Below are 71030 nucleotides of genomic sequence, written 5' to 3' on the forward strand. Positions count from 1 at the left end.
AAATATCCTTGAGAACTATGCCAGGGACCAGAGTGGAGGAGGCCTGACCACACCAGCTTAAAGAGGTCCTAAAATTGGACGTGGGTCAATCCCATCCTTGGGATCAGCTGAACAAACTACCAAAAGAATAATTGAATTTGTCAGATTACATTCATGGTTAAAAGGAAAACACTACTTTAATACTAATATAGCTAAGGTCCCTTTAAATCTGTCAGTTCAGACTGGATAGCAGATAGGGACATACAAGAAAAAAGAGGTTGTCAGGACAGGGTCGATGAAAAGAAAAGCAGATAAATTTGTTAGATGACAGTAGTCTGATTGCATCTTGTACTTAGATGACAGTAGTTTAATTGCATTTCAGCTAGGCAAAGTAAATATGCCTGCTTTTAAACCTGCCTTCTATTCCTGAAGAAAATCAAGCAATTCATTCTGAGATTCTAAATTTAAAAAAAAAATATTCACACACTGTAGAGGAAGCTGTTGATAATAACTTCCTACCTCCTCCAGTTAATGATCTTCCAAATGTAGGATAACAACTCCCATACTCCTGACTCCTAACTATTCTGTCTGACTTAGGCAAGCTGGAGTTCTCCAAGATCTGGCAAACTGTATATTATCCATCCTTATGGTATTGCTAGATCCAGATTATAGAATGAGTTTCTCTCTTCGTAATGGCTATTGCTTATCCTATGACATAGGCCATGGATGTCAAACTCAATCGCTTCTCGTGATGTATCATGACATATCGCAACGCTTTTTGCCTTTTCAGAGCCAAGGTGGGCATGGCCTGTACATGACGCACCTGGCCCACGGTTTGACACCCCTGACATATGCACCAATATAAAACAGAAAGTTTTAATATCAGGTGCAAATACTGAAACAAATATCCTAATCCTCTTGTTTGAAAGCTACTCTAGTCAACAATTCAACGTTTCCAAGCCCTTCATCATTCTGTCTAACATACCATTAGTTTCTTATCAACATAGCCTTCCCATTTCCCTCTATATAATAGATTTTTCAGACCTCAATGCTCTGAAGAAAAGAAACACACATCACGATTCTGCAAATAATAATCTTCATTTGGGCTGTTAGTCAAATTGTTCTGCATGTGTTCTAACTAAGACTATAAATCAGCGGTTCTCAACCTATGGGTCGCGACCCCATTTGGGGTCGATCGACCATTTTTCGGGGGTCGCCAAAGAAGGCGATCCGCCATTTTCTCCCCTCAGGGGGCGGCGCCGCGCATGGGGGCGGCACCACGCATGCGCGCCGCGCATGTGCAGAACGTTTGTGTGACGGGGGTCGCCGTCACACAAACATTGAGAACCACTGCTATAAATGGAGTCATGGAGACATACAACAATGAGTGTGCCTTACCCTGGCCCCGAACCCTGTGTCACTCTCGCCTCAAAGGATGCTGATCTTTAAACAGGACAATAGTGTTCAGAGTTAAAGTCACTTCAACTGTTCCCATTGAATCCTTTCAACCCTTTAAATAATTCTGTTAGTAGCAGAATTATTTTTTTTACTCAATCCCATTAGTCAGAAATCCATTATTATCATGGGATGTTTTTTAACATTTATCTTCCATAGCCAAATCTGGAAGAAAGGATGGAGGATCTGGATGACTCCAAAAGAGTTTTCACATATCTGAGTCCTTTACAGCCTTATGTCATTGCCTTTCATGACAATCTGAATTACAGGGAGCTCTCATTTACCAAATGCCTCAAAAAGTATTTGTTTGCAATTACCATGGAGATGAAAAAGTACCTTTGCAACTAGTGCCTGCATTTATAATATTCAACTTTCTCTGTCAGGTATGCAGCATTGCAATCAGTTTGCCTTGTCTTGTGCCTTCTTTTTCTCTTCCTCAGATATTGGAGAGATTATTTACACAACCTATCTTTTCCTGAGCTACTTTTCTCTACCACTTAGACTTAGGGCAGTGATGGCGAACCTTTTAGAGACTGAGTGCCCAAACCACAACCCAAAACCCACTTATTTATCGCAAAGTACGAGGGCCGCATCAGCATTGTGGTGCCCTTAGGGGGGGCATGGCTGGGGTGGGCATGGCCACCTCAATTTGCTCATGGGAAAGACGCCTGTGGGGGCCAGGCTGGGTTGGCGGAGATCCAGGGGGTCTCTGGTGGGTGGGGCAGTGGGCAGGAGGCCCAGCATAGATGACGGGAGGCACACAATCCTAGCTGGGACTGGGGGGCCATGGCGCCGATGGGGATCCGGCTTTCCCTGCTCAGGGTGCCTTTGGCTTGCTGGCTGTGGGCGTGCTCTACCACCTCTACTGTGCTTGCTAGCTGGCTGCTTTGCCTCCTTTATGCTGGATGGGGCTGCCACTCCAGGCAGTGGCTGCCTAATGGACCTGTGCAAGCTGCTGGCAGTGGCAGCGCATGGGCCCACAGAGAGAGCTCTGAGTGCCGCCTGTGGCATGCATGCCATAGGTTCGCCACCACTGGCTTAGGGTGTCCTAAAAGGTGATAAGCTCTGGGACCCTAATTAGCTGATCAGAAACCTCTCTCCAACTGGCACCTACTGCCTGAAATTGACAAGACCTGGCTCACAGTCATACCTACAGTAGGCAAAGAGTTGGTGCTAGCATATTCCCTTTGATGTTCAGGGTATTGAACTAGAAGACCTCCAAGGTCCCTTCCAACTCTTTTATTCTGTTCTTTTCTCTTCTGTTCTGTGAATCAAAATTAGAAATTAAGTAGGATTGGATATTAGTAAATTTATTTCCATTGTGTAGTAAAACATTTATGAGAGTTAGTCTGAGGAAATAGGCTGGTTATTGTACTCTTAAAAACTGAAGTTTATGGATATTTGTCAGTTGCAGATTTATGTCCAGCAAATTCTGAATAGGATCTATACCCACGGTAATAATTTTCCAAACACACAGCATCAGAATTTGACACTGCATTGAAACTGATTGCTAAAAACAGGTTCTTTGATCTAGTATATTCAAATCTATTCATATCTAGTACATTTTGTCTTCAGTCACTAGAATGTACTTATGACTTATGACATCTTCCCAATTCCAATTGTCTCATCAATTGTCTCATCAATCTCATCCCTGGCCACATAATCACAATTCAGGTATTGCACAACTGGCTCATATTTATTATTATGTTTCGTGGCCAAGTGATCATGATTTGTGATCTTCCCAGGTAGCTTCTAACAAGCAAAGCCAGTTGGGGAAGCTGGGTTTGCTTAATGACCTTGTGATTCACTTAACAGTTGCAGTAATTCACTTTCAATCATGATAAAAGTGGTTGTGATGACACACTTAATGGCATTGCTTAGCAACCAAAATTCGGATCCCAACTGTAATCACAAGTTGAGAATTGCTTATATGTCCCTTTCAAGGGAATGAGTTTGTTCAGATGCATGGGGGGGGGGGATGTTCTTATTAGTTTATTTAACTGTAAGAAGAGATTGGACACCCACTTGTCCAGAATGGCATAGCTTGACCAGGGGGTTGGACTAGAAGATTAGAAGACCTCCGAAATCTCTTCCAACTCTGTTATTCTGTATTCTGTTTATTTTTAATATAAGCCATCCAGAGTCCTTTTGCAGTAAAACGGCTCCTAAATATTGTAAATAAATAAAATTAATTCATTATAAATGAGGCTGGGGATTTCCAATTACAGTTTCCAAGAGTCTGTATTTCCTTAAGACTGGGGTTAAAAATACCTTAATGAAATCCATGTAGTCTTGCTTTCTTGCTCTTGCCTAGCTTTGTGAAGCTTGACATTAACCTATATTCTATTCAGACATCTACTAAAACTAGTTCTTTCTGCATTTGTTGTACTTCTTTCCAAAAATCTTTTTCACCAAAAGTTTCTATAACCCAGAACTAATGTTCCTATATCCTTCAGCCTTTCAGTTACAAATAAAGGCATGCTTCAATTGCTGCTATTTTTTTTTTACAACCAGATTCCCTCATTGAGTTCTTCCTTTGTTTCTTATTCTTGAAGCATTTACTTAGGTATATTTTCAAAGAACTTTCAGCATCCAGTAATTGCAACTTATTGTTCATCATATCACCTAAGGGTAGGACCGCACAATTTAGACCACGAAATCCTAATTTGAACCCCTATTTGGTGCAGAAATTTAAATTAAAGCATCCCTGATAAATGGTGGTCTAGCTCTAACATAAAGATATCCAGATATTACTTCTCTTGATAATCGGTTTCACTGTTGAATTGCCCATACTTAATCAAGTTTCTTCTAACATTCAGCTGGATCTGCTTTCCTATTATTTAAATTCATTCTGTGTCCAGTGCCCTGGAACAAATGACAGAGAATGGATCCTGATCTTCTTAATGTCACAACTTTTCAGGTATTTGAAGAGTGTTATCAGTCAGTTGAGATTCTCTCTCAATCTTTTCTTCTCAACATGCCCGCCTCCTTCAATCTTTCCTAACACAACTTAGTTTTCAGTCACCTATTCCTCCTCAGTATCCTTCTGTGAACCTGTTCCATTTTCTCTGAATTCTTAAAGACTGTTGTCCAGAACTGAATTTGACTGAGGTGAGATATGACCAATGCAAAATAAAACAGAATATTTTATTGTAATATAAATACAATATGGTTCAGCAGACTGACGATCTAAGGAAGCTACCCCAAAATCTATATATATTTTCCCATTTATATTTTGGGTAGATGTGTTTATTTTGAAAGCCTATAAATTATGAGACTTCTCTTCTGTTTCTCAGTATTCATGTATTTTGCCATTTAAGAAAATATATATACTTTGGAAGTGCAGATCTTGTTATATTCATACTTAGGAACTAAAGATCTGTATCAATAAGGAGATGGATGGAACACATAAAACATTTCACAGGCACACATGCATACACATGCTTCTGTATCTAACAATCTTAAAGCAATACAATTACTGCCTTATTGAGTCTGCCATAAAAAGAACCAGCTGGCCTTTCTAGAATTTCAATCTCATATAAATTGACTCAGTGAGAATGAGATTCCAGAAATATTATTTTGTCCTGAATAAACTTAATAGTTTTAGTCGATCCACTATAGATAAGTCCATTGTCAGTCTTCCCAAGTACATGACCAGAAGAGCAAATTCTACTTTACTGTAAGGCTACTTTAACAGAATCTTTCAAGTCTGAAAGTACAAATCTCTCACTGTCTCCTTTACTGCCTGAGAAACTAAGGGATTCCTTTCTGAGCCTCTTTCTCTACCTATTATGTAGCTGCAGTGTATGCCCTCTCTTATCTGGCTATTTCTAAGGCAGTGTTTCTTTGCCTGTCTTCCAGGGTCCTTCTTACATACTTTTACATTTACTGGCTTCCCACAGTCTTCCAAATGAGACAGCTTATTCTCAGCCCTCTCTTTCTCAATTGCTGCCAAACTGTCATCTTAATGGAGAAAATTCCCCCTCCTCATCACTAACCAGTTGTGTGCTTTCTCTACCTGAAGCCTCAGGGCTGTCCTGCTGCAGCTGTACTTCAGCCAAAGCACTCTCAGCCAGCTGCTCAGAGCCATTGACTACTCTTCTCCTGACGTGCCTGGGACTGGTTCATCCTCCTCTGAACTGAATTTTGAGAGGTATCTGGGAATGTGTCCAGGGGTGGCATCACAAAACATAATAATCTCATGTTTCCTTGATAGTAATGTTTCTAGCCTTGTTATATAGAAAAGCCTAGAAATTACATTTCCATAAGCTACCGTAGTATGAGTCAAATAATAATAACACTATTCTCAACTTCATTTTTACAATACCAGTTACCATCGTTAGTCTTCTATCTTCCAAGTAATCTTGGAATTAGGAATTAGATAAATTTATCAGATAAAAATTATCAGATAAAAATCTAAATCAGCTTCCAATGCATTTATACTTGGCACCTGGTTCCTCAGAATTAAAAATATCTGGGTCATTCTAACCTAGAGCTTTTAAAAACGGCATCTACACCCCAGGTGAGCAATATGGTGCCTATTGCATAATATGTCCAGAGAAATTCCCATCATACTCCTTGCCCTCTGAATCTATTTTTCTTAGTTACTAGACAACCTAGGACCCATTGGGTCACCCCTTCAGAGATATTTCCTTACCTAAACAGAGACAAAGAATAACCACAGGCAGTGGTTAGTATGCAGTATTGAAGCAACTCTGCCCACAATCTGGAGTTTAATCCTGACCGGCTTGAGGTTGACTGAGCCTTTCATCCATCCATGGTCAATAAAATGAGGATCCAGATTGTTGGAGGCAATGTGCTGACATTGGAAACTGCCCAGAGAGTACTGAAAAGCACTATGGGATAGTATATAAGTCTAAGTGATACTGCTATTCCTATTATTTTAATTTTAAAATTAAAGAGGAAGACATCATTTTATGAAAGAAAAAAGATGTGTAGCAAGACAAATATAGATGCTTTTTATTTAACAAAATAACATTTGATGACAACATTTGTGGCCGATCTGAGATTCTTTAAGAACACTCTAATTTCTCAAAGTTTATATTTTGAGTTACATGGTTTACCAAACCCATAATTGTGCATGGTTGGCAATGATATCTGCAAAGTTATGGAGGAATTTCTATAGGAAGTAATCCTCGACTTAAAACTGGTCATTTAATGACCCTTTAGAGTTATGATGGCCTCAGAAATTGTGCTTTATGACCCATTGTAAAATGTTGCACTGCATCTCCCCTTGCAGTCACATGATTAAATTTTGGGTGCTTGCCAACTGGCTCACATTTATGACTGGTTGCACCGTTCTGCATGTGTCCACAATATGCAATGATTTTTTGCCAGTTTCCTGCTAAAAACACTGATTTGTAAGAATGGATTCAGACTTAGGACCATGGTGATTTGCTTAACAGCCACCATAAAAAAGTTCATAAAATCAGGTGTGACCAGGTGGTGGCCCTCCAACCATCAAGACCTATGACCGAAATTCTGGTCCCAAATGGGGTTGTAATGTACCTGTAATGAAATTGATATTAGTTATTTATATGACCCCAATAAGGAACTGGTAAACAGATGCAAGATTTAGATAACTTGAAATTAGTTTCCTGTAATTTTAAAATGAGGCTAATGCAGAAAGCACTCCACATCTCAGGGGAAATTAACTCAAATTATATGAGTTAATGTTTCAAAATTCAAATTGTCTTGCTGCTGGAGACCCAGTTTAGGATCTGGAATATTAAATCATGTGGCTTGATCCTTGCATTGCTATATTTTGGACTGAAATCAATAATGTTGTTTATTTATTAGATTTTTACCCCGCCTTTGTTATTTTTATAAATAAGGCAACAAACATACCTTAATACTCCTTCTTCCTCCTATTTTTCACTCCTGTGAGGTGGGTTGGGCTGAGAGAGAGTGACTGGCTCAAAGTCACTCAGCTGGCTTTCCTGTCTAAGGCAGGATTAAACTCACCATCTTCTGTTTTCTAGCCTGGTGCCTTAACCACTAAGCCAGCTGGCTCAATTCTATATCAATTATGTGTCAGCGAAGCATACGTTCTCCTTATGTTGTTTTTTAATAATTGTAAGCAACGTAGAGTCACTTCCAGACAAGATGAGCAGCATACAAGCTGAATAAATAAATAATTATTAAAAACTATGGATTTTTCAAGCAGTGGTCTGGCTAAAATGATAATTTGTAACAATAGATAGTTGATATCTCTTTTTGGTCAAAAATGTATTTTTTCCAATAAAGGAGCAAAGATTCTTGACATTTAATTTCAGTTTCCTAAATGTTTTTATCATGATTATTGATTCTGAGGTCATATTACATTGTTCATAGTGCTGTAGGAATGCTTCCTCTTCTGTTAATTAGAATGCAGAGTGCAGAATGCCACATTATACTTTGAAATCTGTTAAGAAACCTCTAAGAAGGAGTACATCAAAGAGTATTTTACTAGCAGGTAAGATTATGATGGGGCAGTGCACATGGAAGAGTGTTTACCATTTACTTAGGAAAAGAATGAGAACTATATTAACTCTGTTATAACTAAAACCAGAGGGAAGAGGCTTTCTCATAGGGATGATATACACTGTGTCTCTCTCCTCCTCTTAAATGGGTGAAAGCAATGATTATGTAAAAATATAAGATTTTAAAGAGAAAAAACAGCTTATTATACCATCCTGCTAGCAAAGAGATCAGCCATCTCTATGTCTCCACAAGTGGCTGAATGCTAGAGAACAACTTTTACATGAAGTGGAGTAGGGGAACTGTAAAACAACAGTAAACAAGCCCTGAATTTAACAGAATATAGAGTTGGAAGAGACCTTGGAGGTCCTCAGGTGCTTTGGAGAATAGGTTGATCCCCCCCCCCCTTTCTGTGTGACAACCCCTCAAATATTAGAAGACTGCTATGATGTTACCCTAATCCTTCTCTTCATTAGACTAGATAGTTCATCCTAAGGTTTAGTCTCCAGTCCCTTAATCATCTTTGTTGCTCTTCTCTGCACTCTTCCCAGAGTCTCAACGTTTATTTTTATTTTTGTGTATTGTGATGAACAAAACTGGATGCAGCATTCCAAGTGTGGCCTTACCAAAGCAGTATAAAGCGGTATTAATACTGCATGTGATCTTAACACCATCCCTCTGTTAATACAGCCTAGAATTGTTTTGGCTAAATTTTAAATGAATTTTAAAGTTATTTGTTGATTCTGTGAGAGTCTTTCAAAATTGCTCTGCGGTCTGAGGACAGAGGAAATAACTATTACCAACCACATCCTCCTGCTTGTAATTAAATGACAGAAGAAACAGAAAAGAGTTGCAGAAATATGGATAATACAAGAGAATGGCCTAGAGATAATAATGTTAAGCCTTTTGCTGCCAGCTAGTGTCATCCAGATCTTTGCAATATTTGAGAAGAGCCAACCTTGTTCTTGCTAAGCGCAATTCTGAAAAAGATGAATCTGCTTTTTTCACTTCTTTATTGCTGAGAATGCCCAAAGCCATCTAAGCTAAAAGCTATGATCTTTTCCATGTTCTTAAACCAAAGTGTCTGATTAACAAAAGATTCTGTGATCACTGTATTGTATTATCGTGAATAAGAAAGCAATATAGGAGAGGCTCAAGACACATAGGTTCATTGATGTATTCCCAATCCAAACATAAAGGCTTTCCTCTCTGCTGTCCATCTACCTGAAAGCTGGGAGACAACTACACTATGTGGAATTTGCTTTCCCCATCATCTGAGATAGTGTCTCCTGATAACACAGGACAATAATTTTTTTTCAAATGTTTTGCTTCCTGAAAACCTTTGATGATTATGATAGACCCTTCAAAATGAACACAAATATAATTTCATGATTATATCATATAGGAATCTTGAGAAATATGAAACTTTTAATGACTATATTTAAACACACATTTCCAACATGCTGCATAAGTTCAACAAAACAAAACAGCAGTTTTGCTGTTGATTTTTGTTTGTATTCAGTGTCTGATGCATCTTATGACCATGTCGACAATAGTCAGCCAGCATTGATGGATTCCAGCTGCCCTAATACTGTTTTTCTATTGTGGTGATGTCCTGGTGAAAACTTTAACCATGTTTGTTACTGACTGGACCTAGAGTTTCGGGAAAGAAGTCCAAGTGTGAATGCAGAAAACTGATTCTTCAGTGATGTGTTGCATTTCATGGCTTTGCATGCTGCAAGAAGTTTGTCAACCAATTGAATGTAGTTTGGTGTTCTGTAGTTGCCAAGAAAATTGTCAATGACATCCTTGAATGCTTTCCAGGTGATTTTCTATGGCCCCACTAACAGATCTTTGAATTGCTCATCATTGATGATGTATCTCATCTGTGGACCAACTAAAATGCCTTCCTTAATCTTGGTATGAGTTATTCTTGGAAATATCTGTCCCAAAGAACAAAAATCTTCACCTTCCTTGTTCATCGTTTTCACAAAATTTTTCATCACTCTGAGTTTTATGTGAAGCAGAGGCAAAAATATCTTTGTTGGGTAAACAAGTGGTTCATGTGCCACATTTTTCTGTCCTGGAACCAAATTCTTTCAGAATTTGGCCATTTCTTTTTAATGTAATGCAGACACAAGGCTTGGGGGCCGGATGCGGCCTGCAAAGTGGTTTCATGTGGCCCACAAAGCCATCCTGGAAACAGTAAGGGAACGGCCTCCACTGCCTTGGCCCTGGCCCAGGCCAGCTGGGAGCCAATGTACAATTTTGTAGTGGCCATCTTGGCACTTGCCCCGGTGGACCATGCCTTGGCACTTGCCCCAGTCCCACCCCCTTCTGCCAGAGACCCTCAGATCTATCCCACTCCTGCCCAGGCTGCCACAGGCACCCTTGACGTGAATGATGTAGAACTGGCCACGCCCACCCAGTAGGCCACACCCATTCTGGCCATACCCACCCAGCCCCCCAAAGGCAACCACAATGCTGATGCGGCCCTCAGTGAAATTGAGTTTGACACCCCTGATGTAATGTGACTCTCTTGTACAGCTGTGCCATTTGCATATGTAACAAGCAATACTTGGTATATCCAACCTACATTCCAAGGAGCAGAGTCACTACTTTTAGATCTCCACAGATATTCCAGTTGTACTTGGTGTACTGGTGTACACTGGTGAATTGGTGTTCCATGTTTTTGTATGTTTCTTTGTATGTTCCATGATTTTGTATGTTCTTGCATAGCCAACAGATACTAAATGGTATACATTGCCATTGTGTAACAATAGAAGATTTATATAAAACAGTACGTGATAGGCTAAATTAAAGGTTATCTTTGGGATTAGCAGCCAAAAATCTATAAGTTACACCCAAATGTATCTCGGAAGTAAAATCTTTGTTGTCAGTGTAATGGGTATGCTATTCATAGCAGGCCAATTGATTGGTTGATTTCTCTGCCTTTCCTGCCCTCCCTCTTCAGCATGACACTCTCTGGCAGGAAAACATCCATCAATCATATCACTGCCACAGGAACTGGGCAGGTGTAGTGTAGCCATGGAACTCTGCCCAGCATGATTAGTATCCATTCTGTGTATTTTCTCGTACACCCTATTCTGTTGTAACTCAGCCTGAATAAAATGTTTAAATAAAATTACATAAGGAGCTGAGTTATAAATTGTATTTAGGATTTGTCTTTCCTTCCTTTCCTGCCAAGTTCTTAAAATTTCACAGTTACTTCGCTCTTACATTTTTTTTTTCAAGTGTTTTTCTGGTTAACTGTTACACCATTTTACTGTTACAGTATTTCAAAACCCAGAAAAATATTTTTCCATTCAATTCATATGTCTTGCTCTTTAAAGTGATGAAAGCAGAATGGCAGGGAACAAAGCTAACCGAGACCAGATCAAGAAGCTCCTCTCAGATGACAAGTACCACTCAGTAGTGAAATGTCCCTGGATGCTGTTACCTTAAAGGGGAAAATGTTACTTTAACTCTGGCATAGTAAAGGATGCCTAAACTTATCTCACTCATGGGCTGGGAATGAGATGCAGGCAATGTCAACTACAGAAGAAACCAGATGTTTGGTTTAGATATAGGTTGGCTACCATGGGAATGGAATGCTACTGTATATACCGCACTAGTGAGACTACACTTGGAATACTGCCTACAGTTCTGGTCACCACAATACAAAGAAGATATTGAGACCTTAGAAAGAGTGCAGAGAAGAGCAACCAAGATGATAAAGGGTCTGGAGGCTAAATCGTATGATGAACAGTTGAAGTAGTTAGGTATGTCAAGCCTATCAAAGAGATGGATTAGGTGGCACATGATAATTGTCTTGCAGTATTTAAGGAGCTGTCACAAGAGAAGAAGGAATTGACTATTCTACAAACCATCAGAGGGCAGGATAAGAAGTAATGGGGGGAAGCTTACTAAAGAGAGATCCAACCTAGAAGTAAGAATAAATTTTCTGATATTGGGAATAATTAATCAATGGAATAGCTTGCTTCTGGGAGTTGTGGGTACTCCCTCACTGAAGGTTTTCAAAACTAGACTGGACAACCATTTGACTGGGATGGTATAAGGGCTCCTGCCTTGAGTAAGGGGTTGAACTAGAAGACCTCTGAGGTCACAATTCTGTTCTATGTTCCATGGCACAGTTTCTTTGAATGTTTAAAATGTTCCTTCCCAATTTCCTGCCACTTGGACTGAGTTACCTTTTATAAAATAAGTGACCAATAGATTCCCTTATAACTCTTGACTGTTTATGTCTGAACCCCCTTCCATTACCTTCCCAGCCTTCCTACACGCTTTCAAACCAAATAACTTAGCATTTGCAGTCTCTTCCTTATTCAAATCATCAGTCTCTCTCTGTTCTGCCAATGCCTGTTCACTCCTTCATCTAATCCTTCATCACATGAAAGTTTCTGTCTCCTTAAGCCAGCTGTCCCAGAAACAGCTGCAATAAGCTCCTCAGTAGTTTTCTTGTATCTTGTATCTTGTCTCACTATTATTTGCTGAACTAGGCCATAAGAACTATTTGGACATTTGTATATAGTAGAATCAAAGCTGCCTTGTAATTAACTCCTACAAATTACATTATTACATCAATTGCTACATGCCAGTTGTGATCAGGTGAATACTAATTACATAGATAGTTTAGAACTTGTGTATGGGTAGAAGCAGGATCTAGACTGCCCAAGACTCAGAAAAGCTGGATGATGGGCTTGATTTCAAAGTCTCCCCCTTAGATATATTGGGGATGTCAAACTCTGAGGCCAATACAGATTTTTCTGTGTTTGTGGCAGATCAATCTTCAAATACTACAGTGCAAGTACATATTCATTGTTAAACAATCCACAAAAATAAAAAATTGATTTCATTTTACTTCCCTTTATCTTTACATTTGGAAGAAATTTCCAACTGGGGACAATGCTGAGAGCAGCATGGCTACGGCACATATACAGTTTATGGTATAGGTACTTAGAGCCTCCAGGCTATCTGGCTGCATGCCTGGCTATGGGTTTAGCTGGGATTATTCCAGCAAATTAGAAGGGTGGGTTCAAGTATATTTCTATCTGTGTGGGAAAGAGAATGCTTCTCAGTAGCAGTTGATGGTTATATAAATGAGAGAGTGTTATTTGCATTCATGTCCTATTTGACAACTTTCCATGTGCATCTAGTTGCAAGCTATAGGAAGCAGATGCCTAATTAGATAGGCCCTTGATATGATTCAGAAGTATATTTGTGCTAGTCATTATGACACATGACACATAAAATATTTATGGCCATTCTAACCTATGATAATAGTGAACCTCAAAAGCTAGTAAAAACTAGTTCCTCCTCCTTTGACTTTTTGAATTCACTGAATGCTAAATACAACTTCTTGGTGAAGTTTAGATTTAGCTTATAGTAAGTTAGGACTAGTCTTTCCCATTTTTGAATCCATTCCTAGCTTTTCTCATTTACATGCCAACCACCTTGGCAAAGGTGACAGAAAGAACAAAGATGGGGGCTCACTTTTGCCCAAGAATATTGGAGCAGTAGCATCCAGGGCTCTGAGAAATTCTATTTTCCAGGATCCTGTCAGAAGAATAATTTGGGGTTCCAACCTGAGCTGGGGTTGCCCAAGAATAAATAAGAGATCCAGACAGCTGTGAGGAAAGAATATTTATTCCTAAAAGCAAAGAGTTTGCCTTTTGGGCAGCTGCTGAAAAATGGGGTAGTTTTATAGTGGAGTTTGTCCTGGGTATGGAAGTGTCTATGTGCTGTTTCTAGGGTGACACTTGAGGTGTGTGTGTGTGATCTATGATATTTATTCTTGTGAACATGCAGTTTTGCTGGGAAACATAATTTAATTAACTCTATTTGTATCCTTTGATAGGTGGATTAGGTCAGTGGTAGGATTCAAATATGTGAACAACTAGTTCTCTGTGTGGATGCCGCTTCAGGAAGTCCATTCTAGGCCTGGGCAACAAAAAAGTAATACCAGTTCTGCCAAATTGGTGCAAACTGGCAGAATCCCACCACTAGATTAGGTCTGGGTAATTCATTTGGAGGTTTGAGGAAGTTTGAATTAAAGATTTCCCCCATTTCCTGTTTTTAGTTGATTAACTTAGTTTGAGCTTGACTGTCAATTTTCTAGCAGAGACACTGATTCTCAGTCCATTGTGGATTCTGTTAATGTTTTAAGGGAAGATGGAAATAGTATAAAGAATAAAATACATTTTGATATAAAACTTCTCACAATTCTGTGCTCATTATCCAAGAGTTCAACATCTTTAGGCATAGTTTGTGTATATTCAACATACCTGATGGGCTCCCCAGAAATTGTCACAGTTTTTGCAATACTTGAATGTTATTGCTTATTTTGGGAACCCACAATATCCAAATTATAGTTCTGATATTCCCTTAGGCCTCCATGTTGTGTCATCCTTGGAATGACTAATAAAGTTTAATCTATTATCATATGAACAATATATTCAGTTGAACACCATTATTAAGAATGATCATGAAATCCTGATGTTATGCAATACTATTAAGGAAGTTTCCTAATTTTTAATCATTTGTAATTATTGTCCTATAAAATAAAAGAGAACCACCACCTAATCTGCTTTCATGGGTTCTGGAAGTGCCCTACTAAAGAATTTTGGAAACCTTAAATGAAAATTGTATATTTCACAATGAATCTACAAGATGCTTTCTTCTCACATTCCATAATATCTGTACATTTCCCAATATCATAAAAGTGTTTCCATTAATTTACTTAGAACATATACTGTTAACCGTCCTGTAATTTCCTGTATTTACTTCAGATTCTTTTTTAAATAGTCAATTTAATTAATTCTCTTTCCAATCTCTCAATTAATTCTCTTTCCAATCTCTCATTAGCAGGAACTTTAGAATGACAGCAAAACGGACTAGTAGTACTGGCCACCTCACCTTAAGCTTGTCCTTGGGCAGCGTCAGAATAAGAAAAAAAATACCATAATTCTAGAACAAGTTATAATAACAGTTTCAGCCATGAGCTGGGAACAAGATGAAGGCAGTAAAAAAAAAGACTAGAATATATTATGTGTCCCAAATAATAATAATAATAATAATAATAATAATAATAATAATAATAATAATGGTAGTAAAGTTGGAAGGGATCTTGGAGGTCATCTAGTCCAACCCCCTGCTCAGGCAGGAAACCCTACACCATTTCGGACAAATGGCTGTCCAGTCTCTTCTTAAAAACTTCCAGTGTTGGAGCATTTACTGCTTCTGGAGGCAGGCTGTTCCACTGATTAATTGTTCTCACTGTCAGGAAGTTTCTCCTTAGTTCTAGGTTGCTTCTCTCCTTGATTAGTTTCCACCCGTTGCTTCTTGTCCTGCCTTCAGGTGCTTTGGAAAATAGCTTGATTCCCTCTTCTTTATGGCAGCCCCTGAGATATTGGAATACTGCTATCATGTCCCCCCTTGTCCTTCTCTTCGTTAAACTAGACATACCCAATTCTAGCAACCGTTCCTTATGTGTTTTAGCCTCCAGTCCCCTAATCATCTTTGTTGCTCTTCTCTGTACTCTTTCTAGAGTCTCAACATCTTTTTTACATCGTGGTGACCAAAACTGGATGCAGTATTCCAAGTGTGGCCTTACCAAGGCATTGAAGAGTGGTATTAATACTTCACGTGATCTTGATTCTATCCCTCTGTTAATGCAGCCTAGCACTGTGTTGGCCTTTTTGGCAGCTGCAGCACACTGCTGGCTCATATTTAGGTGATTATCTACTAGGACTCCGAGGTCCCTCTCACAGTTACTACTATTGAGCATGGTGCCACCTATGCTGTACTTGTGCATTTGTTTTTTCTTACCTAAATGTAGAACCTTGCTTTTTTCACCATTGAATTTCATTTTGTTAGTTAGTGCCCAGTGTTCAAGTCTGACCATAATTATTTAGAATATTCAATAAAATACAACTCTTGTCTTCTAAGCAGATACAATTGAGCAGAAAGATCTTTTGAAAGAATTTAGCTGAATCCTCTCTAAATTATTGCAAAGGACTATGGGATAGTAAATACTTATCTCAATTCAGGAACAATGCTGTCACAGCAAGCTGTATTCATTTCCCCCTGAAGTGGCATGATAACATTATCATTATCAAATACTCTACTTGAAGTCATGATAATGCAAATAACGTTACTAAAGCCAGGGCTGAAACACAGATGAAAATAATTTGACTATCCTATTAATTATAATTCATAAGTTTCAGCAAAACTCGTTTTTAGAAGTCCTGTATGATTCTACAGCAGCTAGCTTCAGCTTGGGGGCTCTCCTCAAGTTTTCCTACATTGATGAAAATAATTGAGGAAAATTATAAATTAGGGTGTCAATCAATTGGAGCTACTTTTAACTCCAATTGAGCTAGTCACTAGCAAGAGTTTTCATACCAGGCTTGCAAAATTCCAGACATAGAGCAAACACCCCGTGTGGTAGCCCTCACCCAGCACACTCTACCACATAAGTAAACAAGTTCTCCAAAATACACCAGGCAGATGACGTTTATCAGGCTCCCCTAATATGTGCAGCTGTCCCCCACTCAGCATTATTGCTAAGCCAGGGGTATCCAACCACAGTGAGCGCGTTTGAAACCGGGCCGCGCAAGCAGCAGGCGAGGTCGCACAAATGGAGCTTCGCCCGTATGCAAGTGCTCATCGCTGGTGCAAATGGAGTTGGGCGCGAGAGCGCTGGGGGCCACTGTGCTAAGCTGCATCTGATTAATCCTGTGAGCTAAACCAATGTTTTTGAAGCTTGACAACTTGCGTGGACTTCAACCCCCAGAACTCCTCAGCCAAGTATGCCGGCTGGAGAATTCTAGGGGTTGAAGTCCACACATCTTAAAATTGCCAAGCTTGAAAAGTGAGCTAAACTAACAATAAGTTAGCAAACTTAACAATACAACTGAGGAAGAGGAGAAAGCTGCAGCTCGATGAAGTCTCTGAGGAAAATTGCACCTACTTGCACCTCATCCTGACTTCTTGGCTACCGTGATCCAAGGCCACTCAACACGCTTTAGGACTCCTGTTCCTAACTCACGGCTAGTGGTGACGGAATTCCTTCCTTCCCTGACACCTGGCTGGCTGAAAAACTCAACAAGCAACAATATGGAGAAATATACGTGTAGGGCGGCGTGTAATAGCATGTGTGAAGGAAGGGCATTCAGAATGGCAAAACGATTACCCCGAAGAAGCCATTTGAAAAGGATTCATTTCTGGCTAAACTGGTTGCTGCCGGTTCCTGAGTCATACGGTGCCAGTTTTTCAGCGTGGGCGTGCTCCACACACACAATACCCTTCTCAGCACCCACCCAGCCGGTTGCCCAAAGGCATTGAGAAGTATCAAGCTTTCCCGCCGGCGGCGGAATTATTGCACATCCTCTCTTCCAGGATCTGAAACCGATTAGAGGGTTAAATCCAGACCCGCCTCCTTCCCGATCACATGCTTCCGAATTGCAAACTCAGGCTCGGTCAGCTGATAAAGGAGTCACGCGGTTGGACTGCTCAGTCATCTTCAGCAGATCCCGGGGTTGTAGTGTTGCTTGCAGTAAACCCTGGTCTAGCTCGATCTTGCCATGATGGGGCTTCGCGATTTAGTATTGCTCGCCTCTCTGGTGGCTGCTTGTTCGGCGCTGATCAGGTGAGGATCGGCTTTCTATCTAGAGTAAAGAATCCCTGAGTGGGAAGGTGATGTGGGATGGGAGTTTTGCAAACAGACTTGGGAGCTTAAATAAACCGAGGCTGCATTTTTCAAGGCATGGACTCCATTGTTGTGGGCACCGTTCAGTCTCTTCTGGAGCCTGTCAGTCCTCTAGGAAGGTGTGCCTAAAAGCAGCCGGTGATGTTTTAACTTTTGCCGACCTTTAGGCATCGATTGATTGGAATTAGAAGAGCTTGATCTCATCCTCTCGATCGGATGCGCTGTTGCAGAAGTAAAAACAAAAAGATACTTTTTTTTAAGCGGACTTGAATATGGAGAATTTGTTTGAAAGGAAACTGGAGTACAGGAGAATATCCTCTGGAATCGGTGGATGATCTTCCTTACTGCCGACTTCTTTCAGAACTCCACTCCAGTTTCTGAAAATTCTGATCAACTCTCAATATGCTTGATCTAAGCTAAAGATATTGAGGAAACCTCCCAAGGACTCTCTTAACCATACGTTAAAGCAGTGGTTCTCAACCTTTCTAATGCCATGACCCCATAATACAGTTCCCCATGTTGTGGTGACCCACAAGTGGGTGTGGCCACCAATAAGAGGGAATAGGACAGCTAGGGAAAAGGGAAAAAGATGGCGGACAGCGTGGTTTGGCGACCCCCGTGAAATGGTCATTCGACCCCAAATGGGGTCCCGACCCACAGGTTGAGAACCACTGCGTTAAAGCCTTCTCCATGGTCTTGCAATAGCAAGAAATTAAAGACCAGCCTGTCTAGGGGATACCAGGTTGCAGAATTTGGCTCCAATTTAAAGGAAGCAAAACACTTGGTTATGTTAATATTGTAAGCAGTCTGTTAATGATGTCCACAGCATGCAGGATTTTTTTTTTTTTTGCAGTTTTTTTCTTTGTTTCACTTTGTGGCCTTTGAACACTTGTTTCTCACCTTCCAATTCGTGCAACCGCGCACTTTTCTTGACATTATGCTTCTGAAATTTTCCAGAAGTCAGCCATAATCTAATATATTGATTTTCCATTCAACAGTTGGGGATGGGAAGGGAAAAATTTGCCCAGTGTATTCATGTGCACTTGTTCAATAATTTTCAAGTTGTTCTGATGGACATTTGTTTCTCTAGTTTGTGGCTTAAGGATGAAAAGGGATGTACACTTGAATTGCGTAAATGTTAAATTAAAAGACTTGCCTCTCATTGGGGGGGAGAGAATTTAATTTTTGAGCAGAAATTAATTTGGTTCATCAGAAAAAAATGGCAAGAGGAACACTAGGTGAATAGTACAAGTTCTGTGGTAGCTGCCTACTGATTGGGTCTGTAAAAATAAATTTCACTTTAAAAACAATTTCTAACAGCTGCCACAAAATAGTAGTTCCCCCTCTTGTGTCACATATCCGCTTGTTTTTGTGTATTCATCAGACAACCCCTATTAACACTATTCTAAAAATCAACACAATCATTAACGGTAGAAAGTATCATCTATGTGTCTGGTAGTGTTCAGATCCATGCTGGTCAAATAAATAATTATCATGCTCAAATATTCCATAAAGCTAATACTTCAGTTTATATATTTTAATTATTTCATAGAGTATAGGAGAGAAGAGTTTCACCCTAATTCTGCAGATGCAAAGTTAACAGCACGGTTAAGTTATATTTAGGCATCTCCATTGGTGAGAAAGGTCACCCTGAGCGGAGTCTATAACTCTTCCTTGCTGTCTGCAGGAATTAGGAAAATACTCTTCTGTGTCATCTATGTGATACTGTTTATTTCTTTTACATCTAATTTAATTTTACTTTTTAGCTTAATACATCATTGTAAGCTGATGTGGCATTCCAGGAATGAGATAACCATGCTCATTTATAATAACAAATGTTTAAATGTCAGAGTATTTGAGTGAAATACTGAAGTTGAAAATTAATTTGTTTTGTGATTAGCACAGGCACCCAGGATTTGATTCAAGTGTTTTCTTTCTTCTAAAAAGGAACCTGAAATCCTTATTTTGAATAGCTGAACAGTTTTGTTTTGTTTTTTATTACCAGTCAGATATTTAGCATTAGTACTGACTGGGGAAGAAGAAACTGCCTCTTTTTCTTCCCCCCCCCCCCAAGTATCTGATAGGCCTGGACAGTTGGCTGCTTTCAAAAAGAAGCATAGTGAAATGATGATAGCATCCACTTCTCATAATCTTCTGCTACTCGGTAAAGAAAAAACTAGTCTAGTTGTAGGGCCCAGTTGAAGGCAACATGTAATGGCTAGCTTCCAATATCACATAAAGTTTGTGGACCCGATTTCAAAAGGCATTGCTATTGGAACTTGCTGACACTTAATGAAAAACCAGTAGGAGTAAATAAAGCTGCAGCCTGATTGTCACTTATGAGATTAAGCACCATTGAGCTTACTTATATATTGACTACTGTACAGAATGTATGTCTAAAATTACTTCCCATTAGGTCTGGGCTTCTTTCATTGATTGAGGAGTGTGCCTGCATTTTAAAATGTGAATAATGCCACTTACATAACTAAAACTCTTCCCTCCCCCTCCCTTTCCCAACACCATAAAGACAACTTGATTTCTTTGTCTTTTAAACTTGTTGGTTTCTGTTAAATTTGTTGGTAATTCTTGTTGCTTTGATAGCGTATAATAGTATAACATAATATATGGCGCTGATTTTGATATGCGGGTTAAGCATAACATGAAACAGATTATAGGTCAGGAGATGCCTTTTGGTCTCGAGATAATGCATATTTTTGAGGTTTCAGGAATTTTATCCTTCTAAATAATGTTTTAACTTTAAAGTGATACTTAACAGATTAAAGATGTCAGTCCAAATTAGAACTAACATAGGAAGTTTTCAGAGGTTGGCCTTTTATCAAATACAAGTTAATAAAAGGGAGTAATGAAGCTTTGAAACCCTGATTTGTAGGGAGGTTCCCATAATTACTTCAGGGTAAACTAGCAAGGCTCCATTAACTTCACAAGACTCATGTCAGTAAATCCTGGTGGAGAACGTGTCTACTACTAGAGAACCTGATGCTTGATTGCTGTGTTTAGATAAAAAAGGAAAGCTATTGCTTGGCTTACCTTACCAGCACAATTGGAACCAGAATTTCCATTCCTAAGTAAGGAGTTGTGAGTCTGGCCCAATTTTATGTCTTTTTGTGCCATTGTTGTTAAACAAATTGCTGCAGTAAAGTGAATAACATGGTTGTTAAGCGACTGGGGCTTCTCCCATTGATTTTGCTTATTGGGAGGTTGCAAATGGCAGTCTCCTGACTCTGGGACTCTGCAACCATTGTAAATACATGCGAAGCTCCCAAATTTTGATCATATGGCCATGGGGATGCTGTGACAGTTGTAAGTGCCACAACCGGTTCTTAGTCACTTTTTCAAGGCTGTTGTAACTTTGAATTGTAAGTCGAGGACTGTCTGTACTTAAAAACATATTTTGTGCTGTGAATGTTACACTGTGCTAACGATGGTCGTATACCGATTCTTCCTGAAGAATTGCAGGAAAAAAGAGGATATCAAGGAAAACTGCTGTGGCTAATATATGTTTCTTTTTGTTGTGTTTAATAATTTCTCCTGAACAGAATCCCTCTGAAGAAATTCCCTTCCATGCGTAGCATCTACAATGAATATGGGACCAATATCCAAGATTTGACTGAGTTGGGAGAAATGCTGAAATATAAATTTGGGGGTCCTGGTGCACAAATACCCACCCCAGAGGCTCTGAAGAATTACATGGATGTAAGTAGGGTGGCAATTTCCTTATCTTTTATTGCATTTATTGGTTTTTGTCTTCTAGCTATGAGAAGAATCAATGTGATATCGCAGTAAATGAGGCTGGGCAAATTAATGGGACAGTACAAATATATCAACAACTACCACTATTAAGAACTCTAACTCCTGACTCACGGACAGCATACTTCAAATATTTTGGATAGCAAAATGGGCAGCATATAAATTTAATAAATACCACTGGCTAAAGAGCAGTGGTAGAAGAGGTTTATCAATTTCTTACGCTTCCTGGATGCATCTGATTATCTACTATGTGACCTAGAATGCTGAATTAATGAGACTTAATGCCTGTGTAACCCAGTTAGTGTCCTCCTGTTGCATAATTATACTGGTTAGGTGATTTGCACTTCAGTATGACAGCATCTAGCAGCTAATGTTTCATAGCTCATGCTATGCATGCTGAGCTTCATTCCTTTAAGCAAATTTGGAATATGGGCCAACCACCCTACTATCTCATAAATCCCCAAGTGTGTCACTTCCTTGTGAAAAATATTCCAAGAGAAACAATTTGTGGGAATATTTCAGGCTAATTTTCTGAAAAACCCACATTTACTTGGGAGACAAGTTTTGATTTGCTTTGGGCCAAAGACGCTATTGAAATAAAGGAGAATGTGTAGGAGAGGTATGAAGTAATCAGTGAAGTCATCAGAATGGATAAGGACTCCTGCGTTTCTGACATTCGGGAATCAAAATCCATTCACTCAAAAAGATGCTTCAGTTGAAAAGAGAACTGATGCAGTGAAATGGCTAAAGTTAAGAATGAGTGAAACCTGGGCCTAAATAGAACTAATGTAAATTTCCTTGTAAAAGCTTTTTTTTTTTTTTTTTTTTTTTGTATTCTCTCACATTTTGGCACCACTGCTATGATTTCCATTTGATCAGAAAAGCATGGGTTTGTAAAGTATGTGCACTTATATCTTCTTAATACAGATTTACAGTTGGAATTTTAATTTCTTTCCTGACAGTCATTGGAATTTGGACATTGTACCTTGAATAGTATAACTCCTTGGTCATTTCTTCCAGGTTCAAACAAAGTAGCACTAATGCTTGACATCTGGTTGCTGTTTCTCAAGATGAAAAGGAGTGTAGCTGCAGTAAACGGTGTCTCTTTGTTTCTGATTTTTTAAATTTATTTTTTAATATTCTTTGCAAGACAACATTAACTCTATTTTATTTTTTTATTTTCTTTATTCAATTTTTGAATTCTTTGTTCTATACTTTATTCTTATTTATCCAGTTTCCTCATCCTGTTCAGCAAAAGATGTAACTCAAAGTTTGCCAGCAAAGCAATAGTTAAAGGAAAACTGTATTCACATTCTGTGTTAATGAGAATTTTTCTTATGACTAATTAGATCTCAGATGCTATATGAATGCTTTTAAGTCATGTGATTCTTGAACTCCTTGTCAGTGAGGAAAATAAATATATGGATAACACCAACTATAGTTTTCTAAACTAGGTTAAGCTAGGGTATCTGCTAATACCCCGGCTGCACTAAGTCCTGGTATAAACATTGCTACAAACTATTTTCAACACCCCACAATTTATTATGGTAATTGGAATTTGCTCATAAACACTTTGATTAGAGCAGGGCTTTTCAGCCAGTGGTACGGGTACCACCTATGGTACATTGGCACCTGGCAGGTGGTACGCGACCATCCTAGAAAAGTAATGGGGGAGGGGAATGAGCTGAACCAGTGACAGCACAGCACAAGCCTGAGCGAGAGATGGCTGGAGCTGCAGGGCTGTCAGGGTTCAGCAGAAGCACCAGGATCAGTGCTTTGGGACTGTCCAGGGTCAGTGGAAGCGCCAGGATCAGCGCCAGGCTCCAGCTGGAGCTCGGCGCTGATCCTGGTGCTTCTGCTGAGCCCAGAAGAAGCGCTGATCAGCTGGAATGTTGCAGAATCTCCAAGGATCTTGTGATTTACATTCAGATGCTTGGCAGCTGATTCGTACTTATGATGGTCACAATGTCCCAGGGTCATGTGAAGTGACCAAAACCTTCTGCAACCACCCAGCAGATGGGGGGAATAAAAACCAAACACCCTCTCACCCAACCCCCACTGCCAATCCCCAACAGAAATGCTCACAACAATGAAAACCTCGGACAGGAGGAAGAGCGCTGCCGGGAGGCAGGCAGGTGTCTTGCTCGGCTGTGGCTTGGGGGGCACTTTTCAGTGCCATTGTAGCTTTGAACAGTCACTAAGCAAACTGTTAAGTCAAGGACTAGCTGTACTTCATCACTATTTTCCTTTGGTCATCAAGTTTTTGACACCTTGCTCGGCGACTGGTGGTACTCAGATATTGCCATCTCCTAAAAGTGGTACAGTGGGTGAAAAGGTTGAAAAGCCCTGGATTAGAGACTGCAGCTATAAGCCACTGTGAACTGTTGGACATATAAATTACATGTGACAACTAAAGTTCTTTAAAATATATTTTTCCCATGTGACTGTTCAAATGTCACATTAAGCCATACTTTAAAATTTGTAGAATAAGCCATAGTGGTTGGGGTTTAGACAGCAGACACTCCCAAAGAAATCACATTATGACTTGTAGGTTATGGGAATCCATCCTATGAGTTGGATAGAATCAGTGGCTGGTTTTACAGAATACACTAAACTATAATGTGATTTCTTTAGTTTTGGCTTAATGTGCCATAGACATTATGGTTTATAGTTTAGCTTACTATGGAAGCCCGTCAATTGTAGTTTATTCAGCAAAGCAGTTAAACCATGGTTTAGTAGACGTTGCAAGCCAAGCTACCGAATTGGAGGGAAGAATCTACAGGCCAGCACTCTGCTTCATGCAGGATGTTTAAAATTAGAACAGGAGTCCCCAACGGGGGGTGGGGTGTGTGCTTGCACCTCCTGGGGGTGCGAGCTGGTATTCCAGGGGGGGGTGAAAACTTGGGTTTAGAAGTTTCAAAATTATAGTGTATATGAATAAACCAGGTATTACTTTTGTAAGGGGTGCAAGAATATGTCAGACGCATTCTAGGGGTACGTGGTATAGAAAAGGTTGAAAACTGCTGAATTAGAATATGCTGAACACTTGGCTGGTTAGTGTCAGTTAGGAAACTTGAGCAATTAGTTCCATTATGGAGCAAGTCTATCAAGCTTTTGCAGAAGAGCAGGTTCCTATCTTTTCTGCATAAATAAAATCAGATGTATATTATAAATGTGGCATTTTACCAAGCCATAAAACAGATCTGTGTCCAATAAAAAAATAGCAACCAGCAGAGGAAGTAATCAGAATATATATTTATAATCAGGATAGACATTTATGTTTTACAAAATGCAGTTAACAATGCAGGCCTTCAACCAGTTGGAATTTTTTTTTTGCTTTTGAAATATACAACTTTAAACAAACTTGACTGCTGCACTTCTTCAAGAAGCAAATGATATCTTTATAGTTTCGAGATTTTTTTTTAAAAAAAACACTTCAAATTGTAGCATGTAATAATTATATGATTGGCAAAGATAGCAATTTCAGGCACACCTGTTTCATTATAATGAGGTCAGTGTGTTGGGTTCTTGAGTGAATCTTAGTCTGCAACTTTGTGTATCTCGAATTGCTCCGAATAGTGTGCCTTCTTGGACCAAGTCCCAGTGAAGTCAGCAGGATTTATTGGGAGGAAACATGATTAGAGTCAATGTTAGAGAATTTTAATTTTTCTGTTGGTGAAAAATAAATCAGAAGCTCTCACAGTTGACTGCATTTAACTGATTCAAAATAACTTCTTTATATTTATATCAAAATATTTACAATACCATACATTCTTCTTTACAGCAACATAGCACAAATGAAGTCTTCTTACAGAGAGATACAGAGACAAACCTGAGACTGGAAATCCAGTTCCTAACTCAATACCCTTTTTGCACAGACTCAGTAGCACTTTCTTCACATTGGCTGACTGAGTTATCACATGACTCTTCCTGCTCATGAATATTCCAACACTCCTCCCTTCATGACAGGAAGAGACATCAGACTTATTGACTTAATACATTCTCCATAGTGAACACTACGCAATGGTTTAGTCATCATGTCTGCCAAATTATCCTCAGAAGAACAATGATGTAAACTAATCAATTTTCCTTTTACAGCTTCCCTGACATTACAATACTTAATGTCTACATGTTTACTTCTGTTCTTCACCCTGTCACCAGTTGCCATTTTTATACAGGCAGCTTTGTCTTCAAATACCTTTACAGATTACATTAATATTTAAATCTTGCAACAACTGTATATACCATGTTACTTCAGAACACAATTCAGATAAAACAATAAACTCTGCTTCCGCTGTTGAAATAGCAACAGTTGTTTGTTTTCTGGACTTCCATCCAATCAGAGTCCCTCCAAACAATATTATAATCCCAGAATTTGATTTCCTTGTGTTTATGTCATTTGCATAGTCACTATCGACATAACACTTTAATTTCAATTCCTCAGTAATCTGTATTTGAAGACCCAAATTTATAGTTCCCTTTAAATATCTGAGAACCCTTTTTACACCCATCCAATGTAACTTTGTAGGTGCAGCAGTAAAATGACTCAGAATGCTTACTGCGCAAGCTATATCTGGTCTGGACCACTGTGATAGATATAACAAACTCCCTATTGCTGAGTGATCACAAGTTTCACCTTTGTCCACATTTAAACTATTATAAAAATCCATACTCATGGGTGTGGGAGCAGTATTTCTATCTTTCATATTATATTTCTCCAATAACTGCTCAATTTTTCTCCTTTGACTGAGAATATAACCACCTTTTTCGTTTTTCTGTATCTCTACACCGAGATAATTTTTTATTTCTCCCAAATTCTTTAATTCAAATTTCTTTCCTAATTTATCAGCAAATTCCTTGACTTGTGATGCATCCTTTGCAATGAAGCAAAGATCATCCACAAATGATAACAGTAAACAATTCCCTCCTTGTAACTGTCCAGTATATATACAATTATCAGCTTTGCAACTCTTAAATCCAAGACCCTTTAAAGCAGTATCTAAACAGATATTCCAGTTTCTGGCTGACTGCTTCAGCCCATAAATAGCCGTGTTTAATTTATACACCATGTTAGGTTTTGCAATTTCATATCCTGGTGCTTGGATCATATAAATTTCTTCCTCTAACTCAGCATTGAGGAATGCAGTTGTGATACCAAATGTCAGATTTTATGCTTATATGCCGCTGCCAACGCCAGTGCTAATCTTATACTCTCACTTTTCACAGTTGGCGCAAATACTTCATCGTAGTGCACATTCTTTAATTGTGAAAAACCTTGTGCCACTAACCTGGCCTTATACTGTACATCATTATTTGGCAATACCTTTTTCTTATATACCCACTTACAACCCACAGCTTTGGTTCACTGTGGCAAAGTCACTGATTTAAATACTTCATAGTCTCCCATGGATTTCATCTCTTTATCCATGGCCTCCTTCCATCTTTCTTGTTTAGCTTTTGGTAATGCCAACACTTCTTTATAACTTCTTGGCTCATACCACACATTGCAAACCTTTACCTTGCTGGCAAAATACCTGTCAGGCAGAATTCCTTTGTTACATCACTCTGACCTACCTGGTATTAACTGCTCCTGTGTCTCAAGTCTTTCTGGCTTCCTGTCTTGTTCAGACTCTCCTCCCTGAACATTGACATCTTCAATAATCATTTTTCCATCATTAGATGAGTTACTGTTGTTAAATAGATCACCGTCATTAAATGAGACATACCCAGAATTTGCATTAATTATGTCCAATTTTGTTCTGCAAAATTAGCAGACCTTGAAATTACAATTCTTTTACTTCCATTGCTAAAGCGATATCCTTTTGACCCTGGCTCATAGCCCACAAACCTGAGCTTTCTTGCCTTTTGCTGTCCCTTTCTTCTGATTGCTTTCGGAATATGTACCCATGCAGTACTTCCAAAAATTCTCAAATGTGCCAGTGATGGCTTTCTCCCATATAGAATGGCACATGGAGTATTATTAATGGAGGAACTCCACAGCATGTTAAATATATAATTGGCAGTCAATATAGCTTCTCCCCAATATGGCCTGCTCATACCAGAATCCTCTAATAATGAATCTTTCCTTGTTTGCAAAACATCATTCCTTCTTTCAGCTACACTGTTCTCTGCTGCTGTGTAAGGATTTGTACGTCTATGTCTTATCCCCAACTGCCCCAACCATTGTTGGAATTTAGTTGACATAAATTCAGTACCTCTGTCAGTTTGCAACTGACACACTTGTTGTCTGTACCTTCTCTCTACAACAATTCACTGTTTGAATTGTTGTAGCACCTCTGTCTTTCCTCTAAGCAAGTAGCAAAAACTATACCTGCTATAATCATCAACAATTACCAGTGCATATTTTGCTCCTCCCAAACTGGCTTGCATAGGTCCCACCAGATCTGCATGGACCAGCTCTAGAGCTCTTTTTGTTTGTCTTGTGCTATATTTACTAACTGGGAATGCCTTTGACTTCGATGCTTTGCATACTGCACAGTCCAAATATGTTTTGCATCCCTTCAAATTTAGCCCTTCTGCAAACTCTTGCATTTTCTGCAAAACCTTAACGCTTGCATGGCCAAGTCTTCTATGTAGAATATGAACACACGAATCATGCTCTGCAACATTCTTAAATATATGGGAACACTGAACTTTTTGTCCCTGCAACACATATAGATTATCTTCCTTTATGCCTTCTGCACAAATATTCCCATTCCTTTTGATGAGACACTTCCCATTTACAAAAATGATCTCAAAACCTTGTTTGTCTAAATTAGACACGCTTAACAAATTATGCTCCATCTCAGGTACACAAAGCACATTGGTAAACTTTGATTCCAAATATGGAATTTTTACCTCACCTCTTCCGATGACTTTTGCTTTCTGGCCATTTGCCAAAGCCACAGCTTCTTGTGCTACTGAAACAAACCTGCAAAATAATTCAGAGTCATTAACAATTGTTTGAGTTGCCCCACTATCTATTAGCCACTTGTCTCTGTTGTTGCTATAGCAAACTTTTGCAACACCAAAATGTTCCTTTTGCAAATCAGTCTTTTTTGCTTGCACAAATGTCCTTTGCTGAAAATTGTTCCTCTGCAAACAGTTCCTTTTCAGATGTGTCTTTGCTACACAAATGTAGCAATTCTTTTCTTGCTGAGCCCTCTGCTTGCAAAATGTTTCTTCTTCAGAGACTTGCAGTCTGGACCCCCTCCTCAGGAATTTCACCTCCTCCTGGCTGCTTCTAAAATGGTGCTTTTCTTCTTCATTAAGCAAACATGCCTTTAAAGCCTCAAAATTTAAGTCTTGCTCTTCTTTACACTCAAATATCGCAGAAACTGTGTCCCAGGTTTTATCTAAACTGTTCAACACCAATAAAACCTTCTGCGACTCAGGGAATTTAATCCCACGTTGTTCTAAGTCCAAAAATAAACTTTGCATTTTATTTAAATGCTGTTCCACAGATTCACCTGGTTGGAAACAGGCCCTGTAAAGTTTTCTTGACAATTGCACTGTATGGCATGCAGAAACATTCATGTGCACAGCTCTCAACTTCAACCAAATCTCCTTTGCAGTCTTTAAATTTGCAACATTTAGAAATTGATTATCATTTAAATTCAAGATGAGATAAGCCAGTGTTCTATCATGATTTTTCTGATCAACAGCTGCAAACACTTGTGGTGGATTTTCAACAATATACCACAGCTCTTTTGCTTTGAGCAAACATTCCATTTTTGCAGCCCACACAATGTAATTTTTCTGGCCCAAACGAGGCACAGAACTTTCCTTAAATTCCATTGCAACCATTCTGCTAATTCTGCCTTGTTCTTATACTTTCTAAACACAGGCAATTTCTTCCAGCTTTAAATTACAATGCAGTCCTTAGTAAGCTCTGGCCACATAACCTGTTAGAGAATTTTAATTTCTCTGTTGGTGAAAAATAAATCAGAAGCTTTCACAGTTGACTGCATTTAGCTGATTCAAAATAACTTCTTTATATTTATATCAAAATATTTACAATACCATACATTCTTCTTTACAGCAACATAGCACAAATGAAGACTTCTTACAGAGAGATACAGAGACAAACCTGAGACTGGAAATCCAGCTCCTAACTCAATACCCTTTTTGCATAGATTCAGTAGCACTTTCTTCACATTGGCTGACTGAGTTACCACATCACTCTTCCTGCTCATGAATATTCCAAGAGTCAAGTTGCTGGTGTATCAAATCTATTCTTTAAAAAACTAGATGGTAACATAGAAATTCAGAAAACTGATAACACTTGACTGCCATCTGGTGAGCATCCAGATTTTTGCAGTCTGGATGTAATAGGTCTAGATCAGGGGTAGGCAACCTTGGCTCTTTTATGACTGGCTCAGGAATTCTGGGAGTTGAAGTCCACAAGTCATAAAAGAGCCAAGGTTGCTTACCCCTGGTCTAGATTTATATCCAATACTTCTGTCTATTCAGCTTTGAAGTTCTGTACTCACTAGGGATTGGTTTAATTGAACTTGGCTCTTTCAACCTGTCATTTCCACATAGTAATTCTTAGTTTTCCATCATCCAGTTCCCATGCCTGCCCTCCCAGTTGTCTGTAATGCAAATCTTTGTTTTCTCTTAATGTTATTTTGCTAGAGGGGGAGCTGCTACAGATAGAATCCTTACGAAACTGCAGTTATGCTGGAACAGCCAGGTTGTCTGTTGAAATCAGATACTGTTCCAAGCTAGTATCACCTAATATGAGGAAAAGTTGTATTGGAAATTCTTTCCATTAAACTCTATGGATGTTCCTTAGTGGTATAGACAGGTGTCATTATGGGTTCCACATCATAGCATTTAAAGAAATTCAATCATTTTTGATCTGGGAGACTAAAGCGCTACAAAATTGATGGCTACAAGTGAAGATCATTTTTTATTATTCTTGAGCTAATAATGCCCTGAAGCTCAGGGTTGGGTGTTGAGGGATTTTATTTCTAAAACCATATTCTACATGTTTTCCCATGTGAATCTCTGTCTAAACCTGTGTACATCTGTCACAGTGTCTGGTAACTTGGCTGATGTCATCTTTTACAAACAAAATTTGAAGTTCAAAATGTCCATTCCCATTTCTAATATGCTTGCTCAACGTATGCCTTGCCCTTCTGTAAATATGCCTTAAATTTTAAGTTGTTACCATTTTCCTGGTGATCTCGCTGCTTCTTCTGAGCAGCCTGCCTGCTTTCTATAACTGTTAAGTAGAAACTGTCACTTACTTGATTTGGGAAGGAAAGGGTATGTACTGCAGTGAAGTTGATGAAGTTCCTCTTCCTTTTGAAAGCATTAAATATTTCCATGAGGGGATACAGATGTGGATTCCTCTCTCCACGGAGAACAGCAGTGGGTTGGGAGAATAGATGAGTAGCTGCAGATGTGGTTGGAACTGAGGAAAAAATGAAGCATATCTCCCTTCTCTCCCCCCCTCCCCAATCATCTGTTACAGATCTAAATGGTCTGTACCTCAGATATGGAAAAGATGAATACAAGTAGTCCTTGACCTACAGCTACAACTGGTACCCGCATTTCTGCTGCTAAGTGGTTAACTGAATCACACCCAATTTTATAACCTTTTTGGGGGGAGGGGCATGGTTGTTCTGAATCCAGCTTCCCCCATTGACTTTGCTTGTCGCATCTAGCTGGGAAGATCGCAAATGGCAGTTACATGATCCTGAGATCCTCTAGCCACTATAAGTACATGCTGGTTGCTAAATGCATGAATTTTTATCACAAGACCATGGGAATGCTATGATGGTCATAAACGCAAGGAAGGGTCATAAGTCACTTTTTTCGGCATGTTGTAACTTTGAACAATTGCTTAATGAATGGGTATAAGTCAAGGACTGCCTGTAAGTTATTAAACATATATATTCCTTCTCCAGCGGTTTGTCATTTTGTTTGCCAGTTCCAAGTGAGTTCTACAAGAATGGTATGGAATTGTTTAATCAAGCTTTATGTGTAATGTTGAACTGTACCAAGTGAAATTGCTCAATTTGTATCTGCTCCATATTTTTTTTAAAAGGAAAAACTTAATTGGCTTGGATGGGGAGAAGGAGGTGGCATATTAAATCACATTTGGCAATTATATACATCCCAAGTCTTTACTGAAGACCATATTGTTAAGATGTCTATCTTCTCCAGCATTATGAGTGTAGAATCCACTGGTGGGTAATCTCAGCCTTCCTGCTCAGTTGAGACTAAGTCAGAATTTAGCCACGCCTCTTTCTGGGTTGTATCTTCCCAGTTTTTGACTTAGTCTTAGCTCAGCAGGACGCAATTGATTTGGCTCCTCAGTTTAGACTAGGTTGTATTAGTTAACTTAATAAGTTGTTCAGTTTAGTCTTTCCAAATTCTAAATAATTTCAAATTAGTACTTTATATAATTTGGCTCCAAATTTCACAGGATTATTTCTGGCAGCTGATTGCAGCTTCGGCTCCAGTGAGCCTTGCAGGCTCCATACGAGCCGAAATTTGGATTTTCCGGATCACTGGAGCTACAGCAGCTCCAATCCAGCTGATCAGCGCAAAACAGAGATTTAATCTCCTGGTGTTTTTTCTCTGAGCTCTGGTGGGCCGGACGGCCTTATTTGGACCATGTGGTTGCCACGAGGCCCTGTTTGAAGTAGGCGATGTTCTGGATCACAGCAGAGGTTACGCGACAAACAGCTAGTTGTTTTCTTAATCTAACTTCAGCGAAGGGGGAAAAAGCCTCTACCTAACAGGCAGAACTCCCTCAAGGTCCTTTTCGGACTGGCTAGACCAGACTGCCTTTCTGTTGGCAGATAATTTGGCACGGCTGCCATTTTGGGAGCCTTAACAGGCGCGGCTGCCATTTTGAAAGGGCCTCGTGCACCTCAGGCGTGCAGTTGGGCCTTCTTTAAGCCCTTATCTTGGCCTGCTGTGACAGACTTGAACCAGGGGGACATACTTCAGCACTCTTCCATATAAAGGTCAGGTCCTGTCCTCTCTTCGAAGGGACAACAAGAGCTGGGATGCGGCCACCATTTTGAATTCACCTATTGGCCTTATATATTCATTGCAGCAACAAACTTTAATTTCTTTCCAAATTTCAATCCAATAAGGGGGAATTTCAATTAGATTCCACCTGTCCCAATTAGTTTGTGGCGCTGTGCCGCAAGGCCTAGACAGGGAGCTCTAGTGAACTGTCTGGCTGTTTGCCATTGTTGTTGTTCAGAGCGCGGGATTTCCCTCTCTGACAACCAGGTCTACGTGTTGGTCTCCTCCCATTCCTGGACATCTCCTTCTGGAATATCCAGGGTGCAATGGCAGACAGTGCAACTCCTTAGGGCTCTGATGTTCCCCCCGGACAAAAAAAGTGCAGATCATCTGAATTGTACGCGTGGGGGGAAGAAAAAATCCAAGGCAAAGGCCTCATCCACTAAGGAGCCCTCCAAGGCAGCTGAGCGAGAGGCCTCGAGGAGACATCAGGCACTGGAGAGGGAGTTCTCCAGAGCTCAGAGGCTCATGTCCAGTGAAGCAGAAGTGGTTCCCCCTGTTCCACTGGACCGTTCCCCATTTGAGCCTCAATTCGTACCTTCTCATGATGCCCCTAGGGCATGGTCTCCTCAGGGAGAAACTGGACAGGTTGGTCTCCCTCCTTCTTCCTCTTCCACATCACAACAGGGTCCTGAAGCCACATATACTCCCACAGCAGCAGGAGTCCGTTCCACAAGCCAACAAGACATGTGGTCAGATCAATTTCAGGCATATATGCACCACGCATTTGCTCAATTTATGGCCTCCTCCATGGGTCAACGACCCTCGCAGGTGCCCCCTCCTCCACACACTTCTTTACCTCAAACAGATCATGCTCTCTTAACCGGTTCTGGCAATTCTGAGACATCCTCTCAGTTAGGTGAGGAGGGATCCGTGGACCTGGAGATGGCTGACATGCCCGTGTCAGAGGACGAGGAGGCGGGACCGGATCCGACACCAACTTCTGGACTCTTTGATCCTTCCTTATTTAGGTCATTACTCATGAAGGCCTGTACCATGGCCAACCTTACTCCTGAACAGGACCCTAAACCATCTACCTCCACTGCTCAGGAGTTGAACCCTTTGTTCTCAGAGCCAGTAGTGGAGGAGAAACAAATTCTTTGTCCTAGCTTCTTCTGCAGTACGGTGGAGAAACAATGGGCTTCATTGGCCACTCTTCCTTCTCTCAATAGCATGGAGAAAAAGCTTTTCAATGTCTCTTCTTCCTTTTCTTCTCTCTTGGAGGTGCCTACTGTGGACACTCCACTAACTTCCTTGTTTTGTACCTCCACAATTCCAGGAGATATGGCAGAGGCTCTGAAAGCGGAGGATAAAAGATTCGAGTTTTCTCCCCGCAGAGCTCACCAGGCCTCGGCATGGGCGATTAAGGCAGCTACATCATCCTCTTTTTTCACAAGGTCGTCCATCATGTGGCTCTGCAAGCTCCAGGCTCCCATCCCTCCTGACCAGGTGCAAGCACACCAGACATTAGGCAAATTAATCGCAGCGTCTGAGTACATGGCAGACGCATCATTCCACTCAGCCAGATATTCCGCCAGGTCTGTTGTGGCCACAGTGTCCTCCCACAGGTTGCTGTGGTTGAAACTGTGGCGGGCCGACCTGAAATCCAAGTGGTGTCTATCCATGGCCACATATAGCGGATCACATCTATTTGGCCCAGTTCTTGAACCGTGCCTCATAGAGGGAAAGGACAAGCGCAAGGATCTTGCACACTTCTCTAAGAGGTCGGACAGAAAGCCTCAGCAGGATTTCCGTAGGCAGCCTTTTCGTATGGCAAGTACTTGGGATTGGAGGCAGCCCTTTCGGGCTGGGCAGTCCTGGGATTGGCCCAGAGGCTCTAGATCCTTTGCCTCTAGACAGGATCGACAGCAGGACCGCCAGAACCCTGGAGGCAAGGGCCAGTACCAGTCCAAACATCCCTTCCGGGATTCTGGGGGTCGCCCGTACAGACGGAACAAGTGTCGCCAAGGAGGACTCTCCTATAGGTGGTCGCTTGTCTCTGTTCAGCGACATTTGGGAGGTCACCACCACCACCACCGATTCTTGGGTGATAGATACCATAAGACACGGTCTCGCTCTGGAGTTCTTCTCCAATCCTCCAGAGCGTTTCCTACAATGCCCCACTTCAAGAAACATCGCCAAGGCCGGTCTGGTATCCACAGCCATCTCCCACCTGCTAGAGATACAGGTCATAGAGCCAGTGCCCATGGAACAGAGACGACAGGGATTTTACTCTATTCTGTTTGTGGTGCCAACGGCCTTGGGGGGATGGAAGGCGATATTGGACTTAAAGGGTCTGAATTACTTCTTGACCTACAAGAGGTTCAAGATACAGACTGGCCAGCATCACGAGGGGGGATTTCCTTTCCTCTATAGACCTGATGGAGGCTTACCTTCACATCTTGATCCTCCCCAAACACCGCAAATTCCTCCGGTTTTGTTACGTGCACCGGCATTTCCAGTACAGGGCTCTTCCATTTGGCCTTTCTTCAGCCCCATGGGTATTTAGAAAGATCCTAGCGGTCTTGGCAGACTGCAGACAGGTAGCAGCCTTGTCAACGGTACTTACCTGCGACAATCTAGTTCCATTAGTGCAACACCTGGCAGTCAGTGCCTTTCTAAAAGGGGCGACCAATGCCAGGCCACCTGCGGTTCATCGCTATCCCTCTTGGGATCTGCCACAAGTGTTACAAGCATTTTATCTCCACCATTCGAACCCATCCGGTCTTGCTCACTTCAATTCCTTTCTCAGAAAGTTGCCTTTTTGGTCGCAATCACATCGGCCAGACATATTTCGGAACTGGCTGCGCTCTCTGTCAGGAGTGATTTGTGTACCTTTTTCAAGGGTAGAGTGGTACTTAGACTGGACCCTTCATTTATTCCGAAAGTTAATACCTGGTTCCATAGATCCCAGGATCTGGTTCTTCCGGACTTTTGCCCTAATCCATCACATAGTCTGGAGAGACGGTGGCGTAAACTAGAGGTGTGCAGAGCTCTGCGCTATTACGTTAAGCGAACCTCTGCCTTTCGTAGGTCGGAAGCCTTGTTCGTGTCTTTCCAACCTTCTTCAATGGGTCAGAAGGTCTCATCTTCGACCATTGGAAGGTTGATTAAGGCATGCATTGCTCGTGCCTATCTCTCGCAGTCTCTCCTGGTCCCTACATACGTCACCACCCATTCCACATGCAGCGCAGCTACATCTGCGGCCTGGTCTACCCAGGCATCTGTCAAGGAGATCTGTAGGGCAGCGACTTGGTCCTCTCCATTGTCATTTATAAGGCATTACAAGCTGGATAAATTTGCAGCGGCGGATGCTGCATTTGGTAGGAGGGTTTTACAGCAAGTAGTTTCTTCTAGTGGGACACAAGCCCAGACTCTTTCCCCCCCCCCTGTAGGGACATGAGTGGCTTTGGTATGTCCCACTGGTGGATTCTACATTCATCATGCTGGAGAAGGGGCGTTGTCTTACCTGAACGCCTTTTCTCAGCATGGTGATGTAGAATCCACACCCACTCTTATACGCCGTCTGGGCCTGTGTCATAGTAGGAAGAGCCAATGCGTCGGACTTTGTCATGTTTGCTTTGCCCTTGTCAAAAACTGGGAAGGTACAACCCAAAAGGAGGCGTGGCTAAAATTCTGACTTAGTCTCAACTGAGCAGGAAGGCTGAGATTACCCATCGGTGGATTCTACATCATCATGCTGAGAAAAGGTGTTCAGGTAAGACAACGCCCCTTTCCAGGGTAGACCTACAGTGATTTAGATTATATTCAGACATAAATATACCTATACCAATGTTTTGTAGCATATCCTCACAATCTGTTTTTGTAAATTCATAGGCCCGACCCATAATGCTTTGAAATAATTGAGTTGACAGCTGTGAAGTTAATTGGAATGAATGCCATTGTAGGGACAAAGGGAACATCAGCCTAAATTCATCTATCTGGCACTCTTTCTGTGACATACAGGTAGAAATAAAAAGTGTCTCAAAGCCCAACGGCAACTATATTCCCAAACATTGCAAATCTCATGCTGCTGTTATTTGCATAACAGGATAGCTTAGTCATGCTATTCTAAAGCCATGTTAAAACCTCTCCTAACCTAAAGTTCTGAACAAGTTACCTGTTCACACTCCTTTCTTTCTCATACTGTCAATTATGTTTCTATAAAACAAGTACCAACCTGTGCTTCAACTGGTAGTCATACTTCATTTACAAGAATGGAATTGGCTGTTTTTCAGACAGATTTGAATCTGCATAGGATCTGAGGCATTTGTATCTGTCTCCCCAACCAACAGGGTTGGAGGCTGTCAAAATCCACTGCAAATAGATTCCTGGGTATCTGTATGTCCCATTGCTAAAACCTCTGCTTATTTATGAATCCAGTGAGTGGAGATTCTAGAGAGAATAAGACAGAGAGGGCTGATCAGGCAGTATTTTTCTACTTTAAAAAAAAATTGTTATCTGCCATTCAAGTCCTAAGGTATTCAAGATATTTGAAGAGCAATTTAAAAAAAACCCAAACAAAAGACAATGGAGCAAAGGATAATTAAAAATACTTAAAACTTGAACAAGAGTTCAAGTTTTGCTGTAAACAAAATTATAAATGTTTATAATTGCTGTAACAATACTTGCCTAGCTTGAAAATTGTAAGGATGCTGAAAATCCTGACACCATTGTATTTCAGGAACTTGTCGGGTAATTAGGAGAAGTGGGTTTGATGCTGACATATTTGCTTTGTGTTACATTTTTCTCGAGATGTTTTGGTTGAAAAGTAATCTATAGTTCTATACCTTTAAAATCCTACAGTAAAAATATTTTTAACCGGGGATGATGCTTGAGAGTATTATGGGATGATTATAAGTATTATTGCTATGTTGCTTTTTACATAATATCTTGTGCATTGAAGCAAATGCATGATGTTTGAATCTCAATATTCACCTTTGCTTTGATGCAGTTTTTTGGACTACATGCACATACAAATGCTGTGGTCTCTGGCTGTCTCTGAGTCTCTTCAGATTGCCCTCAGGGTACAAAAGAATGCTTTTGTAGGCTACAGAACAAGTTGCTTTTAGCATAATCAGTTCATCTCTGAATTAACCACACCTATCCTGACATCATGTTTGTTAAAAGCTTTCCCCTTCCCCTTCTTTGGTGAATGAACACACAGCGTCCACTGAAAATGCCAAATCTGCCTATGGTTCAAACATGGGAATTGCAGAACAGGCTGGCTTTGCTCTTATTACACACAGGAAAGCAACTTTGAAAGTCAAGGCAAGGAGAGCTTGCTAAATTGTTCTCAGTATCTTCCCTTTTCAGAAGAATGGCAAACATAATCTGAAGTGCACTAAGTAATCATGTGCAGTTTAAATAAAAGTATAACAAACTAATGTTTCTCCAGAAAAGCATTTTTTTCTGTCTGCCACACCCAATAAACTGACATGCTATCATTTGAAATACGAATTAGAGAAATTATATGTGTACTATCAAACAGTTTTCTCTAACATTACTGGCACAGCTCCTTTTCCTTTGCTGCAGTGGTTTCAATCTCCTAGTTCAGGCAACCTTGGCTCTTTTATGACTCATGGACTTCAACTCCCAGAATTCCTGAGCCAGCACAAATCCTGAGTCATAAAAGAGCCAAGATTGACTACCCCTATCCTAGTTGAAAAAAAATCTACACCTTTGAGTTGAATGGAAAAGCGTAAACTCTTGAAACAATCTTGTTCGCAGTTACTATACCTGTCTTTCCTTCTCCATTGTATGTGTGAGGCTCTATACTTCTTAATTTTTCATTCTTCAAACAATGTTAAGCTAATCAACAAAGAAAAATACAAATATATGCAATAGCATTCAAGTTTCCTCAGACCTTCAGAGTTAATAAGTATAGGATTTTTAAAAAGGCAGTCCTGGAAATTATTATAAAAAGAACAATTCTAAAACCTTTGACTATTTTTCTCAAAATATTTGTCCCTTATAAAAGAATGCAGATTTTACATAGATTGGCCACATATTGTTGCAAGTCCAGGTGTAGATTTCTCCTTCCAATGCTATATCATTTTAGCCAATTCCCATGTTTTCTTGATATTTGATAAATTTCAAATAAAATCAAGAACATGTATATCTTAGATTTTGAATTAAGATAAGCACATCTTTATTTGTCTGGATGTTTATTAAAAATGTAACTCAAAAGCTTGAGTTCCCTATATAAACCTAGAATAAGACGGATTCACTATAACTGGACAAAAACTGAAAGCCAAATTAGCTGTTAAAAATCAGTCTCCAATTTTATCAAGGAAATGGATTTATAATTTGAATACATAGTAGAGTATTTGCCTGATCCGGGAATAACAGTGATTGCTTCATTAACACTAAATGCAGTGGACTGATTGAGAAAGCTGCACCATAGGCCTCTAGTAAAATAAGAGACAAAAACCTGCTTTTGTTTAATATCAATCATTGACCATGAGTCTTCTATAATTTCATAGATTTAATTGTAATGATAATCCTTGAAGCAACTTCTGAGCATTTTCTATTTTAAAAGATCCATCACTTTCAGTTGATTAAGAATGAATATTATATAATTTAGAATGACATCAAAATGAATATGATTGATGAATATGGAATCTGCTCTTCTCCCACTCGTATCCTAAATAAATGGTACAATGGTACATTGCTTAACTCATTTAATATCCAACTAACCTGTTCCATATCTCATTGCTTTGTGCAAAGTAATCAAAACTCAGTTTTAAAAGCCCAAGAAACTTCCTAAATTTGCATTTAGCAGAGACCAAAGATTTTTATCAGGCCAGGGATGGGTGAGATGTATAATGCCATCCCATTCTCTCTTAAACCATAATGATTATTTCAGAGAGAGGCTTTGCTGAACATTTACTTCACCAACCTTTGGGTGAGAGACCAATCTTCTATAAAGCATTACTGGTGCTGACATCAGTTAATCATCATGATCCATCTTTCTCTAAGTTAAAAATTTTGTGATACAAAATTGTCAAAATTATAAAAAGTTGCCTACTAAAACATGGCCAAGGAAGGACAACAGGTGACATGTTATTTTTTAGCAAATTTTTCCTTTGAAGCTGTTGGAAAACCACTGTAGTTGCTAAATAAACTAACTTTAGCAATCTTGCTGAAGCTGTTGGAAAGTGTTTTCATTTCAGCCACACCCAGCCCACCCCCACAGTTGTTCACATGCATAAAAATACTATAATGAGGCTTTCACAATCAACTATGCTTAGTTAACATTTGATAAATAACCTGCAGTACTATAACATTAGAAATGTCATCTGGGAAAGATGGAGATGATAATTCATATTTGGGAAAATGATTTTCAAATGTAGGCTTGCTTATCTGATGCTTTTCTGAAGCAATGCATATTTCAAAGGAACTTAAATAATAATGCTGAATCAAAAGAAAGGAGAACAAAAAGCACTCCGTTTCATTTCATTTCTTCATATATTTAACAGCTTTATAACAGGGTTTTGTACCACAAGGATGGGCAGATCTGTAGATCTGAAAGAAAAATAAGTACTTCAGGACACACGTAAGTGCACACATAGCAATTAATAATTCTTGAAACCAAATTTGCATCTTTCCCTGGTATCATCCTGCAGCTCTCACAACAATGTTGTAGTATACGCCAAAGAATCCTTTTCCGTTTGAATTTGAAGTGTTGTGCAGCCCTATTTTTTGTTGTTGTTATGCAATAGATTATGATAGTTGATTAGAGGCCATCAAATCTGGTGACTGCATGAACAAATGCTTATTATCTTGCCTCGTGTCTAATAATAACTTGTAGCTCTTCCAATAATGTATTTACTCTCATTCGTCCACTTTATCCATTGTGTCCCTCTCTGTCTATTGGTCACAACTTTACCAAATGTAATAGTTTTCTCTAATTCTCTCATCTCTTCTCACATGGCCAAAACATGGCCAATCATTGCTTTATGAGAACAGTCAATTTTACTTGATCTAGCACTAATAGGTTCTTCTTGTAATCAATGGTACCTGTAATAAAAGTTTTTTAAAAAATCAATTTTTAGAAGTTTCTCCTTTCTCTGCTTTATTATTGTTCAATTTCCATAACTGTTCATTGTCATTGAAAAATTCATTGTTTTTAAGTATTTTAATTGTTGCTATTGAAATGAACTTTCCATTCATGATTTAGTCTGTTCTTATCATTGCCTTCCTTCCTTGGATTAACCTCATATTTTTACAGAAACCAAAAAAAAAAAAAAATACTTCTCAGTTTTAGTTTCAACTGTAATTTCATCAAACAATGTATCTTTATCATCTTATATCAGTTTTAAACTAGGTTTTTCATTTCCCATTTTTATTTTTGTCTTTTATTTTTGACTAACAAAGAAGCACTGTCCCGTGTATCTTAATTTTCTAATCTTTCAGTCACTATACTAGTTAACATCTCTTTAGATTTTGCTATTGTTGTGATTTAAATGGATGAAGGAACAATTTGGTTCCTTGCCTCAGTCTCTTGAATTCTCAACTATTTGCTTTTCTAAATCTAGTTCTTACAATAATTTCTTATAGTATAAAAAATCATCAGATAATGCAGCACAAGTATTGGCCTTAATATTTTTCATATTCTGGCATGATCCGTATAGTCCATTATCTGGCTTATGTTAGCTGAGAATGACAGACTTACAGCACTGCTGTTTGGATCTAATCCAGAGGTCCACAACCTTTTGGGCACCAGGGACCGGTTCCGTGGAGAAAGGATTTTCCACAGATCGGAGGGTGTGTGGTTTTGTGTGCTGCCTGTATCTCGCGGATGGGGCTTTGCTTGTTTATGCGGCCCGGTTGCTGGCATGCCGCAGCCTGGTACCAGTCCACGGAATGGGGGTTGGGGGCCCCTGATCTAATCTGCTTGGATGGGAGTTGTGGGAATAGAAGTCCAACATAATTGAAAGACTTTAGTTCAGGGGAGAAAGGCAGCTATCTTATTAAGAAAAAAAAAGGGTGAGTGAATTTCTTGTCTCAAAGCATGAAATTCAAAGAGACCGTCTAAATCCAAAATCTTATCATTTAGTTATTTCTTTTCTTTCTTAGGTTTTTTTAGACCTATTTTTATTGCTATTCATAGTTTTAAAATTCCTGGTATTAATTTTAGTTACATACTTTACTGATAGGCAAGAATACACAAGAACAATTGTGACACTTTCAGTATAGGTATTCCTTTACTTATAACCATAATTGAGACTGGAACTTCCATTGCTAAGCTATGCAGTGGTTAAATGAGTCATGCTGGATTTTATGATCATTTTAAAAAAATCAACAGAGTCTTTAAATGAATCAAATTTTCCTCATTGAATGTGCTTGTTGAAAGCCCTCTGAGAAGGTCCTAAATAGCAATTATGTGATCCTGGGGCACTGCAACCATCATAAATACAGGCTAATTGCCAAGAGCCCAAATTTTGATTTTGTATCTGTGGAGACATTCTAATGGTCATAAGTGCAGTGACCATCATAAGTCACTTTTTTCAATGCCATCATAACTTCGAACAGTCATTAAACAAATGGCCATAATTTGAGAACTGCCTGTAGAGGATAAATGATGTGCCAGCTGTGTTGCTAGAATGGGAAGTACGAGAATAAAGCCACCATGTGTGTGTCAGCAGCTGTGAACTATATTTATACAACAGCTCCAATGTTCATTTTCAATAGAAGTGACAAAATTGATAGTTTGGGAATTGCCTAACTAGAGTATCATCATTTCCAAACAGCCATTTTGGATTAGCTACTGAAGCCTAAATGCCCTGCTGTTTCTAAATTCTCTCAAAGGGAACATGGTTATTTGGACCAAGGTTACCTATTGTCCTTTAGTTGTTATAGTTCTTTGATCAACTCTGTTGGAGAAATCTGCACAAACATTTCTAAATTAGCAGAAATCTGTGTTCCATATGGGCCAACATTTACAGTGTGCATAAATCCGTATACTGTAGATCTTTTCTGCAAACTTTTTAAACAAATGTAAAAATGAATGAATGTAGAAACAGTTCAAAAGTTGTGGATAGCAATACTTGCTACTCTTATCGAGTAATCTTTGCAAGCAGCTTTCTTTTATTTTGTATGACAATATACAGACAGGTGTAGCTTGTAATGAGTTATTTTCACAGGGGAACTAGACCTTTCTTTATTGAATGTGGGCCAAACAGACTAAGTTTCCTGTTGGCTCTGCCAGTTCTATTCCAGACAGTCAGTAGGAAATATACATTTGCTAAGTAATAGTTGAAAGCTATTGAGAGAAATCAAGTAGCAGAGTTTTGCATGGAAGTTTGTTATGTGATAATTCTGAATACAAAAATGTTGGGATAAACAGCAAAGGACTTTAACAGAATGTAAAGTGCATTATAAAGTAGTATCTAATTTGAAGGGCGAGAGTAAAGGGGGAAAAATCAACAAAGGGAGAAGCTCAAGATCTTATTTTTTTCTGGAAAAAAACCCATTGCAAAGTATGCTGTTATTTTGAAGGGAACCTGTTGAAGCAGTGAATTGAGGCTTCTTCCTTTAGTCTGTTTTCTTTTACAAATATTGTTGGTATCACACTCTGTATATTACTTTTATCTTGCATGCTCTTGGTAACCAAGAAGCAGAACAAGCTGAAGTTTTGAAAAATGGTTATTTCATAGTGACTGGAATTTTTGGCAGTAAGAAGATTTACTTGTCTTTTCTTCCACATAAATGAATATTTACAATTCATTCCAGGATGGAGGGAATAGTTTGTTGCTGCTGCTGTTATTATCATCTCCCATATTTATTTTGTACAACTCAAGGTGCATACATAATGCTTTTTGTTCACAAAATATTATAAAACACTTAACTGTGAAGTTTTTTTACTTTGGATGCCAAAAAAACTGTTGTTTCACATTGTTTTCTATTATGGCATCCTAATGATGAGTATTCTTTCCCTATTACTGCCCTTTTTCCTACAAATCTTAATAAAAGTGATAAACATTTTTTACTTTACTCTTCATTTCCAAGTGCCTGATTATTGTTGGAGTGTCTTGACATTCATATGTTCTCTAAAATAATGAACAATATAGTTAGCAGTGTAGCTGGATCAAGCATATTTTGGATCTGTATAGAGTTGTATAACAGCTTGCGCTCTCTCTCTCTCTCTCTCTCTCTCTCTCTCTCTCTCTCTCTCTCTCTCTCTCTCTCTCTCTCTCTCTCTGTGTGTGTGTGTGTGTGTGTGTTATTTATTGTCCTTGCATTTTCTTTTCTTTTTCAGGCACAGTATTATGGGGAGATAGGTATTGGGACTCCACAACAGAAGTTTACGGTAGTCTTTGATACTGGCTCATCAAACCTCTGGGTGCCATCTAGTCACTGTACCTTGCTGGATATTGCCTGCTGTAAGTATCCATTCTTGCTTGCATAAAACCTCATAGCTGGCTGGTTTGTACAAGACCATCCCATACAATTATAAATTTACCTGTATGTTCTAACAATATAGGATGACATTCTAAGATAATTAGGCCTCTGTTGCTTAACAAGTATATGAAAACCATGGTTGTCTATATACTGCTTCTCAGCCAAACTACTGAACTTTTGCTGGTACATAATAGCTAAGGACCCCTCTACTTTATGAAAAATAGGAAGTCTTCAGAAGAAATTAATTTCTTATACTGCTTTCTTGGGCTATATCCAACATACGCAGTGGATTTCTATATATCCATTGGGAGTTCTTCTATTCCTTTCAGCTGAACTGTGAGTGTCCTCCAGTTCTATTCCAAGTTGTTGGCCAACCCAATGGAAGAGATTTGGAGGAGGATATTATAAAGAGGGGAAATTTTAACTTCTGGCAGAATGGCATTTAGATAAATCTCACATATATATATGATCCAGCCAGAAGTGACTTAACCCACCAACCCTTAAGAGAGAAGTAATTGTGGTTCCAGGCTTCCCAGAAGTGCCTAAGGCTAGAAGGCACTACTTTTCTGTAGTAGTGATATTATTCTGGAATACTTCTCTATGAAGAGTAACTCCTCCCTGTATTTTTCTGCTGCATTTTAGGAAGCTGTTGAATTACTTTGGAAGACATTCTCTTAACAAGCATTATACCATTGTTTCTTTTGTATTTTTATGTTTGTTACTCTGCCTTTGTTGGAGGTGTATGAAATCATTATTTTAATCTATTGTGGATGTTTTAGCTGTGGTCATAGTGTGTATATATACTGCTTTTTACTTCATTTTCTAGAGTTTCCACAGCTTCTCAGTAATATGTGATGCCTGATTTGATTATTCTGTTTTGTTTTTCTCTGAATACTGACAGTTGTGATAAATATCTTATGTCTCTTAAATTCACTGAAGTATGTTTCCTAATTCCTGAAATAAGTGGAGCACTTTCTGTTTGTGATGAGCTTCTGAAACATATCCATACCTCACTAGAGATCATAATGAACACATCTTCCAAACTGTTCTGTGCAACCTTTCCCATTCCCCAAAGCTATTGGATTAAAAAGATGAGAGTTACAACACACAAAATGAAGCCAATGCACCCTTCCAAATTAGTTATATGATTTAAAAATGTAGGTTAAAGAGAGGATTATCTTTCATATTTGTAACTTCAGACTTAAGCATTGCCATAAGACGCTCTATATTCTCTTTTGAAATGATCAAACTTGATGAAGCTGTAATACAACTCTACCTCCATTATACCAGGCTAAAGATAGCTGAAGATTGTTTGAAGAAGAAGGTTCAATTTGGGATACACATGATTAAATAATTTTGATCAGAGATGAATAGGGCTGAAAAAAGTGAACATGGGAGGTAAACTGCTTTGAATTATCTTCAGTTCTCTTTAAAAATATGAGTCCTATATGCATATTCTACTTTCTCAAATATGGAGATTCTTGAAGAAATACATGGCAGGTTAGCCAATTCTCACACTACCCTTTTCAAATCTTAATTTATCAGCCAAAATTGGATTTCTCCATTTAATTTCTGAATTCTTAGGGAAGCTTTAAAAAGTAGCCTTTGTTTTATATATATACATATACACATACATACACACACACACACACACACACACAAACACACACGCATGTATAAAATTTTTATAAGATAACATTCTTCAGCATTTAGCAAACAGCATGTTGTCTGGATTCATGTGTTTAAAAACAATAAGTAATAATTAGTTTCTATATTTTCATAATCAATATGTTAGTTAATAAAATGTTTCTTACATCTTCACTTCACCTGACGGTCTTCTTCTTACTAATACTTATTTAATGTTACATAGTACACATCACATTCCTTTCTCTCTAACTCGTTTTTCTAGCCATTGATAAAAAATTTCCCATTTTCTAAAATATATTGAATCTTCTTTCTCTTTTATCTTCAATGTCAATCTGTCCATTTCTGTACAATCGAAGATTTTCTTAATTCTTCCTCCATTGGTAGGTTTTCATTTTTCCAATATTGAGCAAATACTATTCTTGCTGTAGTTAATACATGTAAAATTAAGTATATAGATTCCTTCTCATAGTTTCCTACTATTATGCCTAATGAAAACAATTCTAGCTTAAAATCTATATGTTTTTTAATCATTTTCTCTAACCATATGTGTATTTTGGACCAAAATCTTTTAGCTTTAGGCCAGGGCATGACCTAAAAAGTAGCCTTTGTTAATAATTCCAAATAAAAAGCTGTAATTATCTGCCCTACTCAAAAAATCTCCTTGATTCAAGAGGACACTTATCAGCGGAAGATATGTATCAGCAGATGGCACTTGAAAAGGGCAGAACTACTTCAGATGTAAACTTGTAAATATTGAATCTCACAAGGAGTATAAATGTTCCTTTTTCCTTTTGGGTTTTTTAGTTCTGTTTAATTTATTTTCTTTATGTAGGCATGAATAAAGCAGTGCATGAATTGAATAAAGAATATGGCTTTAGTCCATATTTTTAAGGCAAATAATACTTGTTCTTGTTACTTTACTCCACTTAAGATGTTGCAGAACAGGTATAATGATGCAGGTTAATAAGTGGGATGGGATATTATACAATTTTAACTATTCCTTAGTTTCATGTAGCTGAAATAAGCATTTTGTATGCCTTTCTCCAGTGTTTTTAAACCAAAGTTCAATCCTTCAAATTAAGTTTTGAAACCTAGTGGGGGAGGGGGTTATTATGAAGTTAGGGGAAAAGTACTCATGTCTTATCTCTGCTTTTTTCAGTCACAAGGTTGAATAAGAATTCAGAATTATAGATAGAATTCATAAAGCACACTTCCTTATCAGGTCTTGAATGATGTGAGCCAAAAGATATCTCTTTCCCTTTGTTTATTTATCCCATCTGTTTGTTGCAATGTAGAAAGCAAATTAAAAAGTGCTATAAGAACTAAGTACAAGTAGTCCTTAGTGACAGTAATTGAGACTGGAAATTCTATTGCTAAGCAATGTGGCACTGGGCATAAAGTCACATGATCACACTATGTAGCAATAGTGCTTCTAGCACTTTCGGTTGCCATCATTAGGTGGATCCATACTGCTAAGCATGACTACTATTTATGACCTCCTGCCGGCTTCCCCATTTATTTTGTGTCAAGATTAACAGTTAACCAGCTTATGTAATGTAAGATTTAAGATGTAATGATGGGAATGACTCAGCAGGGTCTGTGTTTCTTTAAGATCCTTTGTATAAAGGGAAGGCTCCGCTGATGTGTTCTCTCTCTTTTGTTTCCTGCTGTAACTGTGGTTTATTGGATCCTGCTGTATTAGCACGTGTGTGTATATTGTTCCTGGTGTATGATATTGTAGATAGTGTAAGATAAACCACTTTTTAATATAGACCACTGTTTACTGTGTTTACTCCTGGGTTATCTCGCGCAGTAAGACTGCACGCTCTAACACTTTGCTTGTTAAAAATTGACAGTGAAGGTTGACATGACTGCAATATGCTACAATGTCATAATTAGTGCTTTTTTGTTAAAAAAAAAAAGAAAGAAAAAGAAAAAAAAAGGTGCCGGAACTCACACATGTCATACAACCCGCCTTGCCTACCCTACAAGGTTTACCTTTGTAGTTGAAAAAAAAAAATCCTTCAATTTTAAGTGTAATTAAAAGACTAGGATTTTGTTCAAGGTAATTTAATACTATTAATGTTACAAATCAACCTTTATTGTCAAAGTACAACATGTGTACAATGAGATTGGATAAGCCTACCCTACACTGTGTGGCTTTAAATTACAAGGTATTTTATTAATCTTTTGGGACATTTACCACTGGCATACCCATTTAGATTAATGAGTGGGAATGTCAGCTTTCTATGTGGAATGAAATTGGCCCAATAAAACAAAATTTGGTTGCTTGTAAAAGATTGAATTATTTTCAAGAAATTGTCAAACAAGGTGGAAAAAATTACATTTGGAGTTTAATATGGATATTGACTTGAAACAAATTAAAGTTGAAACTTTGTCAGTGAACAGATTACTTTTAATTTACCTTTAAATTAAGCTCAATTTAATAAATAGATCTGATTAAACCTCATACTGTAGGTCTACCTTTACATCTGACCAATACATAATTAATATATTATTATTAATAATAATACCTCCAAATCACAAGACATTGGCTTTATTCTTATTCTTCCTCTCTGCAGTTTGAATATAAAGTATACAAGACTAAAAAGAGATTTTCATAGACATCCCAGCCTTTGAACTACCCAAGGAACTGAAACAGCAAAGTTTTGCTGTCGGGCAAGCTTCCACACCAGTCATCTTTCTTTCCTCTCTCTTCGCCTCTTTTTAACCTCACACCCCACCTTCTGTAAGGGAAGGCAAAAGGCTCACTCACCCTCTTGTGAAAAATGGCCTCCATGTTCTTATGTCTCCCACTGCCACCATCGGCTTCCACACCACATGGTCCGACCTAGCCAATCAAGCCACACTCTGGCTGTGGTGCTCCGGTGCCTCATGGCTCCTTCTAGAGGAGGTGGACAGCACCGGAGAGGACCCCACTCGCACCGTACCGCCAGCGGGCATTTTCAAAAGCAAACAAGGATAGGAAGGGCAACAATAGGAAAAGAACGCAACTCTGGAAAATATGTCAAAAAAAAGGTGCCGGAACTCTGTTCTGGTGCGTTCTATGACAAAAAAAGCCCTGGTCATAATTGTATGTTGGATGCCAAACAACTGAATTGCAATTAGGTGATTGCAGGGGATGCTGTGATAGCCACTACAAGCACTGGCCATAAGTGCCACTCACTTGTTCAGCTCTGTTATAACATTGAATGGTTGCTGAACTAGTGGTTATTAAATGAGGACAGTCTGTGTACTCTTAATTTGGCTCCTGTCTCGTCTTCCACAGACTCTGTTTGAGTCTCTGTGATTTTTATTTAGAGCACAGAGTCAATTAAATTGTGTGCATTAATTCCATGCATGTGGTCGACTTACAGTCCTTATGTTCTTTCTGCAGTGATACATCATAAGTACGATTCTTCAAAATCTAGCACATACGTGAAAAATGGTACGGATTTTGCCATCCATTATGGTACTGGGAGCCTTTCGGGATATCTCAGCCAGGACACTGTGACGGTTAGTACAATGGCAGCATTTCATTATTTAAGTCATAAAAGCCTCCAACTCTTCAGCCAAAGTATTACCCTCACCCCCCACTGCATTGGCTTTACTTCATTGTGCTTTTGAAAAAATATAGAAATATTTGAAAGGGTATATAAATATTACATGATTGAATCTCCTTATTTTAAAAGGCAAATGTTTACTTAATGTCTTACTTATTCAGAAAAACAAAAGCATCACAAACAAATCGTAAGAGCCTATTCAGACCTTTTGGAAGAGAAATTTTTCTATTTTCTCATTACTGTCACTGCACTTTTAGTCATCTATAACAGAAAAAGCAAATAAAGGGATGAAGATTGATGATGGGGAAATGTTGGATTAAAAGAATGCTTTTCAAGCATTTTTTTATAAATGTGTAGCTCTCCCCTGCAAAAGCATGGATCATTTATCTCGCAGCCTTAGTAATATGAATCCAAGCTATTGCCTTATTCACAATTTTATTATGTATACATCCTGCTTTTTCATCATTTTAAATCATCTAATATGGGGTCATCTTTTTTTTTCTTCCTTTGGAAAAGAGAGCAGGAGTTTTTACTCAAAAGATTAAAAGTCCCAATTCTTAGAATTCAAAAATGCAAAACTCAAATTTTTTAAAAAAAGAACAAGAGACTTTGATGACTAGAAGCACAGGGCTTGATGTTTCCCACATTTCCTAGGGGCTTCAGCTCTAAGAATGTCAGAAAGATCTCTCCAGATACTCCCAATATTCTAAGGAGCCCCTTTTATGAAGTCAAATAGATAATCTCAAGGTTTCCTCTTGATCTGAGGATACTTCACTTGCTCAGGGATGCAACGTGATGAATCTTTCCAACTGTTTTAGTTAATGCTTCAATGTTATGTCTGTGCTTCATGGATATGTCTTTAGATACATCCTTCCCCTACTAACTATTTATTTAATGGATTAAACAGTTAGCTTCTTCTGTCCTGTACATGTCCTTGCTTATGCTGTTTCCTAATCCAGGTAATATTCTTCATGAGTTTTTTTCCTGCATAATCTCTCTTTATCTTTATTGGATTTTAATTTTGTCAAAATGTGAAGCTTTCTTTTAATCCATAATGATCTTTTTAGCAAAATATTTAATTCTTTGATTCCTTGTGAAAACTTATTTGCTTATTTCAAACTTTTTATGATGAATAATATGCAGTTTCTAGATTTGGCTGAACTACAATTCCCAACAATAAATTTAGCAGCATAGCCATCCAGTTTATCTGAGGGAAGTGGCTACATTAGGATGATACTCTCATCCTACACAGAGTGCAAAGTACTAAGCAAATCATTTAGGGATTCCTGGGTATTTGTGTCTTGCTTGCTCTATATCATACAATGCTCATTGAGGTGTATCAAGTGAATATTGCCATTTCCAGATGTGATTTAAGCATGTATTTTGTCTTCTTCCTTTCTTATTGGTTTTCCTATTAGATTGGTGACATGTGTGTCAAGAACCAGTTGTTTGGTGAAGCTACCAAGCAGCCTGGCATCACTTTTATTGCTGCAAAGTTTGATGGCATTCTCGGCATGGCATACCCCGAGATCTCTGTGGATAAAGTAGCACCTTTTTTTGATAATGTAATGGAACAGGGATTATTGGAAAAGAACCTATTTTCCTTTTATCTAAACAGGTGAGCCTCAGACTGGTATACTAAAGTCTTTATTGTTTATTTTATGTTCACCCTTGCCATATAGCCAGTTTTTAGAGCATAATAGCTGGAGACCCACCCATTTTCAAAGTAATAGCCTCAGTGTCAATAGATATGAATGAAGATATTCTTAGAAGACCATGTCCATTTTAGTTACAGTTTTAAGCAAAGTTATCTTTCTACAAAGATGCAGATTTGGAATTTTTTGAAGGCTCTTGAACTATCAGGGCAGACCCCATAATTATATAAACAATAAATGACTTATTGCTCAAACAAATATCTCTTGTATTTGAAGCAGGTTTTCTGAATTCAGTTTGGACTTAATAGTAAGAGTTGCTAGGATTCCAAAGTTGTTGAGATCCTTGAAAGAACATTCAATTGTGTTGCTTTGCTAGGATTCTATGAAAGTATGTCAGATCCTACAGATCTGTTTGTGTTCTTTATTCTTCATAGCTTCTATAAATTCAGTATAGTGGCTCAGAGGCAACTTCCTTGTTTGTACTGATTTTTTCCCTATGCTTGTGTATTGTTTCTTCAAGGGATCCAAAAGGCGAAACTGGAGGGGAATTGCTTTTTGGAGGAACAGATTCCCAGTATTATAGTGGAGACTTCAGTTGGGTGAATGTGTCTCGTAAAGCTTATTGGCAAGTCCACATGGATAAGTAAGTGCTCTTTGCTTTGGTTATACTTATAGCTAGTTTTATTTATTTATTTAAAACATTTATAGAACCACCCGTCTTATGACCAATTCTGGGCATTTCCCAGTCAAACATGTCTATAGCTTACTTGCATATATGTTTAGATAAGTCCAAAATCTATAGCAGAATGTTGCCTTATGGCATATAACATTTAGTAACTTAGATGACAATTTCTAAAAAGTGTGGTCCTTTTAGACCTAATTTTCTGCAGAAGGAGAATTGGAGTGGAAAGGAAAAAGAATGGTTTTAAATATCTCATCCTCCTGAAATGTATCTTCACTGTGGTATACTAGTGTAACCACCGTAGACTTCAGAGCAGTTTATTGCTGTATATTGGGCTTGTTGCATACAAAGGATAATATATCTTAAATTTGTTTCTGTCATCTTGTTTCTTATCTCTACCCCCACCCCTATTCTATTAGAAAAAAGAAATGAGGGAAAATATTTTGATCTCTTACTGCAGAGGTCCCCAACCTTTTGGGCACCAGGGACCGGTTACGTGGAGAGAGGTTTTTCTGCGGACTGGAGGGGGTGTGGTTTTGTGTGCTGCCTGCATCCCGCAGATGGGGCTTTGCTTGTTTGTACGGCCTGGTTGCTAACATGCCACAGGCCGGTACCAGTCCACAGACCAGGGGTTGGGGACCCCTATCTTAGTGTCTTGATTGATGGCTGCTTTGTCTGAATGCCAAGTTTCTAGGAATTCCCTAGTGTTTTTGGATTTGGTTGGGAGAGAATGGTGATCTCTCAGGATCTGCAGCAAAGTCCTGAGATGAGGCCTAATACTGGTGATTAAGACTCATAGCAGATATCTTAATGTATTGTCTAGAAACTAAAGCACTCCCATACAGAAACCAAAAGTATGGATCTGGTATATAGATAACACATCATAATTAAATAGGCACATGAGACAATCAACAATATATTCAAAGAAATAAAATTCACAGGGGAAAAAGAAAATAACATATTCCCTTTCCTGGATATCCTCATCAGGAGAAAAAACAACAAACTAGAAATGCAAGTCTACCCAAAACAACCCACACTAACCCAGAGTTCCATTACCAAAATTAAGAGCTCAATTTCCCACAAAAGTTGCTATGTAGACACTATTCAGATGGACACAAACACACTGCAACAACTTGGAACAGCAGAAAAATGACTGCCTATATAATATCTTCCAACAGAATGGTTATCCACATAGATTTATCGAAAAGTGCCTGATCGCTCACTACAGCACATGTAGGATAAGCTGTGAAAAGGATAATATACGTGAAAATAAAGCTCACAAACAACAACATATTATTGCAACCATACTACATCACTGTAGCACCCAAACCAATTAAAGCCCTCCTAAACATTTTAAGCAAACCCAGTGGCCCAAGAACAACAACAAAAAAGTGATTTACAACATACAGGGTAAGTATGATAACAACTACTACAGTATGTATGACAGGCAGGCAGAACATTAGCAGAGTGCATCCATGAACACCAACTAGCAGTCAGAAGACACAGTGAAAACTCCTTTATTTCACAATGCATAGAAAGACTCAAATACAATTTCAACTGGAAAATTGTTGGCATCTTAGACCAAGCCAAATCCAAACACTGGTATTCAGACAAATTGGCCATCAATAGATACATACAGTTAAACCATGTTTACACATCATTCAAAAGATAATAAAAAAGCTAAGAAGAAAACAAAAATACCAGAATACAACATCTAGATAAGCAGGGATTAATACCTGACAGTCAAGTGGAAACCAAAAACTTTATCAAGAAACTATCAAAGAGAAAACGCCCACCAACACTGGCAAGTCAAGTTACGGTATATAAACAGGGAAAAAAAACCCATACCTATTCACACTAATGTTGAATAATGGAACATTTGCAAGTAAATGATCAGTCTCAGAGCACCAAGGATTCCACAGTTTAACCCTGAGCTACATATATTATGTTGGAACATGTATAAAAGCTTTTCCCCTGCATATAAACTCTCTAGTAAATTTCTAATAATTGTATTATTATTATTGTATTATTATCAATGTAACTGTGCAAGGATTTGATTTTATATTGCTGCGCTCTTAAGGAAAAAAACTTGAGATCCATTCTTTCCTTCCAGAGTTGATGTTGCTAATGGCCTAACTGTGTGCAAGGATGGCTGTGAAGCTATTGTAGACACAGGAACATCACTTATTACAGGGCCAACTAAGGAAATTAAAGAATTGCAGAAAGCCATTGGAGCTAAGCCAATCATTAAAGGACAGGTAAATTCAAACAGGAATTAGAGTATTGTGGTACTGCAGATGTTAGACTTACTAATTTGAGTTTTTGTTTATTTATTTGATTCTAATCTCTCTTCAACCTGAACTTTATGCTAAGCATTCGTCTTCATTCAATCAAATATTATTTGTACATTGGTTTAAATTTAGGTCAGGTTCAGATACGTCTACTGGTGTTGACTTGCCATTAAAGATAGCTTTCTCTCTAGTTCAAAGCTCTGTTATCTTGAATAATTTTTTGACAGTTTTGTAATTTGCCTCCCATGCCATAATACAAAGTCCTAGCCATAATAAATTCTCCTCTATGCTTCTAATATTTTAGAAAGAAACTAGAATTAGTGCAGTTCTTCAAGTCAGGATATAATACCTGCTCAGTGTTTCTGTTCTGCATAATATTTGAAGACATAGAAATACTTTTCTGTAACCAGAATTAAATTCCTTATTTTCTGGATAAAAAGGCTTCTTCGCTGAGAAGTTAATTAACCTTCAAGTAGAAATCATAAATACTGAATACAGATACTTGGATTTAGTGAAATCACCAACTTTCAGTTCCTCGTAAAAACAGCAAAAAAGGCAAAATTCATTTTAGGAATTAAAAAAAACAAAATAAAACTACTAGTATCATAATATGTCCCCACAAATTGTAAGGCACATCTGGGTATTGAGAATGATCCTGATAAACCTTCCATTAAATGGTTGACAGAGCTTTAAAAATGTAGAAAAAAGCATTCAAAATAAATCAACTCATGTTACAGGAAGGAATAAAAACAATGAAAGTGGTCCTTTGGAACTACATTCTTTTTAACTAGAATTGGATTTCTAATGTCTTTAGTTTGGGTTTGTGAGTTGGTCCCCTCAATGGCTAAGTTATCTACTCTGAGTCTGACATGTTGTCCCTCAAGATGTCTTCTAACTGGGAAGGCAAGATATCTTCCCATACCTTAATAGTACATTAGGAGTGCTCTAAGCCAGCAACCCACAACCTTTTGAGTACCAGGGACTGATTCCGTGGAGGGTGGTTTTTCCACAGACCAGGTGGGCGTGGTTTCATGCACTCCTGGATCCCACGTGCACGCAGATGCGTTTCGCTCGCTTCTGCAGCTCAGCTCCTGGTGGACTGCGGACCGGTGCCAGTCCATAGCTTGGAGGTTGGGGACCCCTGCTCTAAGCCTTGTCTCTCTACTGCAGTCTCTGCTACAAAGACTATTCTGGGTTGGCCCTTACTGTTCAATTTATCCCATAGGTGCTACCAAGTAGCAGCAGTGATGAGCCCCTTGGGTGAAAGGTTGGATATCTCAAACTTCCTTTCCCAGAAGCTCCCTTGGGACTCCCTTCTTGCTATGGTAGCTACTTGGTAACTATTGCAGTTATCACTTATTTTACGGAGAAAGGCATACTGTCCCTTTTAACTTTGGCACGTGAGGGAGGTAGCATCTCCATAGCTTATACAAGAACCCTGAGGAAAAATAATAAAAAAGAAACATATTGTGCAATGCCACCTTCTCAGCCTTTAGCGTAATTCATTTGATTAAGGAAATCAGTTTTCCATTCTTTGGAGATCAATCTTAGAAGCAATAGATAAAATTACTTTAATTAAAAAAAAGGAAATATGAAAATTCTTTTTGTTCATTTAAGTACCGTATATGCCGGCGTACAAGGTGACCCGGCGTATAAGACGACCCCGTCTTTATTGCCAGGCCGCATTCCTAGAAGGTCGTCTTATATGCCGGAAACTACCAGTATTTCTGGCATATAAGGCAACTCGGCGTATAAGATGACCCCCGTCTTTGGCGCCGATTTTAGCGCTCGTGGAAGTCGCCGTATACGCCGGCATTTACGGTAGTCACAGGTAAAGCATTTAATGGCAAAGAAGATGAAAATATAGAGCTGTCCAAAAACCGCATCTGAAAAAGTTGTGCCATAGAAAAACGATAAATAACAATAGAGATTCTTGGCAGATACAAGATAATAGATCTCCCAATACAGAAGATACTCTGTATTAAATAAAGAAGTGCCAAGCTGCATAAAATACATAATTTACTTGAGTGACTACAGAGAACATAAATATGAGGGAAAGTATATGTCAGAGACAATAGAGTTAACCATGCAGTAAAATAAAGCATAAACCCTTAATTTAGATTTCTAACTAAACTGGCTCACTTGCTTCTTCGAAACAAATGGATTTCCTGAAGCAAAGATTTATCTTTGCTTCCTCTGGATTTCACATATTCTTGAAACATTACATCCTTTAATTAAAGGCTCAGGAACAATATTACCTTAGCTCCTTTTCCTGTTCATATCCAGTTCTTCAGCGGATATTAGGAAACAAAAAAATCTTCCCTCTTCAGAAGGGGCGGAATTAGAGGAGACCACTTTGGATATATGCTAAATTCCATGCTTTAATCAGAAAAATTCTAAGACAGATTGATTTCATTTCTGGGAAATAGCTGTTAACCTTATGAATGCCAGTTATGCATGGTAAGAGTTCATGGATATGCAAAGACTGAAGAAATACAAGGGGAAATTCATGCTGTACATGGGGCTTCCCTTGGAGAAGACTTGGAAGCTTCTAGTAATTTAGAATGCATTGTCAATGATGGGATGTTTCAGTATGCCTGTGCAACATCACGGCATTGTCAATGATGGGATGTTTCAGTATGCCTGTGCAACATCACTGCTCTGCAAGATGCAGTAGTTGCTAGTGAGCTTCCAGATGCAGTTCAAAATGCTGTTATTACCTAGAATAGTGGTTCTCAACTTTTTTAATGCTGCGACCCTCCAACCGGTCGTAAGTCGAGGACTTTCCCTGCTCGGGAGTGTCGCGCATGCGTGGTGCCGCCCCCTGCGCCGGCCGAGGCGTAGCTGGCAAGGGGCAGCGACGGCGCAGGGTGACCACCAGCTGGCCCAGCCCAAGGGAGGTAAGGCACCCACCGGGCCCCACACACACCAGCAACCGTCCCTGCCCCCGCCGGCCTCCTACCTCTGGCCCTCTTTTACTTACATTTTTAGTAGTTGCTCAGCAGGGAGGGGTGGAAATTTCCAGACAGCTCTCCTTCGCTGCAGACAACTTGCAGCACCGTTTGCAGAATGGGACTTTTGGCGGGCTCAGCAGGGCAGAGACAGCCTGGACAATTAGACTCTATTCAAGAGAGTCTATTCTATTGGCTTTCAAAAGCCAATAGAATAAAAGGGAGTAGCACAGCTAAGGAAAAGGGGGAAAAAATGGCAGACTGCGTTTGGCGACCTCCATGAAATGGTCGTTCGACCCCAAATGGGGTCGCAACCCACAGGTTGAGAACCGCTGACCTAGAAAATCCTTCATGCATAGGGCCATATTATCTAAGGCACTGGCTATCTCCCATGATTGCAATCTATTAAGCCTGGGCAGAGTTGGATTGAATTCAGTCAAACAATGTCAGGACCTGGGAAGTATGCCTTCTCTGTTGTGACTCCTCTACTCTAAAATGATGCCCGCAACCCCAAGATCTATGTAGCTGCCACCCTGATGCCGTTCCAGACGTCTTTTAAAACATTGCTGTTCCTCCATGCCCTGGGGTTAAGGTGTTTGGGGAACACTGTTGGTAATGCTTTTTTTGTTTGAGAAGGTATATTTGTTCAGATGTATGGGTTTGTCTATTCTTCTTCTTTAATTGTTTCCTTATTTATTGTTAATTCTGCCTAATGTGTACTAGACTCTGCAAACTGATCTTAAGTAAAAACAAGGCACATTGAAGTAGTATTTTATATCTTAGGCAATCTTCCTCAACCTGGTGGTTCCAAAATTAATTTAATTATAACTATAACTGCCACCATTCCCAGCAGCATTACCAATAAGGGTTTCAAGTACATCTAAGGATGACCACTTTGGAGAACGCTATCTTAACTACTAGCTTCTATCACTTTCTTCTCCAGAAAGGAGAGGATTTTTCTCCATTCTTAATAGCCCAGTGTTTGTCCATAGCAGATTCTTACTGTTCTCTGTTGTTTTGTTTGCAGTACATGCTCCCATGTGATAAACTATCTACACTTCCCACTGTGTCTCTAGTGCTAGGAGGGCAGTCTTACGCTCTTACTCCAGATCAGTATGCCTTAAAAGTAAGTTCCATGACACTTTGATTTTTTTTTTCTTAATGCTTACCAGCTTATTTTAGGCATATTTTCTGCATTATATACCTAGTGATAGTTCTTTTGGACATGTACTGAATTGCTTCTGCACATTTAATGGTGGGGGCTATAGAAAGTACAATGGACTAATCCCAAGTATGTTTATACACTGGGATAGGTCAGGAATAATATTGAACACACACACATAAGATTGTAAAGAGATGTAGAAGAATTTTAGCTGCATGTTATTTTAGTGTCAGTTGAGAAATCTGTATTAAGCAGTAAGAGAATGTTATGAATTAAAAAAAGTAAAATAGCATTTTCAATTCTTGAAATAGAGAAACAAAAATATGACTTGTCCTTAAAAACTCTTGACACAATTATTAAGAAAAGTTGATGTCCCAGTGGTACTTTTTCCAAAAGACAACTGGACTTTCTTGGTTTTTTCCAAGAAAGCGCATGTGCGCGCGCGCACACACACACACACACACACACACACACACAAATTAATTGAACACTAAAGCTTTAAGTTCAAATTTTACACATTTTGCCTTAGAATTAATCCTATAGAAAAGCATAATGTTATAAAAAAAATTATCTTGTTTTACTTTTTCCTCTCCTTCTGTAGGTTACTGTTCAAGGAGAAACTCTTTGTTTGAGTGGATTTTCAGGCTTGGATGTCCCACCACCTGGTGGGCCTCTTTGGATTCTTGGTGATGTTTTCATTGGGCCTTATTACACAGTATTTGATCGAGATAATGACTCTATTGGTTTTGCAAAGAGTACTAGCAAGGTGTAAAAGCAATTAATCATTGCCTTCCACAGTCTCAATACAAATGCACTCCCAAGCACATTGTGCTTTGCTTTTATATTGTGACTGATTGCACTCAGAACAAAATCAAGAAAGTACAAATGAGAGGAAATGTTTTTAAATTAGAAAAGTTACTATTGATCTTCCAAAATTTATTTGCCATCCTTCTGATAACATACCATATAAAGGCTCTAATAAAATTACAAATTTTGGGGTGTCCTAATATTGTATGTACCCTTCAGATTTCTGATTCTTTGAAGCATGATCCTTTCATACGTTTCCAAGCAAAAGTTGTTTTGTATAAGCAACTTTATTTTCTGCCCACCCTCCCCAAAATTATGTATGCTTTTGGATACAATTTTCTAGCAACTCTCCCACCATATATGTATATATGCACATATACATATAATATATGTATGTACATATGTATGTATATTGCAGTTGATCATTGAAAAATTCTTAATAGTTGAGAAGTCACCCTAAAATTGCATTTGATTCTCTATTTGCACTGTTGAATATAAATATATAGATATATATAAAGCGATTGCATCTCTGTCATCTAGGAAGTGTGGAATGTGACAGAGCAGTTCTGAACTAACACATTTTATAAAACATGGTTATGGTTAGTAATGAATACTTGGGGAAACAGCCATTGTAATAGGGAGGATAAAATTTAAAGTGAAAGTAAAGATAAATGTTAAATTGCCATTTAGCCTAAGTTTCCCCTACTCAGGTAGTATGTTGTTTGTGAATATTTTGCTCTTCAGTTTTCCAAACCTTTTGTAATTCCTAGTTTCTTTTTGAGATATGAGAACAGAATTATGTGACTTTTCCCAAAAAATATTTCACATAAAACTTTATGAGACATTTTGGCTCAATTTTTGAGACATTTTGATTCAAGTTAGTTTTGAAGAAGAAGTATCCAAAATCTTTTTGCATAGATTTCTATATTGGGTATTCACAAAAGGAGCAGTTTCTGAACTGGGTTTTGTTTGGAACTTGAGAAGTCATATGATCAACTGTTGTAGAGCAAATGAGACTTGATAGATTACAGAGCGGTGCCATTGTTAATGCTAGGCTGTGAACAAAGAGACGTTAGTTCATTTGAAATGTTTCATAATATTTGAGAAGCCATGGGCAAGAAAGATTAAGAGATTTAGATTAAAATAGGGTTGTTTCAGATAAAGCCAATAGTACCCTGATTTTGTATAAGGGTCTTAAAGGGTCTTATTTGATGCAAATGTGGGATTGAATGGCACCTCCATAATAAAACATATCAGACACTTAAAACTGATCTGGACTAGTTGATAGTCTGGCAGTGTTACACATTGCAATTTATGGCAGCAGTTAATGTTGGATGAGTAAAAGTATCTCCAGTGCCATTACCAAAATTTTGACCATACAGATTATGATATTGGAAGTCTAAGCCAGGGGTGTCAAACTGCCGGCCCATGGGCCGGACGCATCACGTGGAAGCTGCGCCCACCCCATTGCCGGCAATGGCAAAACTGGCCCGATACATTGCGCGACGTCATGTGGTATCGTGAGTTTGACATATCTGGTCTAAGCCATTATGTCAGACATGTCAAACTTGCGACGTCAAATGACATCGTACAATGTATTGGGATGGTTTTGCCATTGCTGGCAATGGGGTGGGCGCAGCTTCCGGATGACGTATCCGGCCCGCAGGCTGGCAGTTTGACACCCCTGCATTATGTCAAGTAGGAGAAAGCTGTTGTATAGCAGATCGCACATTCTCGAGAAGAATAAAGTCCACCACATCTTATTGGAAATTGTTTTAGTAAATTTGACACGCAGATTGCACTGCTGGATTAGTAGTTCAATGTCATTCCCCTGGTGGCTTGGAGCATTTTCTTGCTTGTTTGCTCTACTTTGTGAAATGCTATTATGTTCTTGCCTGTTCAAAAGATACAATCTGTTCCATAGCTGTTCTCTACTCAACTAGTAATCAAATAAATTAAAAATAAACAGTTTTCACAACCACATATTATCATGTCATTCTTTAAAAAGTAGTCTGGAAAAATTTTAAAGGGAGTACATGATTCAGTGTGAACACTGACCTATATCATACCAAATTATATTGTATTTGTTTGTTATTGTTTTATCATATATGAACCCATTCCCAGAAAAAAATGATTTATTTTTGAAACCAAGATTTCTTTTATGCTTGGCTTGTTGCAATGAATTTAGAATCCAGATTTAATATTTTTTTATTTTAAAAAATGGGGTTTTGTTTGTTTGATACTGGGGGAAACAAAGGTAAAAAAAAAATGAATTGACTCAATAAGCCACAATTACTTTGTTCATTACAGACTCTTGCCTTTTCAAACCATGAATAGATTGTGCAGCTCTGTCCTAAATCTTAATTTTAAGCATTTTTAAATGAAAGTCTTATTAATAAAAGGATATGCTTAAATATGTAATTTGTATGTGGAAAAATGAAAGAAGCAAAACTCACTCTTAACCAACTAAAAGCATTACATGTTTTTGTGATTTAGTATCTTGTGTGATCCCAGCCTGTTCATGTGTCAAGACAATCTGCAAGACTACTGGCAGTTCATATCAGAAAAATAATGTAAATCAAGCAGAATTTAAGAAAATAAGTTATTCTGCTTTGACTCTGCAAATTTTTCTTCCTATCCAGATCTATGAAACTCCCATTGCATTCCAGAAACCCTATTGACCATTTCATTTTCTTTTTAGATTACAAAAATACTATTTTGATGGCTTAATAAAAATGTATGATAATTGTATTTCTATTACAAATAATAGTATTTTGAAACTGACATTACTTCTCTTCAATTGTTCAAAAGTCAAATGACAATTTTTTATGAATATTATATGAAAAACTAATTGAACAGGTTCTGGGTCACCTTTATAAGCAAGAGCTTCATTGGTTCATTACCTGATGAATATATTTTACTGTTTAAGAAACTTTGCTATATTAGTGTCTGTTGTGATGAGAAAATAAAATGCAATTTAAAGATGTCTAGATAATTCTACTTATGTATAATGGTAGCTATCTCCCTTATTACTAATTATAACAGGTATTGTTCCTGCAAACTTTTGTAAAAGCTGTAATCAAACAATTTAGGAACTAAAATAAGAGCATTATACCCTCTGGGAGGCCGGACTTAAGAGTATTGTGGGAAGAGAGCTCTTTGGTTTTGTTCTAGATACCTTTTCATATGCCAACTAGAGACTCCCGTTTGCTATAATACTACACATCTGCTGGAATCATCTACAACAGAGGTCCCCAACCTTTTGGGCACCAGGGGCTGGTTCAATGGAGAGAGGTTTTTCCATGGACTGGAGGGTGCATGTTTTGTATGCTGCCTGCATCTTGTGGGTGGGCATTGCTTGTTTGTGCAGACCGGTCGTGGCTCAGTACTAGTCCACGGGACTGGGGATTGGGAACCCCTGATCTACAAGGCCTATTGTGTTTTCCTAGTTCCTGTTGATCAGAGTAATTTTCGCTGTTTCATTATTTATTAAGAGTGGAGCACAGAGACAGCCTGTTGAATCCAGTGTATCCCACCACATTTATTAGAGAACTCATCAGGGTCACAACACCTTTCAAATTCTTCAGAACTTTTTTCATCCAAAGCAGTAAAAAAGACAACACTCCTTCAATAAAAATGTAAACAATGGAGGGGAGCTGTTGCTATTCAAGCTATGGCTGTATATGCGCGTGCTTATGCTTACACAGCCTGGAGCCAGTATTGATCCGATTCCTATCCATTTTTCCCTAACTGGACCACGAGGAGCGCTTCTTTCCCTTCGGCGCACAGTTGTTCCTCCCGGCCTCACTTGGAGTTTCTTCCCTCCCCACCACCCAGCCCCTCACTAAAGAGGTCGCAAATGGCGATCGGGAGCGGCTAACCCTTTTCCGGTGATAATTAGCCATGGGTTGCTCCAAGGGCAAGCCTCAGATTGACCCCATCGCCTTTTGTCAGCTTTTCAAAGCCCTCTCTGATCTACGCCAAAAGCCCGGTTGCAGAGATGCCTGCGCTGTCACATTGGCAGGTGCGGGGGAGGCTTACGTTTCCAGCAGGTAGGTTTTGTGTGTGTGTGTGTGGGAGGGGGAACTTGACAACTGGAATTTCCCCTTGCCCCGAAAAAAAGGCTGCCGTGTGTGTGTGTGAGAGAGAGCGAGGGAGCACGCGCGTATTGCGCGCTTGGAGCCGAGAGGGCAGGAGCAGCGGGAGACAAACCCTCGCGCTCGTAGAAAGAGCGGGCTCGGCGAGGTGAAAAGGAAATTGAGTGCCTCCAGGGTCTTGGGAACGGGTGCGCGCACGCCTTGCCCCGCTTGGGCCGAGACAGAGCGGGACCGTTTGACCTCTTTCCCGCCCGCCCCTCCTTCCCTTTTAGCGCCTCCACTAACTCCACTTGCTAAAGAAGAGACAGTGGCAGTGTTGAGCTGGAGATGCAGCACAACTGTCCGCCTCCCTCCCTCCCCGTAAGTATCCGCTCGCCCTGCTCTACGGATGGACGGCTCCGGTGCCGGTGGGTCTACGTGCAGGCTCCGTTTCGTAATTGCAAAGCCGATGGGGTAGGAGAGGAGAAGGCGCGCTTCTTTCACTCTTAAACACTACCACCCCCGCCTCTGCTTTTTTTTTCTCTTCCTCCTCTTCCTCCTTTCTTCCGCGCCACCCCCGACTGCGCGACGCCGCCGTCCAAAGGAGAAAACTGCTGACAGGTGAAGAAGGGGAGGACGGGAAAGTCAACCAGAAATGTAGCCGAGATGAAATGCTCAGCAAAATGGGCAGAGACCCAGCAGGGGAAAAAGCCTTGGGAGGCCGGGTTTTTCTGTCGCAGCTGTGCAGTCAGTTCCAGGAACGGTTTGGCTTTCATCGCCCAGTCGGCCGGGCTGCTTAGATCCTGATGCCGACGCGGGACAGGAGAGTCCCGCGGAAGAGATGGGCAGAGTGGATGAGAAGGGTTGGAGGGAGGGGGGGGGGGAGAGAGACTAGAGTCTCGTGGCAGGGAGAGAGTCATTTTCACCCTGAGTCCACGCTCTCTCCTCTTTGGAAGTGTTCTTCCCTTGTCCAGTTTCTAAATGGGGATGGGGATGATGTTACAGGAGTGACTGATGAGAGAATTGCTGTTGTTTTTATCCGATACGGCTGCAAAGGACTTTCTCGGGGAAATGGAACAGGAAGCCAACCAAGCAGTGGGGGAGAGGGGGGGGGCTCGGGAAGGCATGTGACGAGCTCCTCGCCTTTCCCAGGGAATTAATGAACTCCGAGGCCGTTTTGTGTGGGAAGCAGGGGAGGGCAAGCCAAGCCTACTGCGGAGCTGGGACACCCAGCTGCAGGGAATCCAGGAACTGTTACACTGCTGCATACATTAATGACTGCTCTGTCTGCTAGAGAATACTCCTTTGTGGTAATACATGTGTTTAAACAGGATCCTCTCTCTTCTCCTTTCTAAATCCCTCTTTGCCTTACTTCTTTTTCCTGCTGTTTCTTGTCTTTTCCACTACCTCTTTTCCATTTCTGATTTCCTGCATCCCCGGTATTTTGTTTTTATCGCTCACATCTTTCCCCTTCCTGTCCCTCCCCACTTTCTCCATCGCTCTCATTCTTAGGGGAACATACTTTCCTTGGATATACTTGTGTAAACTGGGGGTTGCCATCACGGAGAGACCACAGGAACCCCCCTTGGGCCCTCCATGTCCTCTTGACGGGGCTTTCTGGACTCGAAGACCCCCTCATGTACCCCAGCAGGGGTGCTTTGCCTGCATCGCCAAGACACCCCCCATACAGCAAGGGTCCCCTGTACTGTCTCCCTCTTCTGCTGTGTGCCTGATGGAGAATAAGACCTGCAAAGGGGACAGCCTGAGACCCCCGCTGCAATGCAAACACTCCGTGGAGAAGAAAACGATGACTAATCCCACTGCTGTAATTGAAATCTATCCAGACACCACTGAAGTGAATGATTATTATCTCTGGTCCATCTTCAACTTTGTATACCTCAATTTCTGCTGTTTGGGCTTCATTGCCTTGGCATATTCTCTGAAAGTAAGTATGAATCTCAGTCCTTTGTGATTAAACTTGTTGGGTTCAAGCCCATAGTTGGAGTTAAGTCTATATTCTTTTAACAAGACTCTTTAATTTACTCCACTTTGGAAATGAGAACTGATCCTGTTCCATCTTGTATATTAAGATGGACATTCTCTAATAGGAAAATTTTATTTGTGAATTCAGGTCTGTGATACAAAAATACTATGAAAAGGAGTGCTGCTGGTTGTTGATTATTGGGGGGGGGGGAGATGGCGATATCCTGGAGGCATCCTCACAGAGGAAATAATATACCCTCTAATGGCTACAATAAGAAATTAAATTGCTTATTGCAATTTAATTATCTCTTTCAGTTTCATGACTAACCAGGAAGATGAATTAATTTTATAACGGGTAGGTTATGATAGTAAGAACAAGTTGGGTGGGTAGGATTTAAGAATATATCTCCTAGTGCAGTGGTTCTCAACCTGTGGGTCGGGACCCCATTTGGGGTCGAATGACCATTTCACGGGGGTCGGCAAACCACGCTGTCCGCCATTTTTTTCCCTTTTCCCTAGCTGTCCTACTCCCTCTTATTGGTGGCCACACCCACTTGGGGGTCACCACAACATGGGGAACTGTATTATGGGGTCACGGCATTAGAAAGGTTGAGAACCACTGTCCTAGTGGGATACAGTTTCTTCATGACATTGTCATCATACCACCACTATCAGAAGCCTTTTTAATATTCTAATTGCAATCTTTTTATCAGTTTGCATACTTTATTTATCTTTATACTAAATATGTAGAATAGATCAATAGTTTCATAACAAAACTATAATTTTCAAGAGAATCCACATTAGTAGAGTGATTTTGCCTTAGGGCCAGGGATTCTCATTAACCCTCCTTGTTTATGAAGCATTGGAGAAGTTGCTTCATATAATTAGATAATTATGAATCCATCTTAACTGGTAATGGATCCATCTTAACTGGTAGCACCTGCACAGGACATCTCTCAGGAATTCAGGAACAGAACATAGATCTTCTGCTTGTAAAACATTCATGCTCTGCCACTACTCCTCTTCAGTACTTCCAAACTTTCACTGCATATGTAGACAAAATAATCCTCATCTTAAAAGGCAGGAATACTGCAGGTTCTATTTATTTTTGCTAGTCATCCAATCTATCATTTTGATTTTGGTCATCCAATAACGTTTTGTGTTTAATGTTCTAATGGGAAAAAGAGCTTAAGATTAAGGTTGCCACCTTGCGTTGAAAACATCTGGAAGACTATTAGATGGCAGCAGGCAAATTCAGAAAACGCCAACCCATTGCTATTGTCTAGTGGCCATCCAGAGTTCTGCAGTACAGATCTGATAGTCCTATATAATCAGTCATAAACCCATGGCACTGGATCCTGATCTTTAGGAAGAAACCTTTTTATTCCTAGAACTTGAGTGGCTACTGATGGAAAGGATCCTTTGAGGAAAAAGAGCAGCTACAAATCACGAGCAAAGATTTGTACTTGTCAGCTTCTAAGCCTGCCTTTTGAAAGACCTCTAAACCTCTTATGAGACCAGGCTGCTCCCTCCATTGACTACCTTCTTCCTTGGGAAAATAAGAATAGGAAGGGAGGAAAGACACAGTTGCTACTCATATCATCCCCAGGCAAAGAAGAGGTGAGCATCATTCCCCTGGGACTCATAAAAGACAAGGTCAGAAACGGAAACCTTCCTGCAGAATTCCTAGCTAGAATAATGGAAGTCATTGGAGAGGGAGGAGGTATGGATGTGGCATGTGTTATGGGTCAGAAAAGTAGATCTGGAATAATTTTGTTTAAAAATGGAAAATCAACAGCATGCACTCAGGCAGTTCATTTAAAGAGAACCTGCAGACTGTTATATAGTTACGGAAAATCTGGCTTATTTAGCCATTACAAAACTGGAAATGGTTTCATTAAGAGGGGGGCTATCTGTCCGTAAAGCTTCTCTATCACGTATAATATTTTCTAACGTAATACAACCCTCTAAACACAGCAAACCTGCTGTAATTATTTCTCGTAACTGCAGGGGGAATATGAAATAGCTGGACTCCAGGAATTTCACTGCTGAATGCAGCCAAAAAGCAAATTGTGATCATCTGTCAGTGATCGCAGAATGGTAGCTTTCCCCCCCCACACACACACACAAACTTTTTTTCTTTTTACTCTTTTTTTTAATAAGCTGGAATGAGGAGTTGAGAATGATCTTAGAGAGGAACATATAATATATTTCACAGGCAGCATGCATATTATTTTAGTGTAACACAGGGTTTATTTATTTCATCACAGAAACGGATCAATTAATTGCCTGTGTCCAGCAACTGTAAATTGTGCAAGAGGGCAGCGGGATCGTTTCCAAGCTAGCACTCTGTCTCTTTAGCAGTACAAACTAGTTACCCTAAACGTGACTCAGACTAAACGGGTTCCTAGGCTCATTTTTTTTTTTCTGGGGTTGAGTTAGGGAGAGGGAAGCTCAATGATTGGCCTACATCCCTCATTTGCATTATGTGTAATTAGTCTGCTTTACGGTAGTCTCTTGAAAAGACATTTCAGGAGGTTGAGTGTTGTTTAATGCGCTGAGCCAACAGCTGTACAGGCTTAGCATCCTTTAGCAGCTAATCCCAAGATACATGGCTTACCACCAGCATCCTTTGAAAACTGCCTTTGCATCCTGTTTAAGACTTGTATGGCCTTTGAAAAATGAAGGAAAGTTATTTTGATCATAAGGTCCCTTGCTCCCAGTGTAATATTGCAGCTCCTGTTTTTGTATTATTACATGCCCTAACTCATGTTCCTTGTATGACTGTGGCAGTCCTCTGTGGATAAATGGATCAATGCAATGCTCTTCTTATAGCAATAGAGGACAGTTGCAAATAGTCTGTTGTATTGAATTTGGATCTGCGAGCATTGAGGACAGAGTTGAATTTTTGTACAAATCCAGAATTCTAGACCGTTCAAAGTCTTGGCTGTTAAGTTATCGCTCTTAGTCATGTAACTATCATGATTTCAGGTCATGTTTTCCTATCAGACTATTTCAGGTTACATTCCTGTGTTTCATGCTGGACATTTCTTCAGTCCTCATTAGTTTTGTGCTCATGCACATGCCTTGGATTTTGTGTTTTGGAGAACATACTAGGGTCTAATTGAACCAAGTTCAGTCTCAGAGCAAAGAGACCTCAGATTAATGGCTGCATTTGAACTGAAGTGTAGGAAACAAAGTACCACTCTATTTTCTAAGGGCATGTAATAATTGTCCTGAGCCAAATTACAAATGCACACAGGCTGTCCATGGGTTAAGAATGAGTTCTGTCCCCTAAATCTTTAACTCAAATTTGTATTGAAATTGGAACTCATACTTATAAACTTAAGCACAGCTCCTAGATACAACGGACTGCCTATTAATAAAAATGGCAGATGGCATTCTCCTTCCTTCAGCTGACAAAGTGCTGAAGCTGCATCTTTTTAATATACGGCTTGTTTTCAGCGGTTCCTACAAGCATTGCACAACTTCAGTGCTTCATCAGCTTCAGGAAGGAGGGTGCTGTCCACCATTTTTTGTAATAGCAGCCCATCATATCTAGGAGCTGTGCTTAAGTCAAGTGTTCTTAACCTAGGACTGCCTGTATGTTATTCACTTTTGCCTCCTTCTAAAGCCCTGGACAGACATAGCCTTAGGCACCTAACACAGGAAGAGTTTGCACCTGAGGTTTAGGCCCTATAGTTCTTGCCTCACAGGTGGTAAATGTTCTTATGGCATGCCCTCATTCTTAATAAATTATTTTTTATTCTCCTGTTTCTAAGCCAGCATATTGGTTGAAGGAGAAATGGGGGCAAAAGGGGACTGTACAACTTTTGAAGCGCATTCAAATGTAAAATACTCTGCATTCATAAAACTTATCAGCAAAAATTAAAATTTTAAAACAAAGGAGGCTTTACTGAGTATATGAAAGTACAGCACAACAGGGAACTGCATTGAGGGTCTTGGATACATTTCTTTTTCTCCACCCACATCAGGCTTATTTCTTTTTTCAAGTGCCACCCCAAGTTGTGCCACGAATCTGGGTAGCCCTGACTGAGCTTGAAAACTTAAATGGGCATGGATCTGGTTCATAGATGGATGGGGGACTATTAGAAACACCCTGAAAAGTGTAGACCAGACTGGAAAGTTGCAAAAGAAAGCAAACAACTTCTGTACCACTGCTAAGAAAACAAAATGGATATTGTTATGTCCCGAGCCTTTGCAAACGGCTCGGGCGTTTGCAGGCAGTCCCGGGCAGGTGCAAAGCTGCCCGGGACCAGACAGGCTGTCGCCAGCGCCGTGCGCATGCGCGGGTGCTGGCGCGGGAAAAGTAACCCATTTACCCGGGAGTTGCCTATATAAGAGGCTGCGAGGCGTTTGGGCGAGGCTGAAGCCATCTTCCTGTAAGCTGAACGCTGAATAAAAGAAACTGAGAACTCCAGCTGCTTCTCGTGTCTGTTTTCCCGCCAAGGACGCAACACTGGCGACGAGGGTGGGATGCCTTGCACTACCTGGAAAGGAAGAAGTGTAAGCTTACCCAAGGAGTCCTGAGCGGCGGAAGAGGAACGGCGTCGACTCGGCAGCTACCCGCCAATCCGGTGCGCATTCGGGGGTAGGCTGGCTGATAGACCCGTCTCCTGAAGATCCGAAGATGGCGAAAATCGGAAGGCTTTCGGAATTCGACGTCTCACATCCAGAGCGGTGGGAGTCCTACGTATCCAGAATGGAGAACTACTTCAAGGCAAACCAAGTGAGGGAAGATAGCTTGAAGGCCGCCACCCTGCTTTGCGTTGCGGCCAAGACGCCTTCGAAATCGCAGAAAATCTTGTAGCACCTGTTCCAGTAGAGTCTGTAAGCTACGCAGACCTGAAGAAGCTGCTGAAAGAGCACTTCCACCCCAAGGTGTCCGTTATCTCATGGCGCCACACCTTCGAGCAGAGGGATCAACGGTCCGGTGGAAACAGCCAAGGAATACATCGCCGCGCTACGGAAGGCCGCCAAGCCCTGCGAGTTCAAGGACCTCGAGGAACGACTGAGGGACCGATTCGTGTGCGGGCTAAGGCATCGAGAGCTACAACAGAGACTTTTTGCCAAGGAAGAATTATCCTTCCAAGACGCCTTAAGGGAAGTCACCGCAGAAGAAGCAGCAGGCGGCGCTATCAAAAACATGCGGCCGATCAGAAACAGTGCAGAGGGTGCGTCCGTGCACCAGGAAGACGTCCGACGAAACTCCGAGGAGGATCCGGTACGAGGAACAGTCGGAAAGTTACACCCCGCGAAGGAAGAGAACCAGAAGGGAAGCTCTCCGGCTCCGCTCAAGTGCATCGGCTGTGGAGGTCGCCACAGGAGAACCGACTGCAAGTTCCGCTCCGCTACCTGCCGGGCATGCGGCAAACAAGGGCATATTGCAGCTGTGTGTCTGAGCCGCCGAAAGGCACAACCCCAAGAAGAACGCCTGAAAGGTACCAGATTCCCCAGCCAGAATAGGGTAGGGTTTTGCGCTTCGCGAAGAAGCATCTGTAAACAGGCACACACAAGACAATGAAGAAAAAGCTGTCACTCAACGTGAAGCTACAAGGGGTTCCATTATCTATGGAAATAGACACAGGGTCTGCCCTGTCCATCATTTCATTGCATACATTTAGGAAGATTTGTTCCAGTAGTGGGTCTAAGGCCAAGTTAAGGCCTTCTGATATTGTATTAACAGATTTCCAGAACTCAAGAGTGTGTGTTAAGGGGGAGGCCACCCTTAACGTGCAATACAAGAGCTTGAAGGTCCACTCGACTTATTAGTAGTAGGGGAATCGGTGGAAAGACACGAGTCTCATAGGACTTCGATTGGTTTGAGGCCCTGGGGATACACGTCACAGGACTCAATAGCTTACAAACACTCGACCTACAGGAAGTCTGCAAAGAAGTTGCAGATGTTTTCAGCCCCCAGCTGGGCACATTCAAAGGACCACCTGTGTCCTTAAAGCTAGACCCCACTGTCACTCCCATTAGGATTAAAGCAAGAAGGGTCCCTTTTGCTTTAAAAAGTAAGATGGACACTGAACTAGACAAACTAATCCACCAGGGAATCCTAGAACCTGTTGATTCCAGCCCGTGGGAGACCCCCATTGTCACGCCTCTAAAGGCAAATGGGGACATTCGCATTTGTGCTGATTACAAATGCACACTCAAGAAGGCATTGCAGCAACATGCCTATCCTGTTCCTGTGGTCAGTCACATCCTGGCCTCTCTCAAGGGGGGGGCGTGTTTTTGCAAAGCTTGACCTAGCTCACGCATATCAACAGCTGCCTGTTGATGATGATGCTGCCATAGCTCAGACCATTGTGACCCA

The 71030-nt window shown here is 39.7% G+C and overlaps 2 protein-coding genes across 3 annotated transcripts; both read left to right on the forward strand.

Moving 5' to 3' along the window:
• Positions 1 to 17424: 17424 nt before the first annotated feature.
• On the forward strand, positions 17425 to 59572 carry CTSD (cathepsin D). Its single transcript, XM_039319596.1, has 9 exons — positions 17425 to 17584; positions 21202 to 21358; positions 43728 to 43851; positions 48915 to 49033; positions 50499 to 50698; positions 51256 to 51378; positions 53531 to 53675; positions 57687 to 57785; positions 58423 to 59572. The coding sequence occupies exons 1-9, from the start codon at positions 17520 to 17522 to the stop codon at positions 58591 to 58593; spliced, it is 1203 nt and encodes a 400-aa protein (XP_039175530.1). The 5' UTR covers positions 17425 to 17519; the 3' UTR covers positions 58594 to 59572.
• A 2949-nt stretch (positions 59573 to 62521) lies between these two features.
• On the forward strand, positions 62522 to 68120 carry IFITM10 (interferon induced transmembrane protein 10). 2 transcript variants are annotated; one of them, XM_039319598.1, is made up of 3 exons: positions 62522 to 62680; positions 64217 to 64649; positions 66079 to 68120. In XM_039319598.1, the coding sequence occupies exons 1-3, from the start codon at positions 62532 to 62534 to the stop codon at positions 66094 to 66096; spliced, it is 600 nt and encodes a 199-aa protein (XP_039175532.1). In that variant the 5' UTR covers positions 62522 to 62531; the 3' UTR covers positions 66097 to 68120. The 2 variants fall into 2 exon arrangements, with proteins under 2 accessions (XP_039175532.1, XP_039175531.1); XM_039319597.1 differs by lacking the exon at positions 66079 to 68120 and having other exon boundaries at positions 64217 to 64739.
• Positions 68121 to 71030: the final 2910 nt, after the last annotated feature.

Source organism: Crotalus tigris, unplaced genomic scaffold, assembly GCF_016545835.1.
Source record: "Crotalus tigris isolate CLP2741 ecotype Arizona unplaced genomic scaffold, ASM1654583v1 scf7180000023603.165588, whole genome shotgun sequence".
NCBI lineage: Eukaryota > Metazoa > Chordata > Lepidosauria > Squamata > Viperidae > Crotalus > Crotalus tigris.

Bases quoted from the DNA above. Each gene is read 5' to 3' on its own strand.
- IFITM10 (XM_039319597.1), top strand. From the start codon at position 62,532: ATGGGTTGCTCCAAGGGCAAGCCTCAGATTGACCCCATCGCCTTTTGT. The intron at 62,681-64,216 runs GTAGGTTTTGTG...TCTCATTCTTAG, and splicing joins GAGGCTTACGTTTCCAGCAG to GGGAACATACTTTCCTTGGA.
- CTSD (XM_039319596.1), top strand. From the start codon at position 17,520: ATGATGGGGCTTCGCGATTTAGTATTGCTCGCCTCTCTGGTGGCTGCT. The intron at 17,585-21,201 runs GTGAGGATCGGC...TCTCCTGAACAG, and splicing joins GCTTGTTCGGCGCTGATCAG to AATCCCTCTGAAGAAATTCC. The intron at 43,852-48,914 runs GTAAGTATCCAT...TTCTTTCTGCAG, and splicing joins CTTGCTGGATATTGCCTGCT to TGATACATCATAAGTACGAT.